At 35.3% G+C, this 60,948-nt stretch overlaps 7 protein-coding genes across 8 annotated transcripts; 3 read left to right on the top strand and 4 right to left on the bottom strand.

Moving 5' to 3' along the window:
• Positions 1–2,441: 2,441 nt before the first annotated feature.
• LOC106403508 (probable inactive receptor-like kinase BSK12) lies at positions 2,442–4,175 on the top strand. The gene is made up of 7 exons (XM_048759929.1): positions 2,442–2,469; positions 2,673–2,866; positions 2,936–3,071; positions 3,156–3,232; positions 3,334–3,474; positions 3,551–3,787; positions 3,903–4,175. Exons 1-7 carry the CDS (start codon positions 2,442–2,444, stop codon positions 4,173–4,175), a joined length of 1,086 nt encoding a protein of 361 aa, XP_048615886.1.
• Positions 4,176–4,405: 230 nt separating this feature from the next.
• On the bottom strand, positions 4,406–6,125 carry LOC106403509. Its single transcript, XM_022704441.2, has one exon. The coding sequence runs from the start codon at positions 6,018–6,020 to the stop codon at positions 4,503–4,505; it is 1,518 nt and encodes a 505-aa protein (XP_022560162.2). The 5' UTR covers positions 6,021–6,125; the 3' UTR covers positions 4,406–4,502.
• Positions 6,126–6,404: 279 nt separating this feature from the next.
• Positions 6,405–9,394, top strand: LOC106405931 (serine/threonine-protein kinase STN7, chloroplastic). The gene is made up of 10 exons (XM_013846488.3): positions 6,405–6,922; positions 7,017–7,103; positions 7,168–7,287; positions 7,372–7,470; positions 7,557–7,725; positions 7,815–7,908; positions 8,006–8,099; positions 8,209–8,265; positions 8,562–8,975; positions 9,057–9,394. Exons 1-10 carry the CDS (start codon positions 6,530–6,532, stop codon positions 9,216–9,218), a joined length of 1,689 nt encoding a protein of 562 aa, XP_013701942.2. The 5' UTR covers positions 6,405–6,529; the 3' UTR covers positions 9,219–9,394.
• Positions 9,395–11,797: 2,403 nt separating this feature from the next.
• On the top strand, positions 11,798–12,326 carry LOC106405176 (small polypeptide DEVIL 5). Its single transcript, XM_013845765.3, has one exon. The coding sequence runs from the start codon at positions 11,906–11,908 to the stop codon at positions 12,044–12,046; it is 141 nt and encodes a 46-aa protein (XP_013701219.1). The 5' UTR covers positions 11,798–11,905; the 3' UTR covers positions 12,047–12,326.
• A 2,457-nt stretch (positions 12,327–14,783) lies between these two features.
• On the bottom strand, positions 14,784–17,838 carry BNAC06G29610D. Of its 2 annotated transcripts, none has more exons than XM_013843267.3 (14): positions 17,542–17,838; positions 17,244–17,334; positions 17,081–17,165; positions 16,917–17,007; positions 16,715–16,784; positions 16,562–16,631; positions 16,423–16,468; positions 16,084–16,336; positions 15,816–16,024; positions 15,658–15,732; positions 15,519–15,579; positions 15,357–15,437; positions 15,191–15,270; positions 14,784–15,063 (listed from the first exon to the last, which is right to left on the bottom strand). In XM_013843267.3, the coding sequence occupies exons 1-14, from the start codon at positions 17,676–17,678 to the stop codon at positions 14,985–14,987; spliced, it is 1,428 nt and encodes a 475-aa protein (XP_013698721.1). In that variant the 5' UTR covers positions 17,679–17,838; the 3' UTR covers positions 14,784–14,984. The 2 variants fall into 2 exon arrangements, with proteins under 2 accessions (XP_013698721.1, XP_013698722.1); XM_013843268.3 differs by having other exon boundaries at positions 16,938–17,007; positions 17,542–17,837.
• Positions 17,839–21,500: 3,662 nt separating this feature from the next.
• On the bottom strand, positions 21,501–23,505 carry LOC106402673 (transcription factor bHLH30). The gene is made up of 2 exons (XM_013843457.3): positions 22,725–23,505; positions 21,501–22,191 (listed from the first exon to the last, which is right to left on the bottom strand). Exons 1-2 carry the CDS (start codon positions 23,301–23,303, stop codon positions 21,706–21,708), a joined length of 1,065 nt encoding a protein of 354 aa, XP_013698911.2. The 5' UTR covers positions 23,304–23,505; the 3' UTR covers positions 21,501–21,705.
• Positions 23,506–33,809: 10,304 nt separating this feature from the next.
• On the bottom strand, positions 33,810–34,409 carry LOC125588532. Its single transcript, XM_048759928.1, has one exon. The coding sequence runs from the start codon at positions 34,407–34,409 to the stop codon at positions 33,810–33,812; it is 600 nt and encodes a 199-aa protein (XP_048615885.1).
• Between the last annotated feature and the right edge of the window lie 26,539 nt (positions 34,410–60,948).

Here is a 60,948-nt window from a genome sequence, read left to right as displayed (position 1 = left end):
AGCCATGGTCCATACACACGCGTTTTAAACTTGCGGGTCAAAGGTCTCATCTTTGCGGCTTCTCCACATATCCTATGGTTAATCATACCACAATGTTCACAGAACTCACCAAGGTTCTTGTACTTGAATTGAACGAACGGTGGCCCACGACCGTTACCATTAATGTAAAACCCGGGAGGCAGAGGCTTTTTCAAATCAATCTCAACTTTAACACAAAAGCGTCTTGTAAACTCGTTATATTTATATGAAATCAATGGCTTATCACTAAGCTTTTTCACAATCTTCTCAACATCATCTTCTGTGTAGTTAAATTTGGGTAGGCCTATTACCTTGACCTTGAAGCAAGCAACAGAGAAATCAAGATCGACCATGGATATGTCTTGTGAGCATTCCTTGAGGACTAATATGGCTCCATCAACGTTCCAAGGTCGACCTTTAACAACCTCCTTCTTGTCTCTCTTCTTCTCGAACTCAAATAAGATAATATTGTCTTTGTCCAATGGGAGAACCTTCAAGCTGCCTGAAAGTTTCCATTGCTGCCGCAGTGAGCTTTCTGTTCTGTCAAGGGACGGTGGTACGAGACTTGTGAAGAACTTTCCAGCCAAGGAACGTTTTGGATGTGCCACAAGACCTAACCTGTCTGCCTCCATTCCATGGATCATGATTTTTTTTAAGAATGAGATATCATCGATTTACTTTTCTTATTAAATAATGTTGAAAGCCTTTTTGTGAAAATATGAAGATATCAAAAATTTGCAAGATATATTTCATATTATCTATTTAATTCTATAAAGTTTACAAATAAAAAAATATGTAAACTATTAGTATTTTCCAGTTTGATAATTATTTTCTTCGATTTTGTTAAACTGAACGCGTATTTATACCGGAAAAGAAAACTAACAAAAATAAAACAGAAGTAGAGCTTGGTCGATGGAGAAGTTCGAAGAAACTGCAGATTTGTTGATACATGAAAATATATGCATTAGCAAATTTACTTTCATATAATTTATTTATTTTAAAAGGAAATTGAACTTTTTATTCTCCTTATATCTATTATTCTGTGTTTGGAAGTTTGAATATGAATTTATGGTGATTGAAGCCACAAAATGAACTATATAAAACAAATGTTTGCAATTTCAATATGTAAAAACATAAATTATACATACCACTCTATTATAAACTTTACAATTGTTGTTCGCTTAAAAAGCATTTATAAGTGAATAAGTCTAAATGAGTGCTTCCATATGAAGATTTTTACATCTTAGATTTATTTAGATTATTTTCTGTATAGTTATTGAATATAAATTTTAGTTTTATAAATATAAGATTGTAGATTTGTTGGGATGAGACCCCAAATAATTTTAAAACTAAGGCAGCCTCCCGAAATATTGTTTATACCAATCTGACGCCAAAGAGTATAGTTTAGATTTAGAGACATACATTATTGAAGCAAATAAAGTCTTACCTTCTGTATGGTGATACTTCAATTTTTGGGTTGGAGCCTATGCTAAACCTGTTGTCCCAGCAAACCAGTGATCAAGTCTCCTGAATGATTAAATCCGAAATAATTTTCAATAAGAGCAGGATTATCCCGGAGGAAAAGGGGTTTTTAGTGGAGTTTTTAAGGGGGTAAGGGTCCACAAAAAGGAAAAAATCGGTCGCAGAAAGTCTAGATTAAGGATTGACTATTGTTGGGATGTTGGATTGTTCGCGGACCCCACTGATACGTAGCAGCCCGCGGTTGGTGCATTTTTTTAATTTTTTTTTTTAATCAGGAAAAAAAAATTAAAAGAAAAAAAAAATTAAGAAACTCATTAAGGATTTTATGGGATAATCATGATCTAAGGTTGCACATATAATTGCCCATTTAATGTCAGCTTCAGGTTTCAACACCGTTTTCATTCTTGGAGTGGCACGAACGCTTTATGTTTCAGCTTCCAAGTATATCTATCATTAATGTGTGTGAACTGGAAAATGTTTCAGATCTTAGGTTCACTAGCTCAAACCGCATGCTAGTAAATTCAAATTTTACTTTGGTTTCTTTAGAATATAATATGAATTTCCTAGAAATGTATAAGATGCCTCTAATTAAACCATGGCAGTGTAAATTTAAACCCTTTAACTATGAAGAGATGCTTTTTCAGTTAAAAAAGATGCTTTTTCAGTTAAAAAGATGCTTTTTTCCTTATATTTTGTTGACATAAAATATGTTTATAGTTATACTATACATCACAAATACATTTTCTCATCAATTATACTACCAACACAAATTGTCCCGTTCACAAAACATACAATCTTAAAATTAATAAAATAAATTTAAGGAACATACACTAAAGAAAAAAGCCACTAGGCACTAGCAAGTTCGAGCTTCGAAAAGCTACGTGTCGCTCCCATGCAAAATTCTTAAGTGAGAAAAACACAAAAAAAAAAAAAATCAGAAGATGACGATCAATCAGGTGATCAAGATGCGTAATCTTGAGCTTACATTATAGTGTGTCTGTTATAAAAGAAGTGCATTAGAGATCGCGGAGCTACTCTACACGTGGCATGATGAGGATATGAGTATATAGAATGTTCGATGGATGCAATATTTTGATTCTCGCCTCGATCTTTCTCCCTCTCTCTAAACTGAAACAGGGGATTTTTAACGCTCTCTTATCTTACGGAAACAGAGGATCTCTCTTTCTCTCTGTTTCATCTTCCATGGAGAGTCAACATCAGATTCACCACGGCGTTGCTCCCCCAGAAGGAGAAGGAAGTGATGCCTTTCACGAAGTTTTCCTTCTCTGATCTTGAGAAGGCCACCCAGAACTTCGCCAACAAGAAGTTCAGCACAAATGCTTGGCCCGATCCTGAGAAGTTTGAGGTATTGTTTCTTGTTCGTTATTGTTCGCTTGGTGTGGGTTTTGATTCTGTTTCTTGCTGCGTTTCCCAGGAAGAGGCCAAGAGAGTTGGGGAGTTGAAACACAAGAGAATCGTCAGTTTGATCGGATGTTGCGCTGATGGAGATGAAAGGCTTCTTGTTGCAGAGTTCTTGCCAAATGATACTCTTGCTAAGCGTTTATTTCATGGTATGCCAAAAAGACTTTCACGATGGTTTAGAGAGGGACCAGAACTAACATTTTATTGATGCATCATTGTATGTATTGCCGAAGCGTTAGATTATTGTAGCACAAAAGGTTTCACTACATCATTCTCCAATTTGAGTGCCAACTCAATTCTGTTTGATGATGTAGGTCTACACAAAACATTTTTTGATGTCTATGTCTTTTGAGGTTAAAGATGCTAGCTAGCTAAACTGTTTTGTTTTGTCTTGTTTGATGGATATTGCAGGGTGATAATGCCTGTCTATCGTGTTTTGGTTTGATGAAAGAGAGTGAGGATGGTCAGACAACATCAGTTGATCAATTCACAAGTGTGGCTTACAAATTTGGTTGCGTCCTCTTAAACTTGCTTACAGGAAAGGAGTACCTTGTAAGTGACAAAACGATTTGACTTTATGGTCAACCTTGACTAGCTTAGTATTTAACGATTCATCTTTAACTTGTAGGATCATGCGGCGATGGTACATGGACAACATGATGTCACTGAGTTTTTGGATCCAAAGTTGGAGCGAAATTTCCCAACTGAAGAGGCAATTCTAGTGTTAGGCCTTGCTGCTCAATGCATGAAACAAGATAGTAACTACATACCAACTTCTGAGTTGCTTCAAATCGAAAAACAGCACCAAGAGGCATCACCTTCAGGTCAAGAGAATCCACCTTCACCTTTGCCAACTACATCACAAGTAAGGAGCCATTTGCCTAATAACTTTTCAAAACTTAATCAACACTTTCTTGTTATAACCTCTGCGCATGCATGTACAACTTCCAACTTATTGAATCTTTGATATGACAAAGCAGTGCCAAGGTCCTCCCAAAAAGCCAGCAAACAAGACTGCAGGCTCTCGCCGGTCTTGTCCTCGCCGCAGGCATAAGGCGACAACAACTCAGAATGATGAAGAGAGAGAAGCAAAGAAGAAAGCAACATTTGAAAAGTGGAAGAAGAAAAAACAAGCTGAACAAAACGCAAAAAAAGAAGAGAAACCTAAATCTAGACAAACCAAACCGGTGCAGGCGAGGAACAACAATCATACTCCTAAAGGTAACAACAGGAAGACGAGTTCTCGGTTCTAGAAGAAGCAGCATAATCTTCAAATCTTAGCTTTGATTGACACGACAAAATATGCATTAAAAGACTAGGAATTTGAATTTGTATTTGTATTGAAATAATGTCTTGCAAACTGTTTTAGTATTGCTACCAAAAATCACTACTTATCAAGCGTTGGCTTTGGTTATAAAAAAAAAACTAGTCCTTATCAACTAAGCTGGAGACGACAAATATGCATTAAAATGAATTTGTATTTGTATTGAAATAATGTCTTGCAAATTGTTTTAGTATTGCTACCAAAAATCACTACTTATCAAGCGTTGGCTTTGGTTATAAAAAGAAACTACTCCTTATCAACTAAGCTGGAGACGACAAAGTGGACACTTTTGAGACATTTGAATCCAGTCTTCAATGCAGCGAGTGTGGAAAACATGAGAACAAGGAGACGTAACGGTTGCTTCTCCTCCAAGGAAGAAATCTCCTTGACATATACAGCATGTACCAAACAAATCCATATCAGGGCCAAGCACTGTAAAACACTTGTGATTAGGATGCAACTTTAATTTGGAATCTATAGGTGGAAAGTAGTTGCAGCTTTTAACCCATCCCACCAAACTCTCAACATAAAAATCAGGAACCTGAGTTAAACCGAACTCAAAGATTGCATCTCGAATAGTCTTCATCAGTAGATCGTCTGACTTCTCTAAACTTCTATCTACCCTTTCACTAATCTTGGAAGTAATGGCCATAAGAAGTTTTTCTTCTTTTTCTTCCTCAAGCATCGTCTCCATATCCACTGGTGGTACCATTATTTTTTTCTCGACACGAACTAAGAGAAGAACCCATCTCTGTTTCGACCAAGTCTCCCTCTCGTTCATTACGTGGTCAACGAGTCCATGGACCACGCTGGCCTTGTCATCCGCTGTTAGCCTCGCCAGAGACGATATCTTATCAACTTCAAACGCCAAAACATCCTTAACGACTCGTGTCGGGGAACAAGGAACCCGGAAACAGTAATCATACTCACTTACTAACAAGGAACGAACAAGTTTCTTCCCGCCCCACTCATGCTCGCTCACGTAAACAACATCTACCTCGACCTCTACCAAGAACTGAGCGTAAGTAAGAGTCCCCTCGTACTCCAAACCCATCTCATAACACAACTCAAAGTAGTCCGGATTCACGGGTAAGCCATTACCAGCCGGTTCAGTGTCGTATCTCAGCCATGGTCCATACACATACGTTTTAAACCTGCGGGTTAAATGTCTCATCTTTGCAGCTTCTCCACACATCCTATGGTTAATCATACCGCAACGTTCACAGAACTCACCAAGATTCTTGTACTTAAACTGAACAAACTGACGTCTACGACCCTTACCATCAATGTAAAACCCGGGAAGGAGCGGTTTCTTCAGATTTATCTCAGCTTTAACCCAAAAGCATCTTGTTGAAGTGTCATATTCGTATAAAACTGGCTCATCACTAAGCCTTTTGCCAATCTTCTCAGCTTCTGCCACTGTGTAGTTAAAATAGGGTAGACCTGTTACCTTGACCCAGAAGCAAGCAACAGAGAAATCATTATCGGCCATAGAGATGTCTTGTGAGCATTCTTTGAGGACTAATATAATGCCATCAACGTTCCAAGGTCCATCTTTTACAACTTTCTTCTTGTCTCTCTTCTCCTCGAACTCAAATAAGATAATATTGTCCTTCTCCAAAGGAAGAACCTTCAAGCTGCCTGAAAGTTTCCATTGCTGCCGCAGTGTACTCTCTGTTCTGTCTAAGGACGGTGGTACGAGACTTGTGAAGAACTTTCCAGCCAGGGAGCAGCGTATTGGATGTGCCACAAGACCTGACCTGCATGCTTCCATCACCGTAGATTAGATTAGGGCTCTCGTTAGGATGAGATAATGTACCATAGTTTTCGTTTTTATTTATATATATATGTATAATTAAGTTTAGATCCTTTTATTTCGTTTGATTTCCTATTCCATTATTGGTGGTTCATAGTATCAAAAATACCAATCTAATATTTGATGATTTTGAATGGTTCCTATGAGCTAAGAAGATATATTTCTAATCCAGTATAAACACTTTTTTTGTCAACTAAACACTATAAAATCAATATATTACTTTGTCGTTATATATTAATATTTGATAAACTACTAAATACATAATTTAATAAATTTTCTCAACCCCAAACTTAACTAATTTAACAAATGGGCCTTAACGAATATTGCACTGGGTTGTGGTTGACTTAGTCTTCATTAATGGGCCTTCACTATCGAGAACATTGCATTATCACTTACAAAGAAATAATAATATCTTATCTTTTCTTCTTCTCTCTCCCTCTCGTCCTCTTCTTCTTCTCCCTTCCTCCATGGCCACAATCTCTCCGGGAGGAGCCTACATCGGAACTCCCACTCCCTTCCTCGGAAAGAAACTCAAACCCTTCTCCCTAAACCAAACCATTTCCACCTCCAAACCAACGGTTAATAAACTCTGTCGCTCTCACCTGAATCTGATCGACGCCGTTCACAATCTCTTCCTCGGAGTCGGAGTCGGGCTTCCATGCACCGTCATGGAGTGCGGCGACATGATCTACCGCAGCACCTTGCCCAAATCCGACGGCTTAACGATCACCGCTCCTGGAGTGGCCTTAGCTCTCACCGCTCTCTCCTATCTCTGGGCGACACCTGGCGTCGCTCCTGGGTTCTTCGATATGTTTGTTCTCGCCTTCGTTGAGAGATTGTTCAGGCCCACTTTCAGGAAGGTTGGTGTTGGATCATTGATAGGATTAGGCCCAGGCCCACTTGTCTTTTGTGTTCGATTTCATTTGATGGGAATTAGGGTTTTTTTTTTTGCAGGATGATTTCGTGTTGGGGAAGAAACTAGGTGAAGGTTCGTTTGGTGTTGTCTATAGAGCTTCATTGTCCAAGAAACGTGCTAATGACGTAAGTGATCAATCATCTTCCATGTGTGTTGTTAAAGCTGAAGTTACGATTTTTAAATTGATAGGATGGTGAGTATGTGGTGAAGAAGGCGACTGAGTACGGTGCGGTGGAGATTTGGATGAACGAGAGGGTTCGTAGAGCTTGTGGGAACAGTTGTGCTGATTTTGTTTACGGGTTTCTCGAGGTGGTTTTAAGCTTCCTTTGTAGATATGATAGTTTTTTTCACTTGAGTACTTTACTCATGGTTTTAGATATGACCATTTTGCAGAAGTCTTCAAAGAAAGGACCTGAGTATTGGCTGTTATGGAAGTATGAAGGAGAGTCTACACTTGCTGGTTTGCTGCAGAGTAAAGACTTCCCTTATAATGTTCGTATTTTCGATATTTTTATTTAATACTTTTGTTGTCATCTCTACTGTATACGATTGTCACATTTTGAAGGTTAATCATGTAGGTAGAAACTATCATCCTTGGGAAAGTTCAGGACTTGCCTAAGGGGCTGGAAAGAGAGAACATTATTATTCAGACTATCATGAGGCAACTCTTGTTTGCGTTGGATGGTCTCCACTCAACTGGGATTGTACATAGGGATGTTAAGCCTCAGAACATTATTTTCTCAGAAGGTAAAGTGTTCTTAGTTCTTGAACCTCTTGTCCAGAAATGAATCCAATGAAAGGATGAAGACACGCGTTTTGGTTGTCCACTTGAGCAGGTTCCCGTGCTTTCAAGATTATCGATCTTGGAGCTGCAGCTGATTTGAGAGTGGGTATTAACTACATTCCGAAGGAATTTCTCCTGGATCCAAGGTCTTAACTCTTTCCAAGTTTGTTTCATATATGTCAAGCTTTTAGTAGTTGTAAACCTCATGTATATGTATCTTTTGTTTTGGCTTGTTGGTTTCAGGTATGCAGCACCTGAGCAATACATCATGAGCACCCAAACTCCATCTGCACCTTCGGCACCTGTTGCAGCTGCACTTTCCCCTGTTCTGTGGCAGGTGCAAACTTAATTGTTGATTACACGAGCTTAGTTAACTATATAAAGCTATCCTAGTTTCATGAAATTTAAGTGTTGGATTTTAATGGTTGTTGTTTTGTCTCAAACAGATGAATCTACCTGATAGGTTTGATATCTATAGCATCGGCCTCATCTTCCTTCAAATGGTAAGTAACAATCCACCAATCGCTTCTAGTTTTTTTTTCTGAGTTTTTGACTCTTGCATGATATCTAGGATTGAAGTAAATAGGAGATACTGTTCTTCAGGTTTTTAGAGATGTTTATTGTGTTGTTGGTTGGGCCTTTGGAATGTAGGGGATACTCTAGAATTCATTGACCTTTATTACTTTTGGTTCTGTTGTTTGGATTGTTCTTTCGTTTTGTTCTTATCATCTTCCTTGTGTTGGGAAACGATTCAATCGTACTAAGTTAATGTTCTGACCATGCTTGTACCGTTCCCTAGGCATTCCCATCCTTACGGTCTGACAGCAACCTCATTCAGTTCAACCGCCAGCTGAAAAGGTGCGACTACGACTTAACCGCCTGGAGAAAACTAGTGGAGCCACGAGCAAGCCCTGATCTCCGTAAAGGGTTTGAGCTACTAGATCTAGACGGCAGGATCGGATGGGAGCTTCTTACATCAATGGTCCGGTTCAAAGCAAGACAAAGAATCAGCGCAAAAGCAGCTCTCGCTCACCCGTATTTCGATAGACAAGGGTTGCTTGCTTTGTCCGTGATGCAAAACCTGAGGATGCAGTACTTCAGGGCTACACAACAAGACTACAGCGAAGCTGCGAACTGGGTGATTCAGTTAATGGCGAGATCAGGGACAGAAAAAGATGGGGGATTCACAGAAACGCAGCTTCAAGAACTCAGGGTTTGTGGCTTATACCTGAGAGAGTTATAACGTGTGAAATGACCTAAGTAAGCCTAATGTCGATTCTTTGTATCATTATAGGAGAAAGAGCCTCGAAAGAAAGCGAGTGCACAGAGAAACGCTTTGGCATCAGCACTTAGGCTTAAGAGGAAGCTTGTGAAAACAGTTGCGGAGAGTATTGATGAGATTGCCGATGGCCGCAAGACCGTGTGGTGGAACCGGTGGATCCCCAGGGAGGAGTGAGCACGTACGGTATCGTCTATCAATGTTTCATTTTCACCTCAATAGTGTAAATCTCAATGTATATGTTATTAGCCTTTAGAAATTATTACTACTACTTGTAAAGCAAGTAACCGTAAATAAAAACATTAATTGTACCTAAATGCACACACATGGCAGTCTCTGACTCTGTTTCTCAAGTTTGAGTACTCTTGTGAATACTTTTGTTGATGTCATAGGAATTTGTGAAACCATCAATTAAAAAAGAAAAGGCAAGTTTCTTGAATAGCACGTTACCCCTTCGGGTTTTGGACCTGAGAAACCATGAGCTCCGCACGAAGAGTCAGAGAAGTTTCTGGTCATGCGAGATATTTAGCCTTTGCTGGCTATCGAAGTAAGTGCTTGTCTATTTGAAAATTGACAAAAGAATAATTCCGTACGCCGTTGAAGCTGGAGTCGTTTCTCACACTAAAGCTCTCTTCACATAGAGCACATGCCTCCGTTTATCATATAAGGGAATCATTAGTTAAAATGTGAAAAAGTAATTCTCTTTTTAGGTAATGGGATAGATTTTTTTTTTTTTTTTGTTTACCAGATAATGAGATATATATTGTGTCGAAATTCTTACTCATTGGAAGTAAATGAAAGAAAATTTCGCATTATTAATTGAAGAAATAATATAGTCATATATAGTATTTAAAGATCAATTTATTAATTACTAATTGCTTCTGACAAAATTAAATTTAACATGATATTAGAATCAGTATAAGTTGGATCATACTCTAGAAATATCGATTTTACAATTGTCTATGTATGATGGTACATGAGCGTGTAGAGATGTCAAAGAAAGAAAATAAATAAAATCGTATACTGATAGTAAAAAATAAAAATATAATATGTAAATAATAAAGTCAATTCATTCGGTATTAGTTGGTTTTGAGTTTGAAATTCATAATAGATTCACATAACAAACAAAATTTAGAATGGCTAAGAGATATGCACAACGATTTCGCTCGTAGATGGTTTAACTCAATATCTGCTTCTGAGTCTTGACCCACATGATGAATCTACTCTATCAACTCCAGCAAATTACTAGGCCACATGCTCTTGGTTAAAAGGAAAACAAAAGTAGCTGTTTCGCTGGATCTAAAATGTGGGAATGATCTCTCTCACGTTTATCCATTGCACATAAAGCACACGTACGTAACTTTTATATTAACTAAGTATACCTGAGTAATAAATTGTTAAAACTTAAAACTGGTTACAACCACGAGGGGTGAAGAAAAAGTTTGTTGATAAAAGGACGACAAGACTGAAAGGAAAGAAGAATGACAGAGACTAACTCACATAATCACATAATAAGCTATAGATTAAAAAAGAATGTAATTTTTATTTGTTATAAACTTGTTCTTTCAGACGACCAAAAGTTGAAGGCATTTTGTGAATCACGAGAACCTCACGTGCGGTTCCACTCTCCTTGTTCGAGGAGGACTTCACCATAATCAATGACAGCAGCGCGTAAACCACATCAAACAACACCAAACTCTACTTGGTTAATTGTGTAGCTAATTATATTAATTAACTTTACTCTTAGAGGAGTGCTGTATTATTAACTGTGATATAGCTGTAAGATGTGATTTTCTAATGTTAACGATTAATGTAACTTAAAATTAGGGTTTAATTACGTCTTGAAATCATACCAACCCGTTGTCGGGTTTTGCTAAAAAGATTGATTGAATCTGAATTATAAGAAGAATCTGTAATTTAAGACTGCCACCTAATTAACGCCTAACTGCTCCTCATTTAGTTATAGTTTGGTAATTAATAACTTCTCTCACTAATTTCGGCGCAATGCATTTTTTTGTATAGTCTCCATATCATATTGTGTATAGCAATAATTTAAATCTGACTCAAAAAATCCGATGCTTTGAATTTCTTCATGCATGTGCCTTCAAGATTTTGGAATATATCACTTACTAGCTAGAATTTGTCGATATGGAAATATCTTCAGGTTACAAAATTGATGAGTGAGCTTCCAATCAAAGAATTAAATGTTAGTTTTCATATCACAATTATTAGACTAGTGTTAGACTATTAACGTCCGGGGACCAAGTAGGTGTCGATTTTGGATGGCTAGTATTAGACTATTATTTAGTCCCAACAGTTTTGGTTGGTGACAATATTTTCTGACGTCGAATTCGGTTCTGAAAACAACTGATACATTGCACTTAGGATTTTTGTCAGATTAAACCGAATTAGGATAAAGAAAAATATAGGCTCACTTTATTCATCGGTATGGTTTTCATTTGTTACTGAAATGGTAATTTAGTAGTATTCGATTTTATAATTTGGGGGTTTGGGTAAAGTTTTCATGGAGATAGAGCATGTGATAAGATAATAAATAAACACATTTAGGGCAAAGATTCGCTCACGGTGGGGGTCCACGTGGGTATGGAGGGACACACTGTCCGGTGAGTTAGGGAACAGTGCACAAACCCCCGATGGACCCACTCGTTGCCTCTTTCGTGGACCGGTCTAGTTCGGTATGGTTCGGTTTCTGTCCTCGGCCACCTTTTCCCCACTTGTATATATATAGAGCACAATACTTTTCTTCATTCATCAGTCATCACATTCCTCATTATCATCCACACAGACACCCTAATTGTTCTCTCTTTCTCCGTCACATTTCACTTCCAAAGGATCAAGCGAAAATGAAGACGACCAGTTCGAGCGTAGGAGGAACGAAGAGGAAGATGTGGAGCCGAGGAGTGGGAGGAGTGGTTAGAGAGCAAAAGGCTAAACTTTACATCATAAGGAGGTGTGTCGTCATGCTTCTTTGTTGGCATGACTAACAAAAGAAGAAGAAAATCAAAATCATTTTCATAATCGGCTTAAGGAAGACTAACCCAATATGTAGTTCTTTTTTTTTTTTTTTTTTTGTTGTTGCGGATCTTCCTTATATAACTCTTGGGAAGAAGCTTATATGTGTTGGCTTCTATACGGAGCTATGCATGTATTTCTGTAGTTTTTTTCATCCCAAAGAAGGGTTTTTCGGATGTAAATTAGTAGCTAATTTCATTGTCTTTTGTTGCTGTTTTCTTCTTTCTGGTTGATTAAGTTTATTTTCTGAGATCTGGTTGTTACATTATATACCTTAAGGCCACACCAAAAAATTGATAAAGGTACAATTGTACTTCTACGGTTAGAATTTCATTATTATTTGCAGTTAAACGACCAAGAAAATATATACAATTTTACCAAAAAAGAAAATATATACAACTATAGGTGAACCAACTACTTTATTATTATTTTTCTCAAAATACTTAAAGAAGAAATGAAAGAAACAGGCTGCATGATCCATCATATTTTCTTCACCATTTACACATAAATTATAGCTGAGCAAAGTAACTACTTGCACGTAATATATATAAATATATATCAAATGTTATTAGTTTGACGATATCAAAGACAAAACCTAAAAAATTAGACTCAAACGACATTTAGAAAATTATATGTTCTGTGTTGTTCTGATCTCAGGTCTAAAAAATAGAAATTTCAGTACATAAGAAATGATTGTGGTTTAGTCCTTAATTCTTTTAATTTTTATGTGGTTCAAGTGTTTACAGAGGTAAATAGTATATTATTTAAATATTTTATAATTGGAAACCCAAATTAAACTTTAAGTTAAAATAGTTCAATGGCATGACATGAACGTCAAAAGTTTTTAAAAGTGGGAAGCAAATTTTTTTTTGTAAAAGTACGTAGAAAGACAAAGACAGTTTTATCATAGAGGAGATAATTAAGAAGTAATATCAACGAAGGAAATAGAAGAAAACATTTCATGAAGAATCAGATTCAAAAGTAATTTATCCAAAATTAAATCAAGTTTGATAAGTTCAATTTTGATTAAATTAGAATTATAAATAAAATTGATTTAATTTGCGTGGAAATTAAAATTTCATCTATAAAAAGTATACATGAACCAATGAAACAATTTATCGGTAAATTGATCAATGATCGCTTAGGATCATCTACCTGCACTTACACTAACAACACAAAATACGTTTAATTTCGATGCCTAAACTGCTTATTATAATTATTTTGTAGCCTAGCAACTCAAACAAACTTTAGTTATATACACCTATCTGGCATAAAGATTTAGGAGATTGGGGATTTAATTTATAATCATTGGTAACCCATTGTAGTAATGTATAGTCGACTAAAGAATTAAGCAAGTTGCGAAGGCCGTTTAGTAGTAATATTTTAAGTTGTGAAAGCCGTTGGGCCGTTTAGAATTAAGAATAGTTGGCAATTGCCCCCTTATATGTCACGCACATTATTATTGATCGACACCTAGTGGGAAAAGATTGAATATACAAGAGGATTTTGAGACCCAAAAACACAGAGGGAACACACACTGATTTTATTCTCTCGTCAGATAAAGTTCCAAGGGATTCTGATGTCTGTTGTTGTTCAAGTTTATCAAGAAAATAATTTTTTTTATCTATGTTCTAAAATAGTTGATGTTTTGATTAAAAACACAGGCATTAAAAACACATTTATTTCTAAAAATATTATTAAAAATAAAAATTAAAACTAATTTAATCAATCATCAAAAAAATTATATAACATTTACTGGTCACAAAATTTTCAATAAAATCAAAATTAATACTATAAAATATCAAAATCATCATATATTTTAAAACATTAAAAACTTTTTAAAACATCATCTATTTTGGAACGGAAAGAATATCGATTATGAAACAGAATAACATTGCGACTTTGAATTTTGTATTACATTTTCTTTATAAATGAAATGATATGATTTGATACCATAGAAACTTTAAGTTTTCTGATATATATAAACAAGGTAGAGAGATTCACAGCGCACATATAAAAAAGTGGTCTTAACAATTTTGTGAAACGAAAACACTATTGTTGTCGGCCACATCGAAGAGACGTCTATTCTTTTTTTTTTAAAGCGCACGCCAAGGAGCAGTGAGTAAACAGAACAATAACAAAAGCAGTTAGATTGCGCGCGCGCGCGCACACACACACTATATGCATGCCTTCTAATAATCGTATCACCAAATTTTATACCTACTTTTTGTTAATAAAACCGAAACACTGAACTATATGATTAGGTCATAGAAATTGGTTGTGTAAAACCAAATGACGATGGCTCTAAGATCATCTTCATTTTCCACTCCACTGCTTGCTTCAATAATAATGCTCAATTCCACCATTCCATTTTCCACTCTCTAATAAAATAAACATGTATTTACTCTATAAATAGATTAATCATTTTATATTTGTTATTTTTTTTATTTTTCACTATAAAAATAAAGTAGGATTGAAGCAAATTCAATTTCATTATGCATGTATTCCATTTTGAAAGAAAAACGGAGTTTACATCTAGGCCCTCTGAGTTCACATTTTGATATGCAGAGAGATGCATTTGGTTCAAGGGCATATGTCACGCACTCATGAGTCCAGAAGAAAGGCAGAGAGAGAAAGACATGAATTACTTGAAGCAAGAAAAAGTTGACCTGGTAACAACTATGTTTGTTTTTACAAAAGAAGAGAAAGTGCTAAAGGTTGATGATTGACATGTACGACGATGGCTTACAATATTTTATCTACATACAATGGGAAAAAACAATCGGATTCCAAGGTGTTGCATATATTATTTATAAATGCTTGCTTCATCACTAAAAAACAGAAAAAACAAACACGCAACGAACGAGAAGAAGAAGAATGTTTATATCTTCATTACGGTCGTCTGAAAATCTACACATCGTATACAGGCATGCGTTCCTCAATCAGGACACGACATATCGGACACTTCTTGCATTTCTCGCAGCACGTGCTGCAAACCACAAGTACACGACATAACAAAAATTTACAACATGAACGTAATTCAAGAAAACAAATGGTCTCAAATAAACAAGTGAATATCAAATCATAATATAAACCAAAATGTATTTGGTTTTTACCTGCAGAGGACGTGATGTCTACAAGGGAGTAGAACCACGTTGATGGGATCTTCAAAGCAAACTCTGCACAGAATCTTCTCCTGAATATTCCAACTTTTAAATCGTTACTACCATCCATGATTAAACAGAAAAATCTTGGAAAGAATGAGTGGTTGGGTTGTATTACGTTTTGAAGCTTCTCGTACTCTTGCTGGCTATAAGTGGTGATATCTGTTTGCTCACTCAACGCAGCTTGTAGTCTCCATATCTAGTTTCAAGAGAGATTCCAGATCTTTGCTTGGTTTCAACATGTTTTTGAAAAATTAAATGACTTTAAAAGTTCTCTTACCTCTTCAACAAGATCAGACTTTGGCATCTTCTTCACAACCTCTGGTGAGAATGTGTTGTATCTGAAATCATATCAGAGCCAAACATCAAGTGTAAAAGTAAAAAAAATCCACAGATTTGTTAGATGAGAGCAGCTTTACCCGGTGGCTTCTCCAGAGTAGAGCCTAGCTTGTTCCTCTCGACTTCCTTCATCGATAGACCACCACCCAAGTAACCTATATTTTACAGGTTATGCCAAGGGATTAATGTTTAGGACGTTTCTTGTAGTCACCAGAAGATTCACCATCAGCTCAGTTACCTTGCACCATGTTGAAAGAATCCCAAGAACTCACGAGCTGATGAAGTAGCAGTAAAGTATCTTCCGTAAGAACCACCACCACTAGTTATCAACAAAACAGACTTCTCCACCAACCTATATGTAGCAAACAGCACTCCAGCTCCTTGCAGCAGAAAAAGAGGCACAAACAGAACTAAAATAGGAATGTTTTTAGCAGAAGGAGGCGTCCCCTGGAGATTAGAGAGAGTTAGCTCAAAGGTCATGTTTCAAAGCTATGGATTTGTTGTACCTCTAAACGCATGAAAAGGATAATCTGAAAGGTGATGAACGGGATCTTCATAACATGTCCGCCAATATCTTGGAGACCGCAAATTCTATTACTGTGCTGATTCTCTTCGTCGGCGGTCACAACTAAACCTCTGTTCCAGTCCAGGTATCTCACTACCATTGAAGATGAGCTTGGTTCCGGTACGTGTGTGTACCTATGGATTGACTGGTTGCTCCATTTTGTACATACAAGAAACGCAAAGCACTCTGCTATTCTGTAAGATTGACAAGAATTTGAAGATGGTTCATACTACTAAAGAGAAAACAGTTTTTAATAGTTCAGAAGGAAAAATAGTTTTACCCAAAGTTTATAAATAAGTCCCACCATCCCAACGCAGCTACATCACCTACATAAGGCTCCAAACAGCAACTTCAAGATCACCTCTAAGGTTATATCATTAACTAGCAAAAAAAGTAGTGAAGTAAATGTGCAAACATACCACATAATTTAAGAAGAGTGAAGGTTGTGGCGGCGATGAAGAAAACCATTGATATGGAAACCCAGAAGTGCTACAAATACAAACAAACCAAACAATGTCAGAGTTTAAGAGGTTTGCAAAGTTCAGATGGAGATAGAGAAGAAGCAACTTTACAGGGAGTGTTTCCCAAATGGCTTCATCGCTCATAGTTTCTTCATCTCCAGGCATGAGTGTCCTGCACATTCTGCAGGAAAGAAGTTGCATTTTCAGTCAGTAGTCACTCATCGCCAAGGACAAAAAGTAAACAAGATGTGAAAGCAAAATATTATTTTAATCACACGCGGCACTCTGGAGAAGGGGTGAAACATAACCAAACCTTAAAACGTTGATAGAATACCTGACATTATCTACCAAAATCGCTACCTCGAATGCAAGCAACGGTAAGAATACAATCTTCAAATCAACAACTGCAACACAACCAAAGCTACCATAAAACACACACCATCAATAAGAAGACTAATGAAGTTATAGAGTACATACCATATTGATCTTCAAGATGAACACAGAGGAGGATCTCAAAAGCAACAAGCAGTGGCGTTGCCATGACAGAATGAAAAGGAGCCCACTGCCACAAAACCCACAACTTTATAAAGTGATTGCTAAACGAAGAGTAAAACATGATTAACCACAAAAGATGCCGTACATGCCGATCATGAGGCATAGATGGAGCAGGCAGAGAGAATCTACCACGAGCAATCACCGCATGAAACAGCCACAACGGTGTAAATATAAACCTGCAGAAACAAAACAAAGCCACAAAGACTTTAACTTTAGACATCACTAAAACACACACAAAGATCAAAACTTTATAGCTTCTGCACAAACTACACTTAGTCAAAACTCAATTACGAGAAGAATTAGAGAAACCCATCAAACTGATTCAGAGAATTATCCCAATTTTTGACAATACCAAAAGAGAAGTCAAGGAGAAAGAAACTGACCACCATGAACGAGAGACGACATGATCAAGCTTGAGAGCGAGAAGAAGCGTGAAGGAGAAGAGCAGACCATGAGCCAGAAGAGCTTGAAACGACTTCCAAACTCTTCTCCAGCTCATTACTCTTCTCTGCACCAACATTTTCTAAAAACCCTAAAGTCACTCCGAGAGACCCGAGCTCGAAATTGAAGATCTGATTGCGTGAAATTTGAGGTTTTTTCGCGGAAAATTTCAAGAAGACAAAACACAGAAGAGAAGATAGGAAAAGGATTGTTCTTGAAGGAAAAAGACAGTTTTTTTTTTCGACTCGTACAAAGGCTGAGTTTCCACGCCAAAGGCAGATGACAATAAGTGTTTTACGATAATGCCCTTTTTCTTTTTGCCTACTACTGTTGAAAACAGAGAGGGGTAATTCGGGAAACGTAAAGATTAGATTTATATTAAGGTTACAACTATTATTGGTTTCTTTGTTAAAAACAGTGGAGGTGACATGTCATTAGAAGTTTTGTCTTTATTTCCTAGTATATTCAAATTTCACATGCGTAAACAAAAAAAAAATAATGTTGTTTTTTACACAAAATCTTTAATTTGTAAGATTTTTTTTAATACATCAATGGATTATTATTGTAGCAAAACCAATCAGCTGCGGCTTTTACATTTAACTATTAAGAAATAAGAATTCTGTATTTATTATTTAAAATGAAAATAAATTAAATTTAAGCTTAAATAGGTACTGTGTGAAGTTTTTTTTTTAACGTCTTAACTTTATTGATATCAAATCAATGTAATATATTACATGAATCATAAATTACATAAAACATGTTAATAAAAAAATTTAATATAAATAACAATAACACGATGCTTCTTAACGTATTTGTAGGACAGGCTGTCAAGTTTTATTTCTCGTACGTTGTAAAGAAAAATCAATATAAGCGTAACTAAAATATTAAATGCTACAACTGTTCAATAATTTTTGTGAGAAGAGAAGTACACAAGTCTTTTCTCTCATTCCTCAATTAAAATATCAACGTCTTGTCGTGCAAGTAAACAATTCTTGGTTAGATATTCTTTTCTGATAAGATTGTTGGCAGTTGACAAACACCAATGGTTTAATATGCTAAAGTAAAGAAGAGCGTAAACAGTGTTAAACGAAACAGGTAGCATCTTCGATAGTCGTAGTCTTGTTTATTTAAAGTTTGCCTTGTTTGCGCAAGAGAACATAAACACACTCATCAAGAAATGAGGTTGTAATACTTTTGTAACAGTTTTCTCGTGCTCAACTAGGAACGTTTGACATAAAAATTCCGCAAAGTTTTTGTGTGTTTGTTTGTTTAATAAAGTAACTAGATCTCAATCCGTGCAACCGCGCAGATTTTTGTTTTTATTTATTTTTATATAAATATTTTGTTTTCAATTCTAAATTGGTATATATTATAATATATATGTGTCTATAAGTTTTTAAAACATAATAAGTTTACTGTATATTTTTTCATTGAATAGATTGTTTCAAACTTTCACATGTATTCGTATCTTCTTCTATATATATATTTTCGGATTATTATTTCATTATTAAAATCACAACTATATATATAAAGATTAGTAAAATATTTTTTTATTGTCATATCCAAAGATATTGTAACATTTCACAAATTTAGAAAGTTTTTAAAAAATTAAACTTTTTGCTTCATAAATCTATATTATCGTGTAAGTAATTAAACATTTAGTTTTCATTGGTTTAAGGTAGTAAAGATTAATCATTGTTAGATAATATGATTTTTGTTATTTAAAAAACAATCTTTATAATTTTAAAAGTTAACATCGAAAAATATTTAAATATTTAGCATATAGAGGTATAGTATTACAACATTAAATTATATATATTTAATTCATATTATCTATAAATCCAATGGATCATCTATTGTTTAAATTCAATTATTGATAGCCCAATAAAAATTTATGGTACGCTCAAAATTTAAATGATAAGATTAGATATTAAATGTAACATGACTTTCTAGAAATATGTACATTTTTAAAAAAATCACACATGAATCAAAGTTGTGACTTTTCTTTTAATATATAAGATTGCAGAGTCACGACATAAAAATATTTGATTTTTTTCGAGAAATTTATTAATCAAAAAGTAAAAAAAATAACACTCGGCATGTTTGAAAAAGTAAGATGAAGTTAAAAGCTATACTAACAAGGTGATGATGGATTATTACGTATTTCCACATTGATGAAGATTTACTTCGCTAATCAATACCATAAATAAAAATTGGGAAATACCCTAGGATAACACTAAAAAAGTTTCCGTCACAGATATAGACTAAAGATTAAAATGACCAAATTATTTCATTAAAGAAATAAATATACATTTATACCTTTAGGATTAACTAATCTTAACCTTAGGGTTTAGAGTCAATGAGTGAGATTTGGGATTGAGATTTAAAATTTTATAAAATAAAAAATAAATATTAAAAAATTTGAAAATAAAAATTTTAAAAATAGCTTCAAAAATTATTTTCGAATTATAAAAAGAAAATTTGAAAAACAAATTTTAAAAAAAAATTATAAAAAAGTTTGAATTTGAAAACGTATAATCTAAAACTATAAAAACAATTATTTTTTATATTTTTTTTATGTTTTATTTTTTATATATTCAGGTATTAGAATCCTTTTACTTATTAAATAAAGCAGTTTAGTCATTTTCTTTCTTGTGATCTATTTTTGTGATCAAAACTTGAAAATTGTTTATTTAGAAGAATTGTCCATAAAAAATTGAAGTGTTATTTACAAGAAAAAGGTTTAAGTGTGGTTTTTTTTGTTTTCCACTCGACCACCACTTTATCAACGTTTTGAAACGGTTGAATTCCGCTTGTTGGGCTTCGTTTGGGCTTTGATATTTTCGAATACTTTTTCTTTTTGGAGCAAAAGATTTCCCAATACATTTTTTCATAAAATTAGAATGGATCAAAATTTAAACAAAAGTCTGGTTTCAAATACACTATATGCAAATGTCCTTTTTCCCTCTCAATGCAGTGGTTAATGATACATTAATTTTGTGGGATTCAAAGACCACTTGGGTCCTGATTACAAATCTCCATAAAATTGTAAAACCCTTGTAAGTTTTGGGTTTGAATCGTTTGATGATATAAAATTAAACAAAGTCGAAGGTCATGTCTACAAACAGCCAAAAGAGGAGTCACTACTAGACAGTTAATATGGCCGTCACTTGGGTAAAAATGTTAAAGACAAATGAAATGCCAGTTAGGGTACGATAGTTACGTACCAAACATCATAATAATTAATAACGTCTTAAGTAGTTCACTTCATGATGCAATCTTACACAAATACGAAGTCGATTACGTAATCTCCTCGTCATGACCAATCACAGTCACATAGCATCTGTCGATCATGCATAAAAGGTGATATCTAAATATCATTTAGTCATCCTTAAGTACTTCTCATTAATGGAAGTTTCAATACACCGATGAATATGTACGTAATATTCTATTCAGAAGATCGTCTCCCTTTTTTTTTTTTTTTGATTTTGTTTTGTAACTAGTTTACGCCTTCGTAGAGTTGAGAAACACCAAACACGTGGGTTATTTTTCGGTTTTTTGTGTGTTTTAGGTATAATTCCCCAACGTTGGTTGTTAATGAAAAACAGATATAATATATTAATTCTTTGCACGAAAAAGATTAAACAAGAGACACGTAAATACACAAGGCAAAAGAGTCAGAGAGCCATCAACGTACAAAGTCCAGAATCCAAATCTTGTCTCTTTTTGTCTAGAATCAGTTAATGACACACATCATCTTTGGTACGTTTCCTGTTCTTCTTCAGTGTCTCTTTTTGGTTGCACTTCAACAATTGCAACAAAAGAAAACCCTCCAAAATAAAACTCAAACCCCACGGAGAAATGTTGCAAAACCCATGCATCATCTTTTGGCGGATACATATTTAGGTGAGGAAAATAATCATATAGCCAACTCTCAACGAAACAAGCAAAAGAAAGTACATTTAGAACCAAACAAAGCGCCAAGGGATACAAATATCTCACGTTATACATACACACACACACAAACACACATATCCATATTATAACGTGACAAACATACATTCATTTCCATAGAACACACACGTAAATACGCAACTAAAAATTGATTACCTGTGATGTTGTTGTTGTTCGAGGATGGTAATACTGTTGTGACTACTCATTCTCTGTCTCTTAGCATTCCCAGAAGAAGACGTTTCCTCAACGCTGCTCTTGTCCATCACCGCCTTCAAAGCTTCCTCTATCGTCCCTATACAATACTCTTCCATCTCCTCCTCGCCCGAACTCTCGTCTCCCGTGACAAACAAAACGTTCTTGACTCGTCCACCTACGGTCGTTATCTCCGCCTTGAGCGTTTTGAGACGCATCGCTTTCAACGTTTTGATCATGTCCGGCAATAGATCCGACCTGTCTTCGCAGCAAAGCGACGCTTTAATCACGAATCTGCCATCTCCAGTTTCTTCCTCCTCCGTGAAAGCTACAGTTAACTCATCGTTCTCCGTTGGAACCAAGTTTGTCTCCGAGATCACCGAAGTCTCTTTCTTCAACTCCTTCACGTGTTGAATCACTTCCGCTAGTAACGACGCTTTATCAGTCTGCATAATGCATACCAAAAAGATAAACATATTATAATCCCAGGCATGAGATAATCACAAACATAAATTTGTTATTATCGAGGAGAACATCATGTGGTCGACGAAGTGATGATTTGGTTTGCTTTTATTCTTTTTGAGCGACGCCGTTTGTTTCTCTTTATTACATCAACTAAGCATGAAGCGACATCGACGTTCCATATATTCCCACACTTTTTATTTATTTTACAGTTCCTGACTGATTCTTTCCTCGGGAATATAACAAATACCTAGAAGATTCATGATTCAAGAGAAAACCTTTGAATAACTTAGTTCCTTTTATAAAACCTAAATGTTAAAAGTAAATAAAAAAGAGACAAAATGTGACATGAACTTTCATGTCACAGCTGCTATGTTTGTCCATTTCAACTCTCCGTTGTTTGTAATATTCTTTAATATTACTAATTACGTTTTGCATCTTAATGGTGTGTCATGGTCATGATCATGAATGTGTAATCTATGAGAAAATTTGAAGTAACAAAAAAGTTGCGACTTACTTTAGTGGTGTTTGGTAATATGCTACGGAGCTTAGCAAGATGATTGTTGATCCTCTCTCTACGTCTTCTCTCGGCTTCACTGTGACTCTTTGAAGCAGCCAAAGCTTTGGCATCCATGATCTCTTGTGCTGTCATCTTCCCTAACTCAGCTTGTAATCCGAAAGGGCCTGACCCGGCTTGCACTACGGGACCTAAAGCTTCGGACAAGATCCGAAGCTGTTCGTGATGATGATGTGTTGCTGGCGTGGCTCCACCAAAACCCTCGTACCCAAACTGTAGCCCCTGATGATGAGCTCGACTTCTATGGAAGAAACTCCCGTAGAAAGATGCTGGAGAGGGAGGAGGAAACGGATCGAACGGTGGTTGGACCAAAGTAGGCCATATTGGGGAAACGGAATCTTGAGAGAAGATAGTGGATCCGGATCCGACGTTATTACTTGGACCTCCGAAAGATTCGGATTGAGAAGGATCTTGGTGATGATTAGGGGAGATAAGTTGGTGGAAGAAGAGGTCACTTTGGTAATTTCCTATGTTGTTCATGGCTCCTGAACTTTCTACTTCTTCTTTCTTTGCGCACATCACTAGTTTCTATGAAGACATAAAAGTCTCCATCTTTCTACTCTCTTTCTCCTCTTCCTCTCTCTCTCTATCTCTATATATATTTATATTTTATATTTATGTATATGTGTGTTTGTAATAGTACGGAAAGCTGGTTAAAAGAAGGTAGGAGTTTAGAGAGTTAAAAAGAGACAAAAGCTTGCTTTCAAATGCAGATTTATGTAGGAGCACTTATATTGTTCCAAAAATATATATAGAGTTTGCAACTTGTATGTTTGTGTTGTGGTGGAATTATTAAAAAAGGCAAAAAGGTTAATGGGTTTAAGTTTCTTTAGATTATCCATCTCTTTAACCTACGCATGTAGATCTAACACTTCATTGTCGATATATAATTTGTATAAGAAAAACAGTTTATATCTTTACTTGCACAGGTACCTAACAAATGGGTTGGAATGATTATTAAAAACTGTATGTGTAGTAGACCACTAAACTTAGTTATTATTTTTTTTTGTTTATGATTTCGGGTAATGACATGTCTATGATATTAGTTAAACTAATCTTTGAGAGAAGAGTGTTGATAAAAAAAAAAAAATCTTTTTGGAACAATATAAGTGCTCCTACATAAATCTGCATTTGAGAGAAGAGTAGCCTACATTTTTTTTTTTCAGAACATGCAAATAGGCCGTAAACAAAAACTCATATCCGCGTGAATATCTATGAATGATGTGTTGTAGTTTTGCACATCAGGTAAATCAAACTCAAAATGTATTAGTGTTTTAAGTTTGTTACCTTATCACTCGACCACAAGGTCCCATACATTATTAGTTGGGTTGTGTATGCACATAACATGTTGTAGAAAAGTTGTCCAAAAATGTTGTAGAATAGTGTTCTGTCTTTTTTCATTGATTAAAACCGTAATACAAATGACTAGCAATCGGTTTACTATTGATTTAAAACGACGTTATTACAAAATACGTGATCGTTCAAAATTAATATTAAGCAAAATAGAGCATTACATTTGATATTCTCCAAGATGGCATAAAATATGACCTTTACATCATCAAATCGTCTACATTCGATACTGAGAATGAGGTTTTGATTGAGCTGGAAATATTGAAGGCTATTCTTATTACTCTGTTAGAATATACGCAAGCTAATTTATTTAGAACCACCACATGATCTAGGACAACTTATCTTTTGTCTTATCTAATTATATTTTCCATAAGCTTTTAAGAAAAAAATATATTTCCATCAGATATATATCGAGAATAGTGATAAACAAACATAAAAAAGGAGAACCCAAATTTTATTAGAACTTGGGAATTTTTTTTTAAAAACGAAAAATGAGAGGCTTGAATGAAGTTTAAGTTTATATGCATTAAGATGAAATTTAACTTTATATGCATTAAGATTCAATTTTCATAGTAGAAAACATGAACTTCTAGGCGTCTAGCTATGTAAATTTGTTTGTCTTTTCAGTGTTTCATATATATGTATATTTAGATTATGTACAATCGGTTTGGAGTAAACTTTACGTAGGAAAGAAGTGGGTTTTGAATACTATGAGCATTTGTGTTACAAAAAAAAAAAAAGAATACTATGAGCATTTTTCTAAAACTTCCAAATTCACAAAAAAAGTCGATGTGTTTTTGTTATTCGTTGTTAGAATCATAAAGAAGCTCGTGATTCTTGAGGTACACGATCCGAGAGACTCGACTACAGGTGGAGGCGCCAATAGGTTATTTTAAGTGTTGAAAGGCAAGAATAGAACCTTGTGCATGCGAGTGAAAGACTGATAAAACTTGAGAGGGGTACACACATTTGTTGTGAGTGAGTGATAGAGAGAGAGAGTTGTAATATCGACCATCATCTGGAGGTTTGGTGGAAATATTTTTAAAACAAAAAATGATGCTATCTCGGCACCTGAACTCGTTACAGTGATCAGTTTTTTTTTCTTTCTTTTAACTAGCTGTTTTGTGAATGTGAGTATCTTCTTATCATTAGGCTTGGGCAGATTACTAGAAAATTGAAAAACAAAAACCAAACAAAAAACCGTAAAACTAGCGTTCACGAATATTGGTGCCTATATTCTCTGAACCAAAAAAAAACTTAAATTAACCAAGAATCGAACCAAGAATCGAATAGATAAACTAATATGTGATATATAGTTGATATAATTAAATATTAATTATATTTTTTTGTTCAATAACTAAATATTCTTAAAAATATTTATATACCGGATTACTCAAAAAATTATTTAGACGAATAATTTTTTTTATCTAAAATATTTAAAATAATCCAATATTTTTTTATCCGAATAACCCTACTTGATATTTAACATAGAAACCTGAATTGCTTGACCCTTTATTTGAATTATCTTAAATTACGAAAAACAGAATCAAGTCCGAATCGAATTTGATCTAAAAGGACTGGATATTAACTACTTTACAATTTTGTTGTCGAACCAAAAACCAAAATAAATAAACCAAATTTAATTAATATCCGATTGATTCTCAAATATCCATAACCGAAAAACTAAAATATTTGAACCGAAACAGAACAAAAAAATGAACACCATACTATCATAGTATCATGTAGTTAATATCTGAGTTTAATCTTTGCCGATCCTCACATATACATAATAAGAAAATTATAGATTTATACTAGTGTGTATCGTCTTAAAAAATCACAATTGTTCGTGAGAACGTCTTAGACGACATAACTTGCAAATTATTTATTATAGGTTTTATATACATGGATCTATATATGTAGAGATGCATATAAATGTATGTATACATGGATAATCTTTTACAACTTCTAGCCTTTCCTAAATAAAATTATTTATCCGATGAATGTAAGTAAATATGGATAGGTAGTGTGCAACTTGGAAAGTCACTCTGCAAGTCGCATTTGCTTTCAACTTACGGAAAGCTCAACTTAGGGGTGTAGCTATCAGAGGAATATAAAATCAAAACTAATATTGTCTTATTTCGTAGTGATCGGTCCATATTTTACTTTACATTACAACCCCATATAGGATATATAAGAGCTTGAGAAAACCTAAACCGAAAAATAAATAAATACAAAAAGATGAAATTAAACACAGAGCGAATACAAAACACACAGATTGTCGGACCGACCAAAGACTAAAAAAAGGCTGGTCGTATCATCATGACCTTGCTAAGCTTGCAATCAAAAAGCCCTTTTGCTTTCCTTCGCACTTTCATTTCATTGTAAAAGCTCTTAATAAATTTTATCGAATTAGAAATTAATTTATTCTTGTCAACTTCTGAAAATTCTTTCTAACCAGTCTCCGTTGGAAAATTCACATGTCCATGCATGAATCGGTATATACTCGGTTTTAATTTATGAGATAAAAGTAGATGCATGATTTTTCTTTTAATTTGATGGAATGGATTCTACTTTCTCTCTATCTCTAGACTAGAATGTAACGCATGACCAAGCTAAATCAGTAGCAAAAACACGGCCCACATTAATTTCAGATACGACCTTTATTTCATGTAGTTCGCTAGCTAGCATGCAATATTCGACTCTTTCAGATTTATGTACGGTCTTCTACGGAAATGAATTCCTTTTAATCCTTTTTATATATCTATCGGGTGATTCGGTCAACTTCGGAGGAATGCATTTAGTGCTTGAGTACATGTTTTTAGTTTGGAATGTCTTCTGACTAATTCTAGAGAATGAACCGATCGTCTATTACAGTGCACCATATTGGACTGAAGCTTAAGTTCATACTAATCAAATAGTGATAATTTAGTTTCTAGAGGGAATCGAACCCATAGTTGATGTGAGTAATTGAGTATGCACCAAACCTTAAAGATTACCAATAGTCTATCACCGCTTAGTTAATTCCTTTAGATTTTTTTTTTTTGTTAACCAGGATGGGTTCGGGCCTTCGGCCTTAATCCCCCTAAGCCCGGGGCCGGCCTGCGCTGATACCGATAACATGGCGTAAAGCACCCCTCTCCATGGGAATCGAACTAGGGGTGCAATGGAACCTACTCCAAGCACTAAACCACTAGCCCAACGCACCTTGGCTTTAATTCCTTTAAATTTCCTTAAGATAAAATATAATTTGGAAATAATTCGGCAATTCTCTTTGATTTTTTTATAGTATGGTAAGCACTTATGAGGTATCGGGGTTAAAGTTTGACGGACTGTGTTGTAAACATCTGAGAGACTGCTCAAATCGTATTCGAAGGAAAAAAATGTCAATAAAAGCCGAAATAACAGAATAATTGCGCCCGGCAATAGAAATAAAGTAGGGAGTCAATTTTGCTCACGAAAATGAGTGCTCTTTCTCTCAAGCTTCATTTCCCACGCTAATCCTTTATGGCGAACCCATGACCTTTTCATCATACTCTCTCTCTCTCTCTCTCTCTCACAAGTTTTAACATAATAGATTATTCTGAGATAATTTTTCCTCTTGTAAAATACTCCATCTGTCTTATGTTTTGCATTATTTCTCTATTTTTTAAAATCAAAATTAACTCATTTAGTATGTTTTAGCCACCTTGATGTATGTAAGAGAGGTGAAAATGAATTTGAATTATAATCATAACGACGTTATGTACTTATGTGACAAGTTATTTGAATTGATCTCGAAATTTCTTATAGCTTTAGGAATTAAGAATGAAGCAAGGAGTAAATATATAGTCATGACAATTATGTTAAAATAAAATGTTTTATATTTTGTGAACAATATTTTTACTCCGTCCTTTGTCTTAAAGACTTGAAGAGATACAAAATTACATAAAATATTCACTAAAATAAAAAATTCTTTCATTTCGTTTACTTTTCTGTAAATGAAAAAAAACAAATCAATTCCTTTTATTTTATATTTTCTAGTCTTTGTTAAAGCTAGTAATAATATATATTTAGAGAGGGGAGAGATAAGTGACAGAGAAGAGTTTTGGAACAGAAAGGCAAAAAACATAGATAAATAAAAACACACATAATAAAGAGGTTGACCGGCAAAGTGCGGACACAGACGCAGTCTTTGTAAGAAGTCTGGTTAACAAAAGTAAAAGAGGCCGAATCATAAGACCTAGCTTAAGCACTTTTTTATGTTTGCTTATTAACAAGAAGAAAGCTACACTTTCATTCCTCTTACTCTCACCATTTCATTCCCTCAGGCTCCATTCTTTTGACCATTTTGGTAACTTTTGCTTTGTGTTATATACCATATCTTTTCTTAACAATAAACTATACACTTAAAACTCAAGACAATCCTCGAAAAAAAGACCGTCAAAGAATTCTTGGAGACTCAATATGTTTTTATTTGTTTGGTGAATATACCCTAAAATAATGTAATGTACTAGATACGGACCCGCGCTGTGCGCGGATACTGTTTTGCTAAATCTTCCTTAAAATTATTTGGATTATATCATACGATTTTCAAATTTTTGGTTTATATTTTTGTTATATAATATGTGGATATAATATATATGATCTATTTTCTTTACGGGTATAGAATGGATTTGGGCTATAAAATAGGGCTGATACTTTTAACCAAACTCGCCGAATCGAACCAAACAAAAATATGGTAAGTTCGGTGAGAAATTCGGTTCGATTTGGCAGGTTTATAAAAATTTTGGTTTTCAGTTCGGTTAGGTTCGGTAATCGGTTAGTTGGGTTTTTCAGAAAAAATATTGTTAACCAAATTTCAAATTAAACTAACCAAAAGTTTGAAATGAAGTAACCAAACTACCCAAAATTACACAAAAATTTGAACCGAACTAACTCAATTAACCAAAATTTTGAACCAAATTAACCAAACTAACCGACTTTACCTAAATTTTTAACCAAAATATAATCAAAACCAAAAACTTTGGTTAGTTTCGGTAAAAAAAAATAGAAATGAACTACCTAGATACCGAATCAAATTAAACTATTTTACTTTTTGATTTGGCAAGAGTTTAGTCAAACCAAACTACCCAAAAACTGAACTACCCGAACCCGCATGCCTACTATAATATATGTTGTACATGGTGTTAATTTATAATGTGTAATGTTTCATATGTTAATTTAGTGTGTTGAGTTGGCGATTAATTATGAAATTATTTTCCTTAAATTAAAGAGTTAATTTTGTTTTATTTTTTATATTTTTTTAATTACATTATACAAAATAATTGTTTTTAATAATTTAATTAGTTAATAATTAAAAAAAACAAAATAAAAATAACCAATGCACTTTTCAAATCTAACAGATAAAGGAAAATAAATAAAATAGATTTGATCAAATCTATAAAACTGTTGTTAGAATATTCGTCCTAAATGATTGTATGTAGATCTTTATTAGATATATAGATTTTTGAAAATTTGAAATACAATATATATATATGTAAGAAATATAAAGAATTGTACCGTGTGTTATGACCAAAAAAAGAAGAAAACGTTTGTAATGATGTGAACCAGATCTATACTTATATGGTTCTAGATATATGACATTCAAGCTTACTTGATGACTATGTTGTGTTCATAATGACAGGTTAATGTAAGTCTAACAGATGAAGAAGTGACTCGGTTAGATGTCATTTGATAAACTTTGAATAAAAGTCATATCATGTACTACTTTGTGATAGACTATGAAACTATGTATTATTCAAACCTCACGTAAATATAAAGGTTGTTATGTTAGAATGTTTAGTACGATTAAAGATAGACACATAAATTGATTATATTTTGGTGTGTTGTAGGTGCAATTCGTGAATGGAAGAGAAGCAAATATAATTTATCAAGTTAGTGTTCAGTTTTAAGTTACTATAAACCCAAACTATAAGCAGAGACGTGAGATGTGTAGACATGTCTTGATTAGGGTAAATAGTATTTGAAAATTTTATTGTTTTTTGTATAGATAACCGAGGGATGATTTATGTGAAGTTTGTTCAGATTAGATATTTCGGTTGATGTTATATAAGTAATGTGTAATATTAATGATAGATTTTTGAATGAGTCCAAAATTTAAATGACAACCTTAAACAGTAGATAAAAACAGGACCCTAAATTAATAGATTAGATATTGGCGCATATTTGGTATATAAACATGAGTGATGCGTGCTTTTTTAAGTATTGCCAAGTAGTACATGTGTTGTAAGTATTTTTTTGTCAGTCTTGCCAAGTTAAACCATGTATAAGAATACCTGTGATTTTGTTATAAGTTATGTACATGACTAGATCATAAGAGCTGGATGGGATTGATCATTCTAATTATATCGAAATTGTTATCAGCGCATTTTCTAATGGAATAGATAATTAAAAAAAATCTTACTGTTTTTAGATGTAAAATAAAAATCTTACTATTAACTTGAATGAAATTATAATAAATGTATATATTGAACAATTATAAAAGTATCTCTAATGTAAAACTTCATTTTTTTTTCAAAATGAAGTAGCTCTACAATGGAGTTGAATTTTGTTTCAATTCAACTTTATTTTAGAGTAATAAATAAACAAAAATGCATTACTCTATCTACAGAGTAAACCAACTTTTTACTCTATTATATAGTGAAAAACGAAGTGAAGTTAGAACAAATTTGACTGTAAACTTCATTTTAAAGTAGAAAATATAGTGAGTTAGAAATGCTCTACCAACGTGTTAAACCTTTAAGAAACATTAGCCACATTTAAATAATAAACACAGATGAAACAAGAACTAATTTTCTTCTTCTTAATATTATAGTTGTATCAGCTAAAACCAAAATAAAAGGGACAATTTGGCACTAGGGATCATGCATTGTGACTAGTAAATCAAGTTGCACCTCCACAGCTTTTGTTACCTACATCAACTTTTGACCCATTTCTTTCTCGACACATCTTGGGAATGATCAATTCCACTTTATTACATTCTCCTTTTATAACTTACAACATTTTCCATGGGTTGACAAAGAAAAACTTGCTACATTCTCCATTTATAACTTATTTTAAGTTATAAAATTTAAAATAATAACAATACAAAATAAATACAAATACAAACCATTCATTTATCAAATAACTGCATGTTTTAACTTACTATTTTTTGAATAATCAGTAGATACTATTCTATCATTTGATTAATTTTTGCATTTGAGTGTCATAATCGGGTACCTCACCCACTGTCTTATTGTTGATGTAAAATGGTTGATAATCAATGTTTTATAATTAAGATGTATTTTAGGATCAAATATTTTTGAAAAAGAATAAAAGACTACAAAAAATAGAATTAAATTAGTTAAATTTAAGTTTATCTTGAACATTTTTACCAAAAACAATTGACACTAAGTACAGTGACATAACTAATTATAGACATTTATTAGTTTCAAAATACCAGTGTGAAACTTTTATGTAATCACTAACATATTTGGTTTTCACTTAAAAAACATAGAATTTTTTTAATATATAAAATAATTTATATCGTTCAACATGTTTTATGCTTCAAATTTATTTTCATGTTTGTAAGAAAACCCGTAAAGGCTACAATTGTGAAAACCTTAAATATAATCTGATCCACCATTTGATTATATAATATATTAATATTAATTAATAAATTATTTAATTATATAAAAGTAAAAACTAAAAAACACTATGAGAAAAAATAATCATTAAAATTGAAATAAAGATGTTGAAATATTTTTTATTGAAATGTTATCTTATAATAAATTTATAATAGTATATTTTCATATTTTTTTGATAAAAAATAACGAAAATAGGCTTAATAAAACTTAATAGTGTTTAAAAAATTTAATGGCCTAATTCACAATATATCACGTAATATAACTGTTTTTCAAAATGTGTTTCTTTGATTATATAATCCCTGATATATAATTCTTCGATTTGAAAAAAATATTTACTTTTAAATTTTCTTAAAAATTACGTATATGTTCAGGTTGTTTACAATCTGGAAGCCATTATATTAGAATATTCACATTTTGATTAGTTTAGAGTGTTTTTCAATTTAGAAAAAACAAAATTTCTTATTAACAAACTTTCATATATCATAGCAGTCAGGTCGGATGTTTTATAGATGGATATATACAGATCACTAGAAACATCCGCAAGCGAACAAATTTATTTCCTATTAATTTTATGTAATTAGAAATGTACGTTAAAATTATTTATTGTGTTATTTAAAATTTACTGTTGGATAGTATAAGTTAATTTTGATTTTAAATTTTATTTATGGTTTGAAATATAATTATAAAAATTATGTATGTTTAGCTTATCTTATTATATTAATAAGAAAATGTAAATGTTTAAATTTATTATATTTGTGTTGGAACTTTTAAAATTTATGTGATAAAATTTTAATATTTGTTCATTGCAAAAAATATATATTCATATTTTCTTAACTCACCTTATTTTTTACCTTTCTGATTTCTTATAATTAAAATGATACATCTTCTTTATTGATTTTTCATTGGTTAAATTTTTTTATTTTTATATATTTTTGTAAAATAAAATCTTTTTTTTTTATTTTTATCGTATTGATAATTATTTTACATTTTTGATAAACTAATCGTAAAATGCTATAATGATAAATACATTAAAGATAATCTGAACCACAATATAATAAAACATATATTTACCCGAAATTTCAATATTTTATTTTTAGATATAAATATTAAAAAAAATTCAACCAAAATGATGATTCTAATTTAAAATATGATAAAAGATTAATAAAATTATAATTTATATTCATCATTCTAGGAATTAAATATTAATCAAAGTTTGTTAAATACATATTTTGCGATGTTCACTTTTGAAATGCATATATTAATTTTGATTAAAAAATTATAACTCTAAATATTATTTTATAATTTATATAATAATAGGTTGTTTAATTTATTTGATTATATGTATCATTTATTTTAATTATTTAATGATATCATATCCTTTGCATTATTTTTCATATGAAAATTAAATAAATATTAATTTATAATATTATTTATTATTTAAGAATTTATTTCTTTTCTAAAAATAGAGATCAAAAAGATTTTAAAATATGACTATCTCCAATCTTCCATTACAGGCATACATTTGAAGCTCTGTATTGTGATATATAGACATATTACATATATATGAGCAGCCTCAGCAACTAGTTATATGAAATGATGGAGTAGACACAAGAATCCCAAGATTTTTTAGTGTCTGCTCAACCTATTTTTTCATCGACCGGTTTGTTGGGAGCTTCTACAACATCTCTAAGATGAGCCATTGATGCCAAGGTTGACTCAATCACTTTTACGAATTTAGTTTTCTTCCACTAAGAAAAATAAAGAACAAAGGGTCAGTTTCTGGTCACACGCATGGGTCTATTGGTCCCCTACTTTTTCTTCTTTCGTACCTTCTCAGTATATATACGCTTTTTCTTCTTCTTGCATATATATATATTTTTTTTTTGCCAAAATGTGAATTTCATATAAATATGAGAAAAGTTTGTAAAGATACAAAAGTTTAAACCAAAGTTAAGTTAGTCTTGGCAAAAAATAAACAAGACTAAGCTAACATCCAATGAGTTCTAAAAGATTACTCATAACGTATCCAAAGCTGCATCAAAGGTTGAAATTTCTTGAGCTTCCTTTTGCCAAGGATAACATCTTGGATGAAACGATCAATGAACCAGAAAATAGTAGCCGGACTCTGAGCTTCTCCAACATGGAGCCTGGTGTTTCTCTCCGTCCAGATATTGGTAATTGTTGCCTGCGCCACTATCATTTTTAGAGTCCTGCTGGTGACTGTATCACGAAGCGACACCCATTCGGTGAAGGAGGTCCAAGTATGGAATGCCCTGAAAGAGCATCCAAGTCTGCGCAGAACCAAGTTCCAGATCCCTTCACTTACTTCACAATTTAGGAACAGATGGGTTCTGTCCTCCACCGCTGCATCGCATAAACAACAAGAGGGAGAGATGTTCATACCCCATTTCAGCAGCCTTGATCTGGTGGGAAGGCGATCTTGGTAGATAACCCAGGCAGTAAACGCGTGTCGGGGGACATGACCCTTGAACCAGATGCTTTGTGTCCATTGCTGCTCTGGTTCTCTGTTTCGAACAGCTTCCCAGGTTTTGCTGGTGGAGAATTCTTGCAATTCATCACCGTTGATGTCCCACACATAAGTATCGTCCATTTGATTTAGAGTGGGAAGGGGAATAATGGTGAGATAAGTCTGCAGTTCCTCAGCTAGAGGAGAGCGAGCTCCCCTTAGTAACCATCCCCTGTCATTACAGGCCTCTAAGACAGTCGCATGGATGCATATGGAGAGCTGTCTCGGTCCTGATTCTCCAAATCTGTCAAGAAGAGGCCCCAGTGGTGTCCAATTGTCGTACCAGAAGCTTATACAGCGACCATTGCCCAGTTTAGGTCGCAGGAATCTAGAGGCCAGGCCACGCAAAGAGAGTAAGGATCTCCATGTAGATGAGGTAGTCTTGTTTTCATCTAAACTCCAAAAGCTTTCATCCTTTAGCCTATAATGGTGAAGCCAGCTTGCCTATAGAGAATCAGTCTTCTTTAAGAGGTTCCATATTAGCTTTAGGCAGAGGTTCTTGTTCCAGAGGCCAATGTCTCTTAGTCCTAATCCACCTTCCTTGCGAGGCAAACAAACGGTTTTCCAAGATACTTTAGCAACGCATCTCTTCGTCTCAGTACCTCCCCATAGAAACTGAGTACAAAGACTTTCAATCTTCTTTATGCAACCCTTTGGAAGCACAAACGCTGACGTCCAAAAATTAATGGAACCATATATGACAGATGATATAAGCTATCTCCTTCCTGCAAAGGATAAAGCTTTTGCAGACCAGCAGTTGAAGTTCGCAGAGATTTTATCCAGGAGAGGCCTATAATCGGAGATTCTCAGCTTTCTATACATTAGAGGAAGTCCCAAATAGCGGATTGGCAGTGAACCCAAGTTGAACCCAAGGCGAGAGATGTCTATGGTTTCATCAGTGTTCAAGCCAGCTGCAAATAGTTCTGTTTTGGACTTGTTCATACGTAATCCTGACCAGAGAGCAAAGTCCTCTAATGTATCAGCAATGCATTTTATTGAGTTTACAGAGCAATCAGAGAAAATCATAAGATCATCCGCAAAGGATAAGTGTGTAACCTGAAGATCCTTCGTTTGCGGATGAAATCCAACAGACCCATCAACATATTTCTTTATCAGCAGTTGTGAAAATACCTCTAGGGCTAGAACAAACAGATAAGGCGACAAGGGATCACCTTGCCTCAGTCCTCTTGTTCCTTTGAAGTATCCACAAGACTCTCCATTTATAGCAACTGAGAAATGGGTTGACGTTAAGCACTTTTCAATGAGCTTCGTGAAGCTAGGCGGGAAGTCGAGCGCCTCCAAAGTAAATAGAATGAAGTCCCAGTCGAGTGTATCCAAAGCTTTCTGCAGGTCAATCTTTAACATACACCGCTTAGATATTTTCTTCCAGTTATAGCTTGAGACAAGTTCTGTTGCTAGTAGTACATTTTCCACCAATAATCTTCCTGGAACAAAAGCAGACTGCAAGGAGGATATAAGGGTTGGAAGAAGGTCCTTGAGCCTGTTCGCAAGAAGCTTTGACGCCACCTTGTAGACCGTGTTACAGCAAGAGATCGGTATGAACTCAGTGATCTTAGTTGCATTCACTTTCTTTGGTACAAGAGTGAGAATTGTTGCATTCCATTGTTGTAGCAGTTCTCCTGTACTCAGAAACTCTTGAACAGCATCTATCATATCACGACCAACAGACTTCCAGTTACCAATGAAGAACTCAACAGGGTATCCGTCAGGTCCCGAAGACTTGTTCTTTGGAAGAGATAAGAAAGCTTGCTGGATATCGAGGTCTGTGAACGGGGCCGAGAGTGGATCAACAGCACTAGGTGAGCATTTAGTTTGCAGAACCGCGGCAATTTCAGATGGGGTGGAGGTAGTAAGGGCGTTGACACCACCAAGGAGGCTCTGATAGTAGTCAATAGCGTGCTACTTTATTCCCTCTAGAGAGTCAATAATATTTCCATGCTCATCAGTCAAGAGGTGAATATGATTCTGATTTTGCCTTGCCTTGATCACCCTATGGTAGAAAGGAGTGTTTGCATCACCCTCAACATTCCACTGAATTCTCGAGCGTTGTTTGAGGAATTTATCTTCTGCCCTGGCTAGGGTAAGCCACTTGAGACGAGCTATTCTTTCAGATTCAGCAGTTACAGGGCAAGGTGAGGATAAGGAGGCGCTCTGGCAGCTGGTGAGATCAGAAAACGCCTCATCCACCCGCTTTTCAAGGTTAGAGAAGTTCTCCTTGTTGGAAGAACGGATGATCGGCTTCAACTCCTTAAGTTTCTTTGAGACACAAAGCTGTTTCGAGCCATAAAAAGGGAGAGCATTCCAGGTAAACTTGATGAGAGCACTAAACTCAGGATGATCATTTAAGTGAGCAAAAAACCTGAAAGAACGTTTCTGAGGAGGCTTGAGTTGGTCTAAGAAAATGCAGCATGGACTATGGTCTGAAATTCCCGGTTTTCCAAATACTCCAATCGAATCCGAGAATTGCTCAACCCAGTCCTCATTACACAAGATTCGATCCAGCTTCTTAGAGACAGAATGATTCGTCCATGTGAAGTTGTGGCCACTAAACTGAAGGTCCGCTAAAGAGCTTCGTTCAAGGCATTCACGGAAATCTCTCATACCTCGAGAAGATGAGAATTGATCAGCAGAGGAGTGTTCCGTAGGGGAGATAATCTCGTTAAAGTCTCCCAAAACAATCCAAGGAAGACCGCAAAGCTGAGATGAAGAGGAAGCAGATTCAAGTTCATCCCATAATAGTCTTCTTTCTTTTCTGCAGTTGGATCCATAAACAAAAGAGACTCCTATTTCAGTAGAATGAAACGGGAGCTTGACAGTGCAGGTAATCATCTGAAGTGATTTGGCGATGACGTTGACCTGAACTGATGGCTTCCAAATTAGCCAAAGCTTACTGAGATCTGAGAATTCATAGTTGCTCCCTAGAGACCAACCTGGTAATATACTTTTCATAATAGAATCCGCTTTCTCCCGCTGTACATGCGTCTCAATGAGACATCCAAAAAAAGGGTTATATTTCCGAATCCATTTTTTGAAACCACGCCGCTTTACAGAGTCGTTAATCCCTCTTATATTTCAGCAAAAAAGATCCATTAAGAGGGTAAAATTTAGAGGATTAAAGGGCCTCTAGTCCGAGCCTTTGTGTTAAAACGCTTCTGATATCTCTTAGAGAATACATCAATGAACTGGTCTTCATCAGCCGGGTCGTCTGCTTCACTAGACAAAGATGTATCCGAAAGTGATCCAGAACTAGACTGCTCCTTTAGATGGCTCTCCGTTGACAAATCTACAGAAAGGCTTCCCTTACTGAGGTCGTATTCCACTGTAACCCTACCATTCCCGGGGGAGACAGGAACTATAGGCGAAGGGGAAGGAATAACTGCAGGTGGCAGGGAAGCTGCAGGTGAAGGATCCTTTGGAACTGAGGATGAGACAAATTCCGGCTGGTCCATTGTTTTTACTCCAACCTGCTTGTAGACCATTTGTTGCTTACCAACAATTGGGAGAAGGTTCTTGATAGGAGCCTTTCCCTTCTGCTTGGCCGTGTCTTTGGGGAGGTGGTTTGATCTTGGACAAGCTGCAGTGACATGTCTGACAGAGTTGCAGATTGTACAAGTAGGAGGAGCAGCCTTACATCTCGAGATTGTGTGCCCAAACTTTTTGCAGTAGGAGCACAGAGACGGGAGCCAAGGGCTGGTGACACCAATCCTCCTTGTATCACCATTCTCGAAACGTGCATTCACAAATTCGGGGAGAGGCTTACGGGGATCAATGACTGTATACACCTTAGCAACCTCAATGTTGGTAAGGTTTTCTGTAGCAGGGTGTAAGCAGACAGGATGGCCCACAAGTCCCGCAATCTTCTTCAGAGCGTCGTTATTGAAAAATTGCAATGGGACACCAGTGAATTCCAACCAGACCGGGACCATGTCGAGTTCAGGTTTGCATTGCTGAATCCCAGGAGACCATTTTGCTACAAACATTGTCTGGCCGTCAATTTGCCAGAAGCTCTGAGCCAGAATTCTGCGTCGAGCATTTGGACAAGGCACTCAAAATAGGAACGAGTTCCCTTACATTTTGTTAACTGTTATGTCGCGCTTTTGTCGGCTCCAGATACCACTGACAATGGCATGAATGGCACCACGAGCAGGAGGTTCTTCATTGAACTGACCCAGAATGAAGTACTCCCAAGCTTTCTTATTCTTCTCGACAACAGAGTTCGGAATAGTGACGCAGGCTTCCCCTGAGTCAACCGTGTAAGGCGTCTGCTCTGGTAGAAGTTTCACAGACGACTCCTTGACGTAACCTTTCCAAAAATCAGCCGGGTTTTGCAAGCCAGCTGCAGGTTGAGAAGGGGGTTCACTAGAGTTTGAAGCAGCACCGAGCTGGTCCTTATTTCCAGGTACAGATTGGGTATCTGTAGCTAGGGTTTCAGGATTGGGGTTTTCAGTTTGCTTGGCCAGGTCTCGATTAGAGAAGTTCTGGGCAGGCGGTGGAGACATTGTCTGAGCGGCGGAGCCGGCCAAAGGCGAATCTGTGACTTTCGATTTGACGGCTGAAGAAGCATCAGGCGTCGCAACTTTGACTGAACTGTTGGAGGATTTGGTTGTTCCAGTAGGGAGACGAACCGGAGGCTTATTTTTGGGGGGTTTCTTTCTTGCCATGGTGGCGGGTGTGGGCCGCCGCCGAGATCGGCGACGGTGGAGGAGGAATGAAAGAGTTCGCGTCGTGAGAGAAAAAGGGTTAGGCGCGTGGTGTGCGTGCAATTCGATGCGGTGCGCGTGGTGCGCGTGCAATTCTTGCATATATATATATATTCTATATATCCATATTATATTCTAGGAAAATTAGATTGAACTAACATATTGATGTGACAGATGATCACTGAACCACCAAAAACTTAGCACATCAATCACCACTAATCGACCCAAGGAATATTACGTCACGCTTACCATAATATGATTACAGTTCTGTATATACCATTTGCAAACACATTAAAATTATTATAGAAGAGATCATCGATTTTTCAGTTATTTCCAAAAAATATACATACTTTGTGATTTTATAAAAACTAAAACACATGAATTAACTATTTAGCTTAGTCTTTTTTCTGTCTTTGTCAAAAAGCTTAGTTTAATTAAAAAATAAAACTCATGAATTAACCCATTTAGCTTAGCTTAATTTAAAAAATAAAACACACGACTTAACCATTTAGCTTAGTATGTGATCACTGATCATTTAACGATCTGCAATCATTATATAGATGTGCATGTGTGTCAATGTGCGTATATTGACATTTTATACATTGGTCTCTATGTGATATATAAACTGTAAATACACACTTGCAGTTCCATTTAATCAGTAGTTGACTTACTGAAATAGAACTCTAATAAAATGTACTTAATATCCACAAATTCAGATCAAAGCAAAATCCTACAATACTAACTGCATGATGATAAATAATCTCTATCTACACATATACAGTGACATTTATGATTTATGTATATAGTGAAATTAATTAATGGGTTGCGAGTCAATATCTAACACCACTATAATTACCGTAATCTTAGCACTCGGTGTTTTCCTAATAAATGGGATAACAGTCTAATTAGGAAACAAAGCAATGTGCAAGAAACTTATGTGGTTTGAGTCAGAGATCAAACATTATGAGTTTTTTTTGTCTGGTCTGGTAAAAAGTAGGTTTCATAATGCATAATTAGCTTATTCTAAATTATGTTGTGGGTATAGTCAAATATAGTCTATATTCAAAACAAATGTACCCCCGAGGTAAGACAATGGTCTTTTTTGCTCTATGAATACTTCAAACTAGTAATACTATTTATCTGCAATCATTCTCACAAAGCATTGGTGTTACTCTTGACTTCTATGCACCCAACTAACTTTTATTGAAAGAGACAAAAAAATGAAAATAGTTAATAATGGATCCTTAATTAGTATCTCTTAGTTACCATAATACACAGGCATTGCTGTCATGCGTAACCGTCTCATAGGCCCCTTTTAACTTGCGTTACCACCATACTTTCATAAGAAATCAGTAGTACATACAGAGGCGGATCTAGGATCACAACTAGCTGGGGACAAACACACAATTTTACACTATACATATTTTTTGGATTGTGGGCACTTATACAAATATCAAGCTTATTGTTAAGAAAATTTCAAAAATAGATGGGGGCACGTGCCCCCGTAGCTCATGCTTTACATCCGCCTGTGAGTACATATTTCACATACTTCAGACGAAGAAACAGAGAGAATCTTGGCAAATGTATGGTGGATTCGAAGCTTACTATCGATATTTTCAAGCTGACCGAGAAGCTAGTCATATCATATAAACTAAGAGTATCCGCATTCTATAGCAATGTAAAGAATATATATAATCTTTTAAGAGAATGCATATTTAAAAATTATCAAAGATATTTTGTATTACTACGAATATATTATTTTATGATAATTATATCTTGGTCATTTAATTCTTATGAAATCCATGGTTCTTTTTCATAACAGGGTTTGATATATTGTGATTTTCATTGTCTTAACCATCATTCTAACTCTATTGTTCACCATTTATGATAGCATTTAGGTATCTTTAGGTTGCTTACATTCGCATTTGTGTGATTTCAGGTCTGGAATGGCTTTAGTTGATTTTTGGAAGGATTTGGGTACAAACATGGACAAAAGAAAAGAAAGTGACAAGTACATGCTAGCACCGCAGGTCAATGCAAGGCGCGGTTTAAGACTAGAGAATCGACTTGATCGAGAGGCGAACCCATGATACCAACTCAGCCAAGAGGAGGTCGTGGAGAGGACCGCATGCTACCACTGCAAGATGAGTGTGGTTGGAGTATCGAAGCAGGGAAGCGAGGAGCAGGACTGCGGGCTAGGTTTGCTTGTGCAATCGAGGCAGGGAAGAGATTAGGGAGACCATAGCCTATGACTGCATGCTGACGGATGCCTCATTTTAGATCTGTGGGCTGTCACGGCAGTCTGAAGCAAGCGACATTATGCTTCCGAGTTTCGTTTATCCAGCTTTTTCTCGGGTTGATCCGGGTTTGTCGAGTCAATCCGGTTCGACTTTAAGAGGCTTATAAATACATTTGAAGCTCAAAACCCTAGTTTATATTGTTTTCTATCTTAAGACAATTATCTCTTGGTGAAAAGTCAAAAAAAAAAAATCTTTGATGCAATTTTTTTTTGAATCTTGAGTATTTAGTATATATCTTGCTTTCTAAAGATGATTAGTCTTGAACTTTGTATGTGTTTAAGGTTATTCATGGGGATTGGTGAGTTAACACTTCTTGAATCCATGAATTATGTAGATTTAGGTTGGTTAGTGAAGAGTTAAGTGTTTAATGTCATATTTGTTTGTTTACATGCTTGCTAAGTATTCTTAATGCTAGTCGCTAGATTAGATTTGATCACTCTCCTTTATAAAATGGTTGAATGAATGTAGTATTTGCTCTAACATGATTAAACAAGAAGATTTGATGTTAGGATTTCTATATGGTTACTAGACCTGATTCAAATACATGTTTGATTGTATGAGACCAAATGAATTTAATGTATAATACTTGATTACCTATGATTTCCGTCATGAACATGAATTAATCTGTCTAAGACCATCTCCAATGGAATTTTTCCTCTATATTTTACACTGAAATAGATTAACTCTATTATAGAGTTGGATTTGCTCCAATGATTTACTCTATAATGGAGTTACACTATTATAGAGTGAAATATAGAGAAATGTTGCATTTTTACTCCAAATATAGAGTATAAAAACATCTATATTTCACTGTATAATAGTGTAACTCTATTATAGAGTAAACCATTAGAGCAAATCCAACTCCATATTTGGAGTAAAAAAAACAACATTCCTCTACATCCACTTCTTATTATTTGAGAAGTACTTTTATAAATAAACTTTTATCCCATGTGTGATTCACAATTTTGTCATTTCTTAGGTGTCAACACCACATTCCACCTCACAACCTTTTTTAAATAACTCTCTTTAACCTAGACTAACTACATGTCATATCATTATCAAAAACATATAATATATGTTTCATTTTATGCATCTTGATTCTAAGCATTTATTCTAAGCATCTTGTCAAAAACATATAGTCTCATTTTATGAACGTGTTCACTAAATTTAGAAGATTGAAACTTTTTATACATCCATGTCACGACACTATTGCATAAAATGTGAACTCTGTGGATAATATAATTTATATGCCATGTTAATTATATCGATACTTTTTAACATCCCTATCAACTAGAGATAATATTATGTTATTGGCCATCCTACTATATAATTTTTCTAATTTATGTTATATAATATACTGAATAAACCAGAAACAAGATGGTATACTATGTTGTGCGATTTGTCTATGTGTTGTTGTATATTAGTTAGTTATTATTAGTAATATGTTAGCATAATAGTTGTGTATACTTGATCACATCACCAATATAATCGTATTTTTATTCTGATTATAAACACTTAGATACAATACGAAGATATTACTCAAAATGAAACATATAGTCCATGATATATTTGAATGAATCAGAAAAAAACGTTGTCATTGGATCTTGATTAAGCTATATTTCCTTAATGGAGTAAATCTCGGTGTCAAATATTGAATGCTCCAATTCAAAAGATTAATGAAAGTTGGTCATGAAATTTGAGTCAATCAAATATTTTCAGAATGATTGACTTTCGTGTTTGTGGTATTTCAATTATGGGAAGTCTATTGTATTCTTTCCTGACATATGTGACAGTAACATAAGATGTTAAATCGCTATGGTCAAAATTTTGAATAAATATGCGATCAATTATGGATTTTGTTGGCGTGATTTTAGGGTTATATGCAATTATGGATTTCTTAGTCTATATAACTTTTTTATGTCCATTCATTTATCTATAATACTAAAAAAATCACTAAAAATTATTAACCTTGATGGTATGTGGTATAATGCACAATGTACCATCAAAATGTATGTTAATGAACTACAAAACAAGGTCCATTATCTACTATGTTCCAACTGAATCATATCATAAGCATTTCAAGCTTTGTTGTGTAGATTTCAGGGTAATCTTTAAAACATCAATAGTATTTTTATTTTCAAAATATGGAATATATGAAATATGGTGGTCTATTTAATTTAAATGTTAAATTTTGTATGAACGTTAATTTTGAACTTTGCGTATTTAGAAGAGTGTAATTTGGTAAGATCTGATTATGTGCATAAAGTAATAATATACCCTATCCCATTACCGAACTATAAGGCTTAAATTTGGACAATCAATATTTTAAATAATGTTATTATCTAATTAGTCCCTAGTTCCTTTTTAAATTTTAAATGTCCATATAAAATACCACCATTTTTATTTTAGATAAAACCCAGTAATATGTTATATATAACAAATTCACAACTCAAATAATACAAACCTAATATAAGAATGTAACCAACATATAAAGTTGAAATAATGAAGTAAAATATAAATACAATTTTTTTATATTCTCATCCCGCACAAGGGTGCCTGTTACCACCTAGTTTTACTTTATAATAGTGTAACTCTATTATAGAGTAAACCACTAGAGCAAATCCAGCTCCATAATAAAGTTACTCTATTTTAGTGTAAAATATAGAAGAAAAAATAGTGTTTTATTGGAGATGCCCTGAGAGTTCTAGTCTTCTGGATTTATAGAAATTTATTGATTGCTTGCTTGACACATTGACTTGGAATCTAGGATTTCTATCTTACCTCGTCTGCATAGGAAATTATTGGAATTTCAGTTGATAAATTAGTGTGAAGTGCGAAAGAATCTACCTCCAACTGGAGTGGGGGAGGGTCCTCTGGCTCCCTGGATCCTCTGGCATTTGTGGTTAGCGAGGAACAATCTGGTTTTCAATGATCACCGATGCTCATCTGAAGATGTACGCTCCAAAGCGATCGCAGCAGCTCGTGAATGGAACCAATGCCAACAAAAACCTTCTGCAGACCCAAAGCGCGCTGCCAGACCTCTGATGTTGATTGCAGGTGCGGCTACGGTCAGATCTGATGCAGCTTGGAATGAAGTAAATCAAATTACAGGCCTCGGATGGACGATCAATGATGATGGGGTATGTTCCTCTTTCTCAGCCCCAGAGCACTTTGTTCGATCTCCTCTCATGGCAGAAGGCCTCGCGCTGAGGAGAGCTATCTTACAATGTAAGGAGATCGGAATCTCAAAGATCCGGTGTGAATCGGACTCTTCAACCCTCATCAAATCTCTGAATTTGGAGACCTCTGCGGCGGAGCTTTATGGAGTCGTGACAGATATCATAGAGCTTGCCTCCTCTTTTGATTCTATTTCCTTTGTGTGGATCCCTCGTGAGAGGAATGTAGTTGCAGATGGCTTAACAAAACTGGTTTTATCAGCTGAGCTTGCCATTATGGCACCAACTAACATTGAGTAATGAATTTAATGAAGTTTGAGTTTCAAAAAAAAAAAAAAAATTAGTGTGAAGTGTTCAAGCAAATTAAATAATCGATGTATCATGTATCAAGGATTTTATCTTACCTCGTCTGCATAGAAAGACGTTCATAAATCTCTTACTACTCTAGCTCTCGCTTGAGTAATTGACTAAAGTGGCTTCGTGCTATCTTTTTCTTGCTTTGATTAATTAGCCTTTTTAGTTCTTTTTTTTTGAACCTTATGAAACGAATTAGGTTCGCCAAACAGTTATAAACAATGTTCACTTGGAAAATAAATTCACAAAATTAGAAAACACGTGGCTTTACTATTAGTGTCACGTACAAATGCGTCCTTTCCGGGATGAGGTTTATATTTTGTAAGCTAGCACCCAAATCGTGATAAGTCAGGTATTGATGTTCTATCGACTATATGTGGTTTGTCCGCCAGAGGCATGTGAAGCTATTGTTAAATACTTGATACATTGTATATATCTTTCTATGAAAAAGGGAACATCAAAGAATTTTTCGCTCCCTTTGTTTTGGTACCACACGAATGTTAATTGTTAACATGCATACATGCTCATCATTAATTTGCATATACATGTGCCTGCGAGTGTCTATATCGTGTGCGTAATTATATATAATACACAAAGTATGTGTCTGCCGTGAGAGACAGATCGTAAATCTCAAATTCTCACATACATTCTCGAGACTTCGCCGTTGCTTCAATTTGACGTCTCGTACCGCATGCATTTGCATCATTGCTCCGGTCCACACCTCTTTTCTTTAGGTGTTAAGTTGTGGACTCGTTTTTGTTTCTTTAGTTTAAGTTTTAACTGTGTTACAAAAAAAAAAGGTTTAAGTTTTAACTCACTCTATGGTTAAACTATATTTTAATTTATATTTATTTATGTCTATTTTATGGATATTAGGAGTTTTCATGTGTCATGCACATAAATAATAAATTTAAATATAATTTTATTTTAATTCAAAAATAATAATTAATTTATATTTATATTTTAACTTTATTTTTTTTTTTAATTTGAAAAAATAAAATCATAAATGTAATTTTATGTCGTCTTGTTTCTTTTGATTTAATTTAATTATTTTAATTTTATTTTATTTAAATTTCAACAGAATTAAATTTATAGTTTCTAAGAATAACTTATTTGATTAGTATTGTTTTATTTATATGATTTTTAGGGTTTTTTTAACAAACTCGTTTATTATTTCATTAAATAGACAAACTTGAAATATAGGTAGCTAAGATAGGAGTTGATTTACATTTCGTAGACAAAATGTTCTAGCTATAAAGATAGAGACTTTGGCTCTGGACTGTAAGAGTTGACTTTAGCTTTAATATTAATCTATATCTTTTAAATCACCAATCATGCTTTATCTTATTTTTTAAAACTACAGGAAAAAAAATGCTGTAAAAATCTTATTTTCTAAAATTTTATTTTTTTGGATATAGAAAATATATTATTGTAGCAATCAATTTTAAAAGTACATCACTTACAACTAAATCAAAAAAATCATACGGCCTAAATTTTACAGTAAAGGTTTTACAGCTACCGTAGTTTTACAGTGGTCATAACTCATAAGAACATTGTTTTTATTGGTGCGCCCTAATAATATGTCAAAAGCCCATTTATTTTCTTGACCACTTATTCTAAATATTATTAAGCCTGCTATCCAATTAAAAGACTAAGCCCATTTTAAGTACAAAAGGAATTATCCTGGCCCTAAATCTCGTTTTAACTTTTTTTTTTCTTGTCCAAAATTCATCCAGCCGTTTTCTTTCTCTCTTTTACTTTGAAAACTATTTGGGCTTCTTGACATTTTTCCACAACTAAAACTATATCATCCAAATTATTTAAAAGAAAGAAGAAAAACTGCGGACATAAGACTATGTAATGTACAAATATATTACTTAGTATTTTTATGTTTTTAAGCGAGATATTCTCTACAAGACCTTAACACACACAAAGTGGTAGACTGTAAAAGACCAAGTCTCAGAGTTTCCTCTGCACTTTGAATTTTCTATATAGGGGTATTACCAAATGACGACCATTGATTGTTCGATAAAAACCAACTTTTTCTTCAATTCATTACAGTATGCTAAGCTTCATCCAGGGCTCTCTTGGTTTGATCAGGGAGATTTTGCTTAGCCGTTTATCATACAAACAATATTTTATGAGGAACACTTTAATTTCTGCCGTTTATACATGTTTTGGTTCATTTAAAATTAAAATGTATTGTTAAGGAACTCTCCTCGAGTGACCAGGATTGCCACGACATACATATAAACATAATAATATTTTTTCTTATCCGTATAAATAAAATGATTGTGCAAACACTAGTAAAAATCTATCGCATAGCCACTGTAATGCCACTTAAAAACTTTGGCTATTTAAAAGAAGCCACGAAACCGCCACGTAAAAGCCACGAGACGTAAAAAGCCACGGTAAAATTAAAAAAGCCACGATCAAGTCACGAAACAAAGCGTGGCAGTATAAAGCCACGGAAGCGCTACGAATTTTTCGTGGCTGTATAAATTAGCCACGAATTTGCCACTAATAAAACATGGCACCATTTTGTTTTTTTGTGCCGACATCAAAAAGGAAGTGTTACGTCCAATCGTTTGACGAAATGGGATATAGCCACGGTTGTTTCATGGCTGTTTCGTGGCTATACATGTTTTTTGAGTCTTTATTCTGGTTATGGCAGAGAAATATTCGTTTGACAATGATATTTTAAGGGAACCACGAATATTTCGTGGCCTTGTCGTGGCTATTTCGTATCATATATACGCTTCATAACAGTGAAATTTAGAACTTTTGTTCTTCTCTCAAATTTTCAGAACAAAATGTCTTTCTACTTTCAATCTAGAGAATGGATGGATCAAAGAATTGATCCTGAGAGTAATCAGGTGTCTGAAATATTTCTTGGAGGTGTTGATGCATTTATTCAATTTGCGTGTAGTCAAGAAGATTACAAAGAAAGAGAAACTTTGTTGTGTCCGTGTGCTTGATGCAAAAATGTGAAGCAACGTGAAGCAAGAGTTGTCGCACGACATCTATTCTTGTACGGTTTCAAGGGAAATTATTATTTTTGGACGAGTCATGGAGAGAAATTCAACGATGTTGGTGAGAGTTCCGGGGCGAATCATTCGACGGGTGAAGAAGAAATGTTAGAGACTCCTATTTGGAATGCTTATGAAGATCACCAGCAGAATATTCCAGAGGTACCCGCAGACATTGCGCCAGCTTACATGCCGGAAGCTATAGAAGAGACAGACATAGCACAACCCTATCATGATAGTGTTTTTGAAGCATTTGAAGCAGCGACTCAACCTCTCTACGAAGGATGTGCAGAAGGAATTTCTCAGTTGTCTCTTGCTTCGCGGATGATGAAAGTGAAGACAGATTATAATCTACCAGAAGCTTGTGTAGATGAGATATCTGAAGTATTTAAAAACATACTTCCGCAGCCAAATAAAGCTCCAGCAACATATTACGAGACAAAGAAACTGACACGGTCGCTTGGGTTACCCTTACAGAAGATTGACGTATGTGTGAAGAACTGTATGTTATTTTGGAAGGGAGACGATACGAAGTTGGTCAGTTGTTGGTTTTGTGGAGAAGATCGCTACTACCCGAAGAATGGAAAAAGTAAAAACAAACCGAAACAGAGAATGTTTTACCTCCCAATAGCAGATCGTCTGAAACGTCTATACCAACTTGAGGCGACAGCTTCCAATATGCGGTGGCATAAGGAACATGTAACTCCGGAAGGAGAAATACATCATCCATCTGATGCCATAGCGTGGAAACACTTCAGTGAGTTATATCCTGGATTTGCTGCTGAAAGCCGGAACATTTATCTATGCTTATCAATGGATGGGTTTAATCCGATTGGTATGAATGGCGAAGCACATTCCCTTTGGCCAGTTATTGTAACTCCATACAATTTGCCTCCGGGAATGTGTATGAAAAGAGAATTCTTATACCTTTCGGTGCTAATTCCTGGACCCAAACATCCAAGAAAAAGCTTAGATATTTACCTTCAACCGCTGATTGAAGAGTTACAGAGTTTATGGAAAGATGGTGTGGAAAGCATATGATATTTCAAGGAAAGAAAGATTCATAATGCGAGCAGTGTTGATGTGGACGATAAGCGATTTTCCAGCGTATGGGATGCTTTCAGGTTGGACGACACATGGTCGACTATCGTGTCCATATTGTCAAGATGAGACAGGTGCGTTCTGGTTACGTAATGGACGGAAACATAGTTGGTTTGATTGCCACAAAAAGGTTTTTAGATGAAGATCATCCTTACAGGAGAAACACTCAAGCATTTACACGGGGAAAAACAGTTGTGGATCCTCCTCCACCATGGTTGACCGGAGAAGAAATATTGCGTGAGAGGATAAATAATATAAAAGGTTTATCAAAGTCCGTTGAATGTGGAGGGAATGAACATGATAATCCATCCAAGACAATATCTGAATACGGAGTTACTCACAATTGGGTTAAGAAGAGTATTTTCTGGGAGTTACCGTATTGGGAAACTCATCTTCTTCGGCATAACCTTGATTTCATGCACATTGAGAAAAACTTCTTCGATAACCTCACGAACACATTGTTAAATGCTCCTGGAAAGACAAAAGACAGCGTCAAAAGCAGATTGGATCTTCTAGGTCTATGCAAACGGCGTGATTTAAATATGAAAGAGGATGGAACGATGTCCGTGCCAATATTCAGGCTGTCAAATGCGGCTAAGCGAGAATTCCTTCTGTGGCTGAAAAATGATATAAAATTCCCCGATGGATATTCCTCCAAATTTAGTCGATGTATTGACGAAAGCAATTTAAAGCTACATGGACTGAAAAGTCATGATTGTCATGTCATTATGCAACGACTATCCATTTGCATTCGCGGAACTTCTTCCAAAAAATGTTCATACGGTAATTAGAGGTATTTATTTTTTATGTTATCTTAATAATTACTATGATTGATGTTATAACTTTAATGTTTTGTTTACAGATATTGCCCTCTTTTTCCGAGATATCTCTTCGAGGATTTTGAAAGAATCAGATATTGGTCTTTTAAAGGCAAATATCGGTGTGAAGCTTTGTAACTTGGAAAAGATTTTTCCTCCATCGTTCTTCGATGTTATGCAACATCTTCTTGTGCACCTTCCAGATGAGGTAGCCTTAGGTGGGCCCGTCCATTTTAGGTGGATGTATGTATTTGAAAGATACATGTACCATTTCAAGAAGATGGTCAGAAACAAAGCACGCATTGCGGGTTCGGTAGTTGCACAATAGATAAACGAGGAGATTTCAAGAGCATCCTGAAATTATTTTGGTCATCCTGAGATCATGAGCATTCCATAAGGTCCAAATGATATTCGTTTCTCATACAATTATCCGGATGTACCACCTTTGTTTTACCACGAAGGGAGAATCAGTGGTCAATGCTCAACTGGTTGGTTAAATGATAAAGATAACACCGTTCTTAAGACATTTATGATGCTCAACTGTGAAACATTTGCTCCATATGAAAGGTACCTTAATATTATGAAAATATAATATAAATACATATTTCTAGTTACATAATTAATATTTTAAATGTGTGCAGGATGTTTGAAGAATATATGACACAGAGTATTCCTGATATTACTCCAGTTGCAATGCAAAAAGCGAAAGACACCAACTTTGCAGAGTGGTGCAAAGACTATGTGAGTTTTTGTTTTAATATTATCAAGTTCCACAATTTATTTATTTTATGATGTAATTTATAACAATGTTATTCTATTGCAGATTAACGATGCGACTCAGTTTTACACATTTCCTATGTGGATGTTGGATTTTGTACAAGGTCCTAGGCGCAATTATAGGTCTTGGCCAATATATCACACCCGGGGATACACTTTCCACACACATAACCACGGTCAAAATAGAAAAACTCAACATTATGGTGTTTGTGTTCCTGGAACCAATGAAACAGACTACTATGGCCTCATACAGGAGATTATGATGGTGGAGTATCATGGTGATGTTGGCTTGAAGGTCATGATTTTTAAATGTTCGTGGTTTGACACCACGGAAAATCGCGGTATGAGAATACATCCATCTGGTCTTGTTGATGTCTCACCACGAAGACAATATGCAAAATATGATCCTTTTGTATTATCTGGTAAGTGAAATATATATGTGCTTGAGATTTAATGTTTGATGAAAAGCCATAATTTTAAACTTCGATGTTATTGTATCTTGACCAGGTAATTGTGATCAAGCATGTTTTATTTCTTATCCATGGGTACGTCGACATTCTGCCGATGATTGGTGGGCATGCGCAAAAATTATTCCTCGAGGAATCCGAGAAACGTCCAAAATTGCTTTAACTGCGTGGCAGGATGATAGACGTGACCAAGTTGCAGAAAGTTCATTGTTACGGGTGGAAACACATGTTGTTGACGATGTTTCTGATTATGATCTTGCCCGGTGAATCCTCCAAACGATGAATATGTATCAGATGTTGAGGTACAATCAGACGGTGATTCAGAGTAGTCAAATATATGCTTAAGGTTGTAAAATATGTTATAAGGTTTGTAAAATATGTTGTAAGGTTGTAAAATATGTTATAAGGTTTGTAAAATATGTTGTAAGATTGTTGGAAAAATTATATTATGTAAAATATATGAATGTATGAAGGGTTTGAATTGTAGTTGTTGTATGGGTATAAAGTTTGATGGAAAAGTGTTTGGGTTTTAGGTATTGTGCTTTAGGGGTTGGGTGTTTGTGGTTACGCGTTTTTAGATAGAGCCACGGTTTATTAGTGGCTGTTTCGTGGCTATAAGAAAAATAGAGAAAACCAATTGGTCTGGCTCGAATTTTTTTTCGTTTCCCGTGAGATATTACATATTGCCACTGTAATTGCGTGGCTAAATCGTAGCTAGTCCAAAATTTTGGTAAACCAATTGGATTGGCTCCAATTGATTTGGTTTTGGCTCCAATTGTTTTTAATTTCGCGGTTTAGTGCCACGGTTTAGCCACTGATATTTCGTGGCTTTAGAAAAGGGTTTAATAATTCAGTTTTCTTCTTTCTTCTCAACACTTAGAGAAAAAAAGACAAACTCTCTCTCTCGACTCACGACGGAACGGTTCTTCTCCTCTCTGTTTCTTGTGTCGCCGTCTCTGGTTCAATCTCACCGTCTCCGATTCAATTCGCCGTCTCCGATTCCATCTCCCACCTCTCATGGTAACCCTCTCTCTTTCTCTTCTCCTTTCTCGGAGATGAAACCCTTCGATTCTCGATTCGATATGATGTTTTAGGGTTTTCGATCTAGGGTTTCGATTTCTCTCTGTCTTGTTTGATTGGTTGTTACATGTCTACTTTCTGTTTCGATCTAGGGTTTTGTTTATTTTAGAGTATCGATTAGGGGTTTTGTCTGTCTACTTTCTGTTTCGATTAGGGGTTTTGTCTGTCTACTTTCTGTTCTTCGTTTAGATTTGTCTTTCTCTCTTTCTTGACTCTAAAGATGTGTTCTCGTTGGTTTTGTACAGATGAACTAAACAAGAGCACCTGGAACACAAGCTGCGTCTCCTCCTACGCCTTCGGGTGCTACTGGACCCGCTGTTTACCATGCTGGGTCTCCTCCTATGCCTCCTGGTGCTACTGGAGCCGCTCCAAACCATGCTGCTTCCTCATCTCGTTCCAACAGCTACCCGTAGATGACCCTTAATGCGATGCTCAACTCACCTGCTAGGCTCTCACACCACATCTCCATCCTGATAAGCCGAATGGAGCTTTATGGTAAGATCACTTCCTCATCTTTGAATGTTTCTGTTATTTGAATTGAGTCTTTGATTGGTTAGGATTGTTTCTGTTAGGATTGTTTTATGAAATTATAGGTAGGATTTTGTCATAGTCTTGTTTCAGTTACTGATGTTTGTTATCGTCTTAGGTTTGGTATTGACCCATGTATCCATGCTTTCATCCGTGCAATTGGCAAGGATACTAGATGGGTCCTTGGAAGAGTTGGAATAAGGTGCCTGAGGAAAGGAAGGATTCCTGGTGGCAAACGTTTGTGGTAATCAAAAATTACATTTTTTTTTAAATCTCTTACTGTTATTATTTCTTGTTTCTAAACCTCTTACTGTTTTGTTTTTTGTTGTAGCAAAATTTCTACTGGGAGCCTCAATTTAATGATTTGGTCTACGGTCTGTGGAAGAAGGAAACGATGACATCCGTTGGTGAAAGGATTAGCAAGAAGAAGAGGCAACAAAAGAAGCCAAAGTACATCAATGATAGCGACTGGACACTGCTTCTGGAGTATTGGGCGACTGATGAAGCTAAAAAGAAAAGCAAGAAGGCTGCTAAAAGCCGCAAGGCTGATCCTGTGGGTAAAGGGTGCCACAAGCATAATGCAGGCCCTAGGTGTTTTGCAAGCATAGCGTATAACATGGTATCTTCCATGTCTGTACTATAATCTGTCTTTCTAATATGTCTTCCTAATTTCTTTTTTTTTGCAGGCGCAAGCCTCTGGTGAACCACCATCCTACACTGCCCTTGTCAGGGAGACACACTCCCGACCAGATGGGACTTTTGTGGACTATCGGGCCGAAGAACTGGTAACTCAGGCCGAGATGGAAGCCACACAGCTCTCTAACACTGAAGGATCACCAGGGAGTCCAAGTGCATAATCTGCTCCTTCTCGCCTCATGTTAAACAAGGCTTATCTGAAGGTATGATAGCTTAACATTTTTATTCTCGGACACTTTTAATCTTCTGTTCTGTTTTGACAATTGCATTACATTTGTTACCTGAGTTGATCAAATAGCCTTATGGTAGTTTCTGTTTGGTCTTGCTTGGTTTTGAATATTTTTCCATTTCTCTTGACAGAATGCTAAGAGTAAGAGGGGATATATGTTTACGGACTGGGCAGTGAACAATTCAGGGAGCATGCGCCTTCTTCACGCGTCCCCAATGGTATTGCCCGCAACCTGGACCTGGAGATGTGTGTGGGCGGTCTTGAGACAACCCTCCAAAGTGTCACTTCTGATGTTGCTGGGGTGAAACAGGACGTCTCAGACATGAGGCAGGACTTTGCAGCAACAAGGAAAGCAATCAATCAGCTCCTCCAAACACTAAGGCCCCCGCAAGCACCTACTGGACAGACTTCTGATCATCAGGCTCAAGCACCAACTGGTCAGCCTAATCCTCCCAATGGCATTTAGAAGTTGGTACTTTATCTTATAACCTCTTTTGTAACAAGGTCTTTTGTAACAAGGTCTTTTGATAGTCTTCTTAGACTCAAAACTTTTAACCTTATCTTATGTAACTTTTTATGAATGTTGAACCTTGACTATCTTGTATATTAAGCTCTGTGTTTATTGAATGTTCAATTTTAATAATTTGAATGAATCTCTAATATGAAAATTGGCTAATTAAAACTAATCAAACCGAATGTTTTTCAAAACAGTGGATACTATAAATGTTGAATCTTAGTAGCTAAAATTGAAAAACAGTTTTAAACCGTGGCTAATAGTGCCACGTCGAATAAGTGGCAGTATCGTGGCTATTATAGCCACTAGCAATAGCCACGATATAATCGTGGCTATTATAGCCACTAGCAATAGCCACGTCTTAATATTATATCGTGGCTATTATAGCCACTAGCAATAGCCACGTCTTAATATTATATCGTGGCTATTATAGCCACGAAAACGCGCGTGGTAATAACGTGGCTACTAGCCACGAAAAGCCACGCTTATTTCTAGCCACGAGGCTATAGCCACACTACTTTTCGGACATCTAAGCGTGGCTGATTTTTTTTATAGCCACAATAATTTGCTCCATAGCCACAACTTTGTAGTTAAAGAAATATCAAAGCTAAAGGGTCGCTTTTAGACATTCACCTTGAATCTTCTCGCGCAGATAATTCGATATCGGATCCATAAACTAAAAGAAATATGGCATAGGCTAAAGCTACTTTGCAACGTTTGCCCATCACAGAAAAATAAATCGAATATTTGCTTTACTTATACCCTAGCATTATGAAACCGTAATACCATGTAAATGATTATCGTTTTTCAAAGCTGATCTGGATCAGACTCATAGTGGTACATATTAGGGAGACACTAGAAGATGCATTCCCCCCCCCCCCCCCCCCCCCCCCCCCCCCCCCACCAAAATATATTTACATCCTTTTATTTTGGCAACTAAAAATATTGTTTCATCATCCAAATGATTTGATGGAGAATTTGTTCTTTTCTTTTTGTAGTGTTAGCCCAAGGAACAATTCTTATACTACAGTTATTGTTTTAGTAGTAATATTGTCTAAAATGATGGAAACTAGTTTGTAATTATAGTTGACTTAAAATCGAAGAGTATTGCAAATAGACTGTGAGAAGCGAATGCCCAAGGCCAAAAAACAAATTCCAATTTTGTATTTCTTGATATATCGAGTTATGGGAACCGAACCCTAGAAATAAAGTTCATCCTCAGTCATTACTGTTTTGTTTTACACATTAAAAATCATCTCTTTGTTCATCCATTAATTCATAATATATATATATAGTTGATTCTTGTTTCATACCTGTGAAAAAAATTCGAATTTTTTTGAATCAATATTTAGCTAAGTAGTTCGGGTTTGAATACATCCCGCTATATTTTATTTTGTGGCCAATTTTAGATATAAGATCATGTTTTATGTGTCCCATTTCAATATCTGGATAAATGGTCTATACATATACTAATGAAAGATATTAGTCTAGAAATTTTCATAAATATGAAATACCCCTAGATTAAAAAACAGTGCTAATACATGAGTTTATGAGATGAAATGTACATATGGAGTGAGCAGTGGTCAAGCGAGTCAAAGGAAAAGCAACGAGAGAGTAGGCATTATTAAAGAAGACTATGGGTTTTGTAGGCTCAGTTTGTCTGTCTCTTCTAAGTCATAAACCCTAACTCCCTAGTCCCTACCTATATGTCGCTCAACCAATTACTTCTCCCTCCTTTTTTCCTTCGACTAAAGAAGAATCAAACAGATAGACTAAGCAAATTTCGAATATGGAAATATACTAACTCAACTTTTTAGAAAAGGATCTAAAAAATATTAAGGATTAAAGACATAAAATGACAATGGCGGACTTTGAAAGACAGTGAAATTAAGAAAAATAAACATATATAACCAGGCATGCATGTTTTACATTTTGTGTATATTCTTTTTAGACTCCTCCGAACAGCTTATTTCAAGATTCGATTAGTTTATTGAACTGCCTCTATTAATTCCTGAGAGGGCTACGGGAGAGAGGAGTTTCGAAATAAAATACTAAATACTTTTGTTATACTCTAATTTTTTTTTTGTCATCATGTTATACTCTAATTTGAAGGTTGTTTTCAAGGGTTCTCAACCCTTTGTGCTCAAAATAATATTATTATTAAGATACCATGGATGGAAATTCTCTAGTTCTCCTTTTTTCAGTTTGGCTGTTACCATCCAAATATTATATATGTATATATATGAAACACCTTAAAGTTTATCTAGAAGGATTAAATTAATTGATCTATTTCATATATAAATTTAACATATTTAATCGAACCAACAGTAATGTTGTTCAAAAAAAAAAAAAAATCGAACCAACAGTAATTTTATTCAAAATTAATAGTTGATTGAAAATTTTAAGTTAATTTATATCATATTCAATCATATATGTATATCAAAAGCTAAAACGAAGCCATGGAGAAGGGTCGATGCCACCAAGTTTATCATTTGTTTATAAGGGCCACTTATTTTATGATTTTATTTGTACGTCAGCCGACCATTTTTGTACTAAAATTTTTGATGAGGGTGATTGATTAGGTCGGTCATGTGAGAGGGGTAATGAGGTTGCAAGGGCTAGTAAACCTCCTCTCTCAGTAATAATGGAGTGAAGTCCTCAATAAATTATAACGGTAAATGTTTACATTAAGAACAAAGTGCATGTCAATATCAACATCGTTCATCAATCAACCACAGAAGGCCAACAAAACCACAAGCTCAAGCGCTACATTATTGTTTCACAATCCCAAAAGACAAAAGCTTACTCCTACCAGCCCATTAACTTTAACCATCATGGTTAAGTTTACTCAAACTTCCTCTCGTCATGGCCGAAAGAGATTGTCATCCACTTCCTCCTTCCAGGAGAGAATTTTTTCACCACAATCCCTCTTTGTAAGAGGTAATTCTCACCCAGTATTCAAAACGTGGACCATCGATGATGCTGGAACATCCACATCTCACTCAACGACAGCTTCTTTTGGGGCGTCGCCCCTAATTGCGGAAACTTTGGCAATGCAAAACGCCATGATCTCTGCTCACAGTTGTGGGATAAAGTCTCTCAGCTTAGAAGCTCTCTTTAAGAAGCTTCCGGTTTTTACCTATGATTCAAACCGTTTAACCTATCCTTTTAATGCTTTAGTTTCCTTTAATGTAACAAGTGAGTTCCACTCTCTAGCACTGAGCTCTCTACTTGTAATCTTCGATTAAGCTTAATATAATTCTCTGTTTCACAAAAAAAAAAAGAACGAAGTGCATGTACATTAAGAATATATATATATATATTTTTTTTAGCAAACGAATATATATATATATATATATATATATATAATGTATTTCCATCTTTTTGCAAGATGTAGAGGCCAATATTATCTTCCAATAAAGTACAACCGAGAAAATGAAGGACATGGGGGGTTGCTATCAAACAACAAAGCAAACACCCACGTGAAGGGTAACCAGATAGGCCTTAGAGCATGATTATTGCTAGGACAAGTTTAAGAGTCCTTAGCATTTTTTAATAATATATGAAGATTAAGGACAAATTAAAAGGATAAAAGGAAATGTGTAGAATATTGGTAAGTCCTTAACATTGTCCTTAACCTAGATCGAGAACGACAAAATACATGCAAGACCATGGAGGAAACAAGCCTGCTTTACCTTGGAATCGGCGGTGGAAAAAAGACGAAGTTGAATCGGCGGTGGAAGGAAGACAACGGTGATTCGCCTTGTATGAGACACCAGATCGGTACAGAGATCGAAAGGAAAAGATGACGATGAAGAATCGAGAATCGCCACGTTTCGTAATTCTCCGGTGAATCACCTCAAGAGTCTCGATCGTCTTCGAGTGTTTCACTCTCGAACGAAAATGAGAGTGAATCGGAGACGCCTCTCGGTTTCCCCTTCCAAAATCCGTCGGCTACTATCGTAGCGACACGTGGCAACATAGGACGCGCCTCAAAATTCCTTAATTAAGGAACATCCTATGTTATTACACTCAATTTTGATTTATTTTCGGCAATTAAATGCTAAGGACTTTGCCTAAGATATGGCGATAATCTTGCTCTTAGACTTGTCCCTTTTCTTTTCTCGTCCCACTCTTCTTCTTTTAGCTATCACCACTTTTATTCAATACCGTTAATCACTATTACTCCCACAACCTCCCCCTTAACCTAAACCCATCAGCATCACACTTACTATATATAAGCCTTTTATTTATTTCTTTACATTCGTATATTATATTATATTATATTATATATATAAGTGTTATTTAATAGAATATGTGTATTAAATTCTGCACAGTTAATAATTAGGTTGAGATTTTTGAAAAATAAAAATTTATATATATATATATATACCAAATATATTTAAATAATGTGCTTTTAATTATATCTGCAAATGAAAATATTATAAGAAATTTGTCTTTAATCTTTTTTTTTTGAAACACTAAACTTGTCTTTAATTAAATGGTTAAAATATTTAGTTCTGCAGTTTCTCAACGGGATTCGATTCTATATTCTTCCATATGGCTAAAAGGCCGGGCTTATGGGTTCATGATGCTTGAAAGTTAAATCGCAACATAATAATATCAAAAGTGTTTTTGAATATGTTTACTAGTGTTAGAGGAAATATATACTTACGAAGGTGTAGAGTTATAGAAAGTATCGATAACAATCTCTGCAGACCTTACTATTTCGCCTACTCCGGCTTTTTGGGTCTCAAAGCTAAAGTCGACTTCTCACAACCTCAAGAAGATGGCCTCTCCCACCTTCACCACTGATGGCACTCCAACTGTTCAGGCTCCTGAGTCAGTCATTTTCAAATCCTCTGTTAACTAGAAGGGCTATTTAGTAGCTCAATTTCACGGTAATTCTCTTTCTCCGACGAAGATCTTCTCAGACCTAAATCCAATTTGGGGTAAGCAAGGTCGAATCGGAGTCCGACACCACTAAAAAATGTCTGTCTTATCTTCATTCCCTGCGAGCTAACCTGGAGATGGGTATTGGATGTTGCGTTTTGGTACTCTGGGAAGTGCGCTTTCTCTGTTTCTGAATGGTCGCCTACTCTGAACTTGGCTCCGATGAAGCTCGAGTATGCTCTTGTATGGGTGTTATTCCTTAATGTGCCAGTCGAACTCTGGTCTATTGAGGGGTTCAGTACGATTTCTACGGGAGTAGGGTTTCTGGTTCAATCCGAGTACCCCAAACTGAAGCCTTATTCAAGTGGAATAGTTAAATTGAAGGTCATTGTGAATTTGGAAGGGAAAAAAGCCTGCTCTGTTAAAGTGGTCGACAAGCTCAAAACCGCAGTGACTGTGTCAGCGGAGTACCTTAATCTTCCTCATAAATGTCAAATCTGCTCAAATTTTGGTCACTTCGAGAAAAGGTGCCCGTACAAGAATATCACAACAAATCTTAGAACTCCATGTCTGGGAGGTCCCATCTCTACAACGGCAGCCTCTCCAAAAGAATCAGCAGCTCCAAAGAAGGATTCTCCCTCCTCCTCTAAAGCCTTGCCTGGCTTTCCTCGCAAAAATCAGCAAAAAGAGATCCTCTCTCCTGGTGTTGCTGCAGAATCCACTTCTAGAATATCAAATTAGGGTCGCTCTTCCTCTAAAGCCTTGTCTGGCTCTCCTCGCAAAAATCAGCAAAAAGAGATACTCTCCCCCGGTGTTGCTGCAGAATCCACTTCTAGAATTTCAAATCAGGGTCGCTCCCCTCTTCGGAAATCTAACAGCTTACCGACAATAAATCTTCCAAACTTGTTGTCTAAAACTGCTGGACCTCTCGCGTGGATTCCTGTGGGGGGAAAAACATCTCCTAGGAAATCACCACCTCGCTCTTTTTTAATCAGAATCTGTCAAGATCCTTTCCTCTTCTCAGTTTGACTCTGAAGAAGAGCTTATAAGCGCAACTCAACAAATCATAAGGAGACGCATAGAGGCAGCGAATGCTGATTTTCCTCCTTTCTCTACTGCAAAGGAGCGAAAAAAATTATCAAGGATGAAGCAACGGCAGGCTATGGTGCAGATTTGTGAGTCTCCTGTAGCTACTACTGGCTCGACTGCTTCTATCTTACAAGAAAATTCAAATACTCAAATGGTGATCTCGGTGGAGCCCTCGGTGAAGGGGCTAGCACCAATTATTCATGATGCTTAGTGCTCCGTCACCCCCTTTTTAGTCTTTCTTATGAAGTGTTTTTGTTGGAATATAAGAGGCCTAAATGGCAATGTAATGAAATCTGATGTTAAAAGGTGGATTCACCATAATCGTCCGATGTTGGGCAGTTTTTTGGAACTCATGTGCAACAAGAAAATTTAGATGCTTTGATCACTACAACCTTTCCTTGATGGAGATATGATTCGATTCATAGCTCAGACGCTGACAATTGCCGCGTAGTCTTTATGTGGAATCCTCTCCTCTCTGTTGTTGTTTATCACAAATCCTCTCAGATGATTGTTTGTGGTGTCTTCGAGCCGTCATCCCAAGAATCATTTACGGTCTGCTTTATCTATGCTTACAATGAGCGCTCTCAGCGTCTCCCTCTATGGAATTCTATTAGATAGATTGCCCAAGCTTCGGTGATGCATAACCAACCTTGGCTGTTATTGGGAGACTACAACCAAGTACTAGCAGCTTCTGAAGCTTACTCACTCTATCCCTCATACATCTCACCAGGAGGAATGACTGACTTCCAAGAATGCTTATCTGATTGTGAAATATTCGACTTGGCTTATAGGGGAGGTTTTTTCACCTGGTCCAACAAATCTCCAACTTCTCCAAGATCCATAAAGTTGGA

This window comes from Brassica napus, chromosome C6, assembly GCF_020379485.1.
Source record: "Brassica napus cultivar Da-Ae chromosome C6, Da-Ae, whole genome shotgun sequence".
Classification (NCBI taxonomy): domain Eukaryota; kingdom Viridiplantae; phylum Streptophyta; class Magnoliopsida; order Brassicales; family Brassicaceae; genus Brassica; species Brassica napus.
This window is presented reverse-complemented; position numbering and strand designations above follow the sequence as displayed.

Bases quoted from the DNA above. Each gene is read 5' to 3' on its own strand.
- LOC106402673 (XM_013843457.3), bottom strand. From the start codon at position 23,303: ATGTGCGCAAAGAAAGAAGAAGTAGAAAGTTCAGGAGCCATGAACAAC. The intron at 22,192-22,724 runs GTAAGTCGCAAC...TGCATTATGCAG, and splicing joins TATTACCAAACACCACTAAA to ACTGATAAAGCGTCGTTACT.
- LOC106405176 (XM_013845765.3), top strand. From the start codon at position 11,906: ATGAAGACGACCAGTTCGAGCGTAGGAGGAACGAAGAGGAAGATGTGG.
- LOC106403509 (XM_022704441.2), bottom strand. From the start codon at position 6,020: ATGGAAGCATGCAGGTCAGGTCTTGTGGCACATCCAATACGCTGCTCC.
- LOC106403508 (XM_048759929.1), top strand. From the start codon at position 2,442: ATGACGATCAATCAGGTGATCAAGATGC. The intron at 3,233-3,333 runs GTAGGTCTACAC...TGGATATTGCAG, and splicing joins ACTCAATTCTGTTTGATGAT to GGTGATAATGCCTGTCTATC. The intron at 3,475-3,550 runs GTAAGTGACAAA...TTTAACTTGTAG, and splicing joins TTACAGGAAAGGAGTACCTT to GATCATGCGGCGATGGTACA.
- LOC106405931 (XM_013846488.3), top strand. From the start codon at position 6,530: ATGGCCACAATCTCTCCGGGAGGAGCCTACATCGGAACTCCCACTCCC. The intron at 6,923-7,016 runs GTTGGTGTTGGA...TTTTTTTTGCAG, and splicing joins TCAGGCCCACTTTCAGGAAG to GATGATTTCGTGTTGGGGAA. The intron at 7,471-7,556 runs GTTCGTATTTTC...TTAATCATGTAG, and splicing joins GTAAAGACTTCCCTTATAAT to GTAGAAACTATCATCCTTGG.
- LOC125588532 (XM_048759928.1), bottom strand. From the start codon at position 34,409: ATGGACGATACTTATGTGTGGGACATCAACGGTGATGAATTGCAAGAA.
- BNAC06G29610D (XM_013843267.3), bottom strand. From the start codon at position 17,678: ATGTTGGTGCAGAGAAGAGTAATGAGCTGGAGAAGAGTTTGGAAGTCG. The intron at 16,337-16,422 runs GTAAAACTATTT...TCAATCTTACAG, and splicing joins GACTTATTTATAAACTTTGG to AATAGCAGAGTGCTTTGCGT. The intron at 16,025-16,083 runs GTACAACAAATC...TCTAATCTCCAG, and splicing joins TCCTTTTCATGCGTTTAGAG to GGGACGCCTCCTTCTGCTAA.